Genomic DNA, 72,089 nt, shown 5'->3' with positions numbered 1-72,089 from the left:
TAGATCTGAAATCCTCTTTCTGTAGAAACTGCAAGTGGAAATTCGGAGCGCTAAGGTGTATAGTGGAAAAAGGATTATCTTCAAATAAAAACTACAAAGAAGCAATCTTTGGAACTTCTTTCTGTTCTGTGCATTGAACTAACAGAGTAGAACCTTCCTTTTGATACAGCAGTTCTGAAACACTCTTTCTGTAGAAACTGCTAGTGGTCATTCAGAGCGCTAAGGGGCCTATAGGGGATAAACGAATATCTTCAAATAAAAACTACACAGAAGCATACTGTGAACCTTCTTTCTGTTGTGTGCATTCAACTAACAGAGTTGAACCTGACTTTTGATTGAGAAGTTCTTAAACACTCTTTCTGTAGAAACGGCAAGTGGATATTTCGAGCGCAAGGGGCCAATAACGGAAAAAGGTATATCTTCAAATAAAAACTACACAGAAGCATTCTGGGAAGCTTCTTTCTGATCTGTGCTTTCAATTGACAGAGATGAAACTTACTTTTAATTGACCAGTTCTGAAACACTCTTTCTGCAGAAACTGCTGTGGCATTCGGAGCGCTAAGGGGCCTAGAGTGGAAAAACGAATATCTTCAAAGGAAAACTACACAGAAGCATTCTGTGAAACTACTTTCTGATCTGTGCATTCAAGTAACAGAGTTGAACCTTACTTTTGATTGAGCAGCTCTGAAACACTCTTTCTGTAGTAACTGCAAGTGGACAATCGGAGCGCTAAAGTGCCTACAGTGGAGAAACGAATATCTTCAAATAAAAACTACACAGAAGCATTCTGTGAAATTTCTTTCTGTTCTGTGCATTCAACTAACAGAGCAGAACTTTACTTTTGATTGAGCAGTTCTGAAACACTCTTTCTGTAGAAACTGCAAGTGGATATTGGGAGCTCTAAGGGGCCTATAGTGGAAAAACGAATATCTTCAAATAAAAACTTCACAGAATAATTCTGTGAAACTTCTTTCTGTTCTGTGCATTCAATTAACAGAGTTGAACCTTACTTTTGATTCAGCAGTTCTGAATCACTCTTCCTGCAGAAAGTGCAAGTGGTCATTCGGAGCGCTAAGTGGCCTATAGTGGGAAAATGTAATATCTTCAAATAAAAACTACAGAGAAGCATTTTGTGAAACTTCTTTCTGATCTGTGCGTTCAACTAACAGAGTTCAAGCTTACTTTTGATGGAGCAGTTCTGAAACACTCTTTCTGTAGAAACGGAAAGTGGACATTACCAGCGCTAAGGGGCCTATAGTGGAAAAAAAAAATATCTTCATATAAAAACTGCACAGAAGCATTCTGTGAGACTTCTTTCAGTTGTGTGAATTCAACTAACAGAGATGAGCCTTACTTTTGGTTACGCAGTTCTGAAACACTCTTTCTGTAGAAACTGCAAGTGGACATTCAGAGCGCTAAGGGGCCTATAGCGGAAAAAAGAATATCTTCAAATAAAAACTACAGAGATGCATCCTGTGAAACTTCCTTCTGTTCTGTGCATTCAACTAATGGAGTTGAACCTTACTTTTGATTGAGCAGTTCTGAAACACTCTTTCTGTAGAAACAGCAAGTTGACATTCGGAACTCTAAGTAGCCTACATTGGAATAAGGAATATCTTCAAATAAAAACTTCACAGAAGCATTCTGTGAAACTTCAGTATGACCTGTGCAATCAACTAACAGAGGTGAAACGTACTTTTGATAGAGAAGTTTTGAAACACCCTTTGTGTAGAAAGTGCAAGTGGACATTCGGAGTGCTAAGAGGCCTATAGAGGAAAAAGGAATATCTCCAAATAAAAACTACACAGAAGCATTCTGCGAAAGTTCTTTCTGATCTGTGCATTCAACTAACAGTGTGGAACCTGACTTTTGATTGAGAGGTTCTGAAACACTCTCTCTGTAGAAACTGCTAGTGGACATTGAGATTGCTAAGCAACCTATAGTGGAAAAAGTTATGTCATCAAATAACTATACAGAAGCATTCTGTGAAACTTCTTTCTGTTCTGTGCATTCAACTCACAGAGTTGAATCTTACTTTTGATTGAGCAGTTCTGAAACCCTCTTTCTGTAGAAACTGCAAGTGGACATTCGGAGCGCTAAGGGGCAAATAGTGGAAAAAGGAATATCTTCAAATAAAAACTACACAGAAGCATTCTGTGAAACTTCTTTCTGTTCTGTGCATTCAACTCACAGGGTTGAACCTCACTTTTGATTGAGCAGTTCTGAAACACTCTTTCTGTGGAAACTGCAAGTGGACATTCTGAGCGCTAAGGGGCGTATAGTGGAAAGAGGAATATCTTTAAATAAAAATTACCCAGAAGCATTCTGTGAAACTTCTTTCTGTTCTGTGCATTCAACTAACGTAGTTGAACCTTACTTCTGATTTAGTAGATCTGAAATCCTCTTTCTGTAGAAACTGCAAGTGGAAATTCGGAGCGCTAAGGTGTATAGTGGAAAAAGGATTATCTTCAAATAAAAACTACAAAGAAGCAATCTTTGGAACTTCTTTCTGTTCTGTGCATTGAACTAACAGAGTAGAACCTTCCTTTTGATACAGCAGTTCTGAAACACTCTTTCTGTAGAAACTGCTAGTGGTCATTCAGAGCGCTAAGGGGCCTATAGGGGATAAACGAATATCTTCAAATAAAAACTACACAGAAGCATACTGTGAACCTTCTTTCTGTTGTGTGCATTCAACTAACAGAGTTGAACCCGACTTTTGATTGAGAAGTTCTTAAACACTCTTTCTGTAGAAACGGCAAGTGGACATTTCGAGCGCAAGGGGCCAATAACGGAAAAAGGTATATCTTCAAATAGAAACTACACAGAAGCATTCTGGGAAGCTTCTTTCTGATCTGTGCTTTCAATTGACAGAGATGAAACTTACTTTTAATTGACCAGTTCTGAAACACTCTTTCTGCAGAAACTGCTGTGGCATTCGGAGCGCTAAGGGGCCTAGAGTGGAAAAACGAATATCTTCAAAGGAAAACTACACAGAAGCATTCTGTGAAACTACTTTCTGATCTGTGCATTCAAGTAACAGAGTTGAACCTTACTTTTGATTGAGCAGCTCTGAAACACTCTTTCTGTAGTAACTGCAAGTGGACAATCGGAGCGCTAAAGTGCCTACAGTGGAGAAACGAATATCTTCAAATAAAAACTACACAGAAGCATTCTGTGAAATTTCTTTCTGTTCTGTGCATTCAACTAACAGAGCAGAACTTTACTTTTGATTGAGCAGTTCTGAAACACTCTTTCTGTAGAAACTGCAAGTGGATATTGGGAGCTCTAAGGGGCCTATAGTGGAAAAACGAATATCTTCAAATAAAAACTTCACAGAATAATTCTGTGAAACTTCTTTCTGTTCTGTGCATTCAATTAACAGAGTTGAACCTTACTTTTGATTCAGCAGTTCTGAATCACTCTTCCTGCAGAAAGTGCAAGTGGTCATTCGGAGCGCTAAGTGGCCTATAGTGGGAAAATGTAATATCTTCAAATAAAACCTACAGAGAAGCATTTTGTGAAACTTCTTTCTGATCTGTGCGTTCAACTAACAGAGTTCAAGCTTACTTTTGATGGAGCAGTTCTGAAACACTCTTTCTGTAGAAACGGAAAGTGGACATAACCAGCGCTAAGGGGCCTATAGTGGAAAAAAAAAATATCTTCATATAAAAACTGCACAGAAGCATTCTGTGAGACTTCTTTCAGTTGTGTGAATTCAACTAACAGAGATGAGCCTTACTTTTGGTTACGCAGTTCTGAAACACTCTTTCTGTAGAAACTGCAAGTGGACATTCAGAGCGCTAAGGGGCCTATAGCGGAAAAAAGAATATCTTCAAATAAAAACTACAGAGATGCATCCTGTGAAACTTCCTTCTGTTCTGTGCATTCAACTAATGGAGTTGAACCTTACTTTTGATTGAGCAGTTCTGAAACACTCTTTCTGTAGAAACAGCAAGTTGACATTCGGAACTCTAAGTAGCCTACATTGGAATAAGGAATATCTTCAAATAAAAACTTCACAGAAGCATTCTGTGAAACTTCAGTATGACCTGTGCAATCAACTAACAGAGGTGAAACGTACTTTTGATAGAGAAGTTTTGAAACACCCTTTGTGTAGAAAGTGCAAGTGGACATTCGGAGTGCTAAGAGGCCTATAGAGGAAAAAGGAATATCTCCAAATAAAAACTACACAGAAGCATTCTGCGAAAGTTCTTTCTGATCTGTGCATTCAACTAACAGTGTGGAACCTGACTTTTGATTGAGTGGTTCTGAAACACTCTCTCTGTAGAAACTGCTAGTGGACATTGTGATTGCTAAGCAACCTATAGTGGAAAAAGTTATGTCATCAAATAACTATACAGAAGCATTCTGTGAAACTTCTTTCTGTTCTGTGCATTCAACTCACAGAGTTGAATCTTACTTTTGATTGAGCAGTTCTGAAACCCTCTTTCTGTAGAAACTGCAAGTGGACATTCGGAGCGCTAAGGGGCAAATAGTGGAAAAAGGAATATCTTCAAATAAAAACTACACAGAAGCATTCTGTGAAACTTCTTTCTGTTCTGTGCATTCAACTCACAGGGTTGAACCTCACTTTTGATTGAGCAGTTCTGAAACACTCTTTCTGTGGAAACTGCAAGTGGACATTCTGAGCGCTAAGGGGCGTATAGTGGAAAGAGGAATATCTTTAAATAAAAATTACCCAGAAGCATTCTGTGAAACTTCTTTCTGTTCTGTGCATTCAACTAACGTAGTTGAACCTTACTTCTGATTGAGTAGATCTGAAATCCTCTTTCTGTAGAAACTGCAAGTGGAAATTCGGAGCGCTAAGGTGTATAGTGGAAAAAGGATTATCTTCAAATAAAAACTACAAAGAAGCAATCTTTGGAACTTCTTTCTGTTCTGTGCATTGAACTAACAGAGTAGAACCTTCCTTTTGATACAGCAGTTCTGAAACACTCTTTCTGTAGAAACTGCTAGTGGTCATTCAGAGCGCTAAGGGGCCTATAGGGGATAAACGAATATCTTCAAATAAAAACTACACAGAAGCATACTGTGAACCTTCTTTCTGTTGTGTGCATTCAACTAACAGAGTTGAACCCGACTTTTGATTGAGAAGTTCTTAAACACTCTTTCTGTAGAAACGGCAAGTGGACATTTCGAGCGCAAGGGGCCAATAACGGAAAAAGGTATATCTTCAAATAGAAACTACACAGAAGCATTCTGGGAAGCTTCTTTCTGATCTGTGCTTTCAATTGACAGAGATGAAACTTACTTTTAATTGACCAGTTCTGAAACACTCTTTCTGCAGAAACTGCTGTGGCATTCGGAGCGCTAAGGGGCCTAGAGTGGAAAAACGAATATCTTCAAAGGAAAACTACACAGAAGCATTCTGTGAAACTACTTTCTGATCTGTGCATTCAAGTAACAGAGTTGAACCTTACTTTTGATTGAGCAGCTCTGAAACACTCTTTCTGTAGTAACTGCAAGTGGACAATCGGAGCGCTAAAGTGCCTACAGTGGAGAAACGAATATCTTCAAATAAAAACTACACAGAAGCATTCTGTGAAATTTCTTTCTGTTCTGTGCATTCAACTAACAGAGCAGAACTTTACTTTTGATTGAGCAGTTCTGAAACACTCTTTCTGTAGAAACTGCAAGTGGATATTGGGAGCTCTAAGGGGCCTATAGTGGAAAAACGAATATCTTCAAATAAAAACTTCACAGAATAATTCTGTGAAACTTCTTTCTGTTCTGTGCATTCAATTAACAGAGTTGAACCTTACTTTTGATTCAGCAGTTCTGAATCACTCTTCCTGCAGAAAGTGCAAGTGGTCATTCGGAGCGCTAAGTGGCCTATAGTGGGAAAATGTAATATCTTCAAATAAAACCTACAGAGAAGCATTTTGTGAAACTTCTTTCTGATCTGTGCGTTCAACTAACAGAGTTCAAGCTTACTTTTGATGGAGCAGTTCTGAAACACTCTTTCTGTAGAAACGGAAAGTGGACATAACCAGCGCTAAGGGGCCTATAGTGGAAAAAAAAAATATCTTCATATAAAAACTGCACAGAAGCATTCTGTGAGACTTCTTTCAGTTGTGTGAATTCAACTAACAGAGATGAGCCTTACTTTTGGTTACGCAGTTCTGAAACACTCTTTCTGTAGAAACTGCAAGTGGACATTCAGAGCGCTAAGGGGCCTATAGCGGAAAAAAGAATATCTTCAAATAAAAACTACAGAGATGCATCCTGTGAAACTTCCTTCTGTTCTGTGCATTCAACTAATGGAGTTGAACCTTACTTTTGATTGAGCAGTTCTGAAACACTCTTTCTGTAGAAACAGCAAGTTGACATTCGGAACTCTAAGTAGCCTACATTGGAATAAGGAATATCTTCAAATAAAAACTTCACAGAAGCATTCTGTGAAACTTCAGTATGACCTGTGCAATCAACTAACAGAGGTGAAACGTACTTTTGATAGAGAAGTTTTGAAACACCCTTTGTGTAGAAAGTGCAAGTGGACATTCGGAGTGCTAAGAGGCCTATAGAGGAAAAAGGAATATCTCCAAATAAAAACTACACAGAAGCATTCTGCGAAAGTTCTTTCTGATCTGTGCATTCAACTAACAGTGTGGAACCTGACTTTTGATTGAGTGGTTCTGAAACACTCTCTCTGTAGAAACTGCTAGTGGACATTGTGATTGCTAAGCAACCTATAGTGGAAAAAGTTATGTCATCAAATAACTATACAGAAGCATTCTGTGAAACTTCTTTCTGTTCTGTGCATTCAACTCACAGAGTTGAATCTTACTTTTGATTGAGCAGTTCTGAAACCCTCTTTCTGTAGAAACTGCAAGTGGACATTCGGAGCGCTAAGGGGCAAATAGTGGAAAAAGGAATATCTTCAAATAAAAACTACACAGAAGCATTCTGTGAAACTTCTTTCTGTTCTGTGCATTCAACTCACAGGGTTGAACCTCACTTTTGATTGAGCAGTTCTGAAACACTCTTTCTGTGGAAACTGCAAGTGGACATTCTGAGCGCTAAGGGGCGTATAGTGGAAAGAGGAATATCTTTAAATAAAAATTACCCAGAAGCATTCTGTGAAACTTCTTTCTGTTCTGTGCATTCAACTAACGTAGTTGAACCTTACTTCTGATTGAGTAGATCTGAAATCCTCTTTCTGTAGAAACTGCAAGTGGAAATTCGGAGCGCTAAGGTGTATAGTGGAAAAAGGATTATCTTCAAATAAAAACTACAAAGAAGCAATCTTTGGAACTTCTTTCTGTTCTGTGCATTGAACTAACAGAGTAGAACCTTCCTTTTGATACAGCAGTTCTGAAACACTCTTTCTGTAGAAACTGCTAGTGGTCATTCAGAGCGCTAAGGGGCCTATAGGGGATAAACGAATATCTTCAAATAAAAACTACACAGAAGCATACTGTGAACCTTCTTTCTGTTGTGTGCATTCAACTAACAGAGTTGAACCCGACTTTTGATTGAGAAGTTCTTAAACACTCTTTCTGTAGAAACGGCAAGTGGACATTTCGAGCGCAAGGGGCCAATAACGGAAAAAGGTATATCTTCAAATAGAAACTACACAGAAGCATTCTGGGAAGCTTCTTTCTGATCTGTGCTTTCAATTGACAGAGATGAAACTTACTTTTAATTGACCAGTTCTGAAACACTCTTTCTGCAGAAACTGCTGTGGCATTCGGAGCGCTAAGGGGCCTAGAGTGGAAAAACGAATATCTTCAAAGGAAAACTACACAGAAGCATTCTGTGAAACTACTTTCTGATCTGTGCATTCAAGTAACAGAGTTGAACCTTACTTTTGATTGAGCAGCTCTGAAACACTCTTTCTGTAGTAACTGCAAGTGGACAATCGGAGCGCTAAAGTGCCTACAGTGGAGAAACGAATATCTTCAAATAAAAACTACACAGAAGCATTCTGTGAAATTTCTTTCTGTTCTGTGCATTCAACTAACAGAGCAGAACTTTACTTTTGATTGAGCAGTTCTGAAACACTCTTTCTGTAGAAACTGCAAGTGGATATTGGGAGCTCTAAGGGGCCTATAGTGGAAAAACGAATATCTTCAAATAAAAACTTCACAGAATAATTCTGTGAAACTTCTTTCTGTTCTGTGCATTCAATTAACAGAGTTGAACCTTACTTTTGATTCAGCAGTTCTGAATCACTCTTCCTGCAGAAAGTGCAAGTGGTCATTCGGAGCGCTAAGTGGCCTATAGTGGGAAAATGTAATATCTTCAAATAAAAACTACAGAGAAGCATTTTGTGAAACTTCTTTCTGATCTGTGCGTTCAACTAACAGAGTTCAAGCTTACTTTTGATGGAGCAGTTCTGAAACACTCTTTCTGTAGAAACGGAAAGTGGACATAACCAGCGCTAAGGGGCCTATAGTGGAAAAAAAAATATCTTCATATAAAAACTGCACAGAAGCATTCTGTGAGACTTCTTTCAGTTGTGTGAATTCAACTAACAGAGATGAGCCTTACTTTTGGTTACGCAGTTCTGAAACACTCTTTCTGTAGAAACTGCAAGTGGACATTCAGAGCGCTAAGGGGCCTATAGCGGAAAAAAGAATATCTTCAAATAAAAACTACAGAGATGCATCCTGTGAAACTTCCTTCTGTTCTGTGCATTCAACTAATGGAGTTGAACCTTACTTTTGATTGAGCAGTTCTGAAACACTCTTTCTGTAGAAACAGCAAGTTGACATTCGGAACTCTAAGTAGCCTACATTGGAATAAGGAATATCTTCAAATAAAAACTTCACAGAAGCATTCTGTGAAACTTCAGTATGATCTGTGCAATCAACTAACAGAGGTGAAACGTACTTTTGATTGAGAAGTTTTGAAACACCCTTTGTGTAGAAAGTGCAAGTGGACATTCGGAGTGCTAAGAGGCCTATAGAGGAAAAAGGAATATCTCCAAATAAAAACTACACAGAAGCATTCTGCGAAAGTTCTTTCTGATCTGTGCATTCAACTAACAGTGTGGAACCTGACTTTTGATTGAGCGGTTCTGAAACACTCTCTCTGTAGAAACTGCTAGTGGACATTGAGATTGCTAAGCAACCTATAGTGGAAAAAGTTATGTCATCAAATAACTATACAGAAGCATTCTGTGAAACTTCTTTCTGTTCTGTGCATTCAACTCACAGAGTTGAATCTTACTTTTGATTGAGCAGTTCTGAAACCCTCTTTCTGTAGAAACTGCAAGTGGACATTCAGAGCGCTAAGGGGCAAATATTGGAAAAAGGAATATCTTCAAATAAAAACTACACAGAAGCATTCTGTGAAACTTCTTTCTGTTCTGTGCATTCAACTCACAGAGTTGAACCTCACTTTTGATTGAGCAGTTCTGAAACACTCTTTCTGTGGAAACTGCAAGTGGACATTCTGAGCGCTAAGGGGCGTATAGTGGAAAGAGGAATATCTTTAAATAAAAATTACCCAGAAGCATTCTGTGAAACTTCTTTCTGTTCTGTGCATTCAACTAACATAGTTGAACCTTACTTCTGGTTGAGTAGATCTGAAATCCTCTTTCTGTAGAAACTGCAAGTGGAAATTCCGAGCGCTAAGGTGTATAGTGGAAAAATTATTATCTTCAAATAAAAACTACAAAGAAGCAATCTTTGGAACTTCTTTCTGTTCTGTGCATTGAACTAACAGAGTAGAACCTTCCTTTTGATACAGCAGTTCTGAAACACTCTTTCTGTAGAAACTGCTAGTGGTCATTCAGAGCGCTAAGGGGCCTATAGGGGATAAACGAATATCTTCAAATAAAAACTACACAGAAGCATACTGTGAACCTTCTTTCTGTTGTGTGCATTCAACTAACAGAGTTGAACCCGACTTTTGATTGAGAAGTTCTTAAACACTCTTTCTGTAGAAACGGCAAGTGGACATTTCGAGCGCAAGGGGCCAATAACGGAAAAAGGTATATCTTCAAATAGAAACTACACAGAAGCATTCTGGGAAGCTTCTTTCTGATCTGTGCTTTCAATTGACAGAGATGAAACTTACTTTTAATTGACCAGTTCTGAAACACTCTTTCTGCAGAAACTGCTGTGGCATTCGGAGCGCTAAGGGGCCTAGAGTGGAAAAACGAATATCTTCAAAGGAAAACTACACAGAAGCATTCTGTGAAACTACTTTCTGATCTGTGCATTCAAGTAACAGAGTTGAACCTTACTTTTGATTGAGCAGCTCTGAAACACTCTTTCTGTAGTAACTGCAAGTGGACAATCGGAGCGCTAAAGTGCCTACAGTGGAGAAACGAATATCTTCAAATAAAAACTACACAGAAGCATTCTGTGAAATTTCTTTCTGTTCTGTGCATTCAACTAACAGAGCAGAACTTTACTTTTGATTGAGCAGTTCTGAAACACTCTTTCTGTAGAAACTGCAAGTGGATATTGGGAGCTCTAAGGGGCCTATAGTGGAAAAACGAATATCTTCAAATAAAAACTTCACAGAATAATTCTGTGAAACTTCTTTCTGTTCTGTGCATTCAATTAACAGAGTTGAACCTTACTTTTGATTCAGCAGTTCTGAATCACTCTTCCTGCAGAAAGTGCAAGTGGTCATTCGGAGCGCTAAGTGGCCTATAGTGGGAAAATGTAATATCTTCAAATAAAAACTACAGAGAAGCATTTTGTGAAACTTCTTTCTGATCTGTGCGTTCAACTAACAGAGTTCAAGCTTACTTTTGATGGAGCAGTTCTGAAACACTCTTTCTGTAGAAACGGAAAGTGGACATAACCAGCGCTAAGGGGCCTATAGTGGAAAAAAAAAATATCTTCATATAAAAACTGCACAGAAGCATTCTGTGAGACTTCTTTCAGTTGTGTGAATTCAACTAACAGAGATGAGCCTTACTTTTGGTTACGCAGTTCTGAAACACTCTTTCTGTAGAAACTGCAAGTGGACATTCAGAGCGCTAAGGGGCCTATAGCGGAAAAAAGAATATCTTCAAATAAAAACTACAGAGATGCATCCTGTGAAACTTCCTTCTGTTCTGTGCATTCAACTAATGGAGTTGAACCTTACTTTTGATTGAGCAGTTCTGAAACACTCTTTCTGTAGAAACAGCAAGTTGACATTCGGAACTCTAAGTAGCCTACATTGGAATAAGGAATATCTTCAAATAAAAACTTCACAGAAGCATTCTGTGAAACTTCAGTATGATCTGTGCAATCAACTAACAGAGGTGAAACGTACTTTTGATTGAGAAGTTTTGAAACACCCTTTGTGTAGAAAGTGCAAGTGGACATTCGGAGTGCTAAGAGGCCTATAGAGGAAAAAGGAATATCTCCAAATAAAAACTACACAGAAGCATTCTGCGAAAGTTCTTTCTGATCTGTGCATTCAACTAACAGTGTGGAACCTGACTTTTGATTGAGCGGTTCTGAAACACTCTCTCTGTAGAAACTGCTAGTGGACATTGAGATTGCTAAGCAACCTATAGTGGAAAAAGTTATGTCATCAAATAACTATACAGAAGCATTCTGTGAAACTTCTTTCTGTTCTGTGCATTCAACTCACAGAGTTGAATCTTACTTTTGATTGAGCAGTTCTGAAACCCTCTTTCTGTAGAAACTGCAAGTGGACATTCAGAGCGCTAAGGGGCAAATATTGGAAAAAGGAATATCTTCAAATAAAAACTACACAGAAGCATTCTGTGAAACTTCTTTCTGTTCTGTGCATTCAACTCACAGAGTTGAACCTCACTTTTGATTGAGCAGTTCTGAAACACTCTTTCTGTGGAAACTGCAAGTGGACATTCTGAGCGCTAAGGGGCGTATAGTGGAAAGAGGAATATCTTTAAATAAAAATTACCCAGAAGCATTCTGTGAAACTTCTTTCTGTTCTGTGCATTCAACTAACATAGTTGAACCTTACTTCTGGTTGAGTAGATCTGAAATCCTCTTTCTGTAGAAACTGCAAGTGGAAATTCGGAGCGCTAAGGTGTATAGTGGAAAAAGGATTATCTTCAAATAAAAACTACAAAGAAGCAATCTTTGGAACTTCTTTCTGTTCTGTGCATTGAACTAACAGAGTAGAACCTTCCTTTTGATACAGCAGTTCTGAAACACTCTTTCTGTAGAAACTGCTAGTGGTCATTCAGAGCGCTAAGGGGCCTATAGGGGATAAACGAATATCTTCAAATAAAAACTACACAGAAGCATACTGTGAACCTTCTTTCTGTTGTGTGCATTCAACTAACAGAGTTGAACCCGACTTTTGATTGAGAAGTTCTTAAACACTCTTTCTGTAGAAACGGCAAGTGGACATTTCGAGCGCAAGGGGCCAATAACGGAAAAAGGTATATCTTCAAATAGAAACTACACAGAAGCATTCTGGGAAGCTTCTTTCTGCTCTGTGCTTTCAATTGACAGAGATGAAACTTACTTTTAATTGACCAGTTCTGAAACACTCTTTCTGCAGAAACTGCTGTGGCATTCGGAGCGCTAAGGGGCCTAGAGTGGAAAAACGAATATCTTCAAAGGAAAACTACACAGAAGCATTCTGTGAAACTACTTTCTGATCTGTGCATTCAAGTAACAGAGTTGAACCTTACTTTTGATTGAGCAGCTCTGAAACACTCTTTCTGTAGTAACTGCAAGTGGACAATCGGAGCGCTAAAGTGCCTACAGTGGAGAAACGAATATCTTCAAATAAAAACTACACAGAAGCATTCTGTGAAATTTCTTTCTGTTCTGTGCATTCAACTAACAGAGCAGAACTTTACTTTTGATTGAGCAGTTCTGAAACACTCTTTCTGTAGAAACTGCAAGTGGATATTGGGAGCTCTAAGGGGCCTATAGTGGAAAAACGAATATCTTCAAATAAAAACTTCACAGAATAATTCTGTGAAACTTCTTTCTGTTCTGTGCATTCAATTAACAGAGTTGAACCTTACTTTTGATTCAGCAGTTCTGAATCACTCTTCCTGCAGAAAGTGCAAGTGGTCATTCGGAGCGCTAAGTGGCCTATAGTGGGAAAATGTAATATCTTCAAATAAAAACTACAGAGAAGCATTTTGTGAAACTTCTTTCTGATCTGTGCGTTCAACTAACAGAGTTCAAGCTTACTTTTGATGGAGCAGTTCTGAAACACTCTTTCTGTAGAAACGGAAAGTGGACATAACCAGCGCTAAGGGGCCTATAGTGGAAAAAAAAATATCTTCATATAAAAACTGCACAGAAGCATTCTGTGAGACTTCTTTCAGTTGTGTGAATTCAACTAACAGAGATGAGCCTTACTTTTGGTTACGCAGTTCTGAAACACTCTTTCTGTAGAAACTGCAAGTGGACATTCAGAGCGCTAAGGGGCCTATAGCGGAAAAAAGAATATCTTCAAATAAAAACTACAGAGATGCATCCTGTGAAACTTCCTTCTGTTCTGTGCATTCAACTAATGGAGTTGAACCTTACTTTTGATTGAGCAGTTCTGAAACACTCTTTCTGTAGAAACAGCAAGTTGACATTCGGAACTCTAAGTAGCCTACATTGGAATAAGGAATATCTTCAAATAAAAACTTCACAGAAGCATTCTGTGAAACTTCAGTATGATCTGTGCAATCAACTAACAGAGGTGAAACGTACTTTTGATTGAGAAGTTTTGAAACACCCTTTGTGTAGAAAGTGCAAGTGGACATTCGGAGTGCTAAGAGGCCTATAGAGGAAAAAGGAATATCTCCAAATAAAAACTACACAGAAGCATTCTGCGAAAGTTCTTTCTGATCTGTGCATTCAACTAACAGTGTGGAACCTGACTTTTGATTGAGCGGTTCTGAAACACTCTCTCTGTAGAAACTGCTAGTGGACATTGAGATTGCTAAGCAACCTATAGTGGAAAAAGTTATGTCATCAAATAACTATACAGAAGCATTCTGTGAAACTTCTTTCTGTTCTGTGCATTCAACTCACAGAGTTGAATCTTACTTTTGATTGAGCAGTTCTGAAACCCTCTTTCTGTAGAAACTGCAAGTGGACATTCAGAGCGCTAAGGGGCAAATATTGGAAAAAGGAATATCTTCAAATAAAAACTACACAGAAGCATTCTGTGAAACTTCTTTCTGTTCTGTGCATTCAACTCACAGAGTTGAACCTCACTTTTGATTGAGCAGTTCTGAAACACTCTTTCTGTGGAAACTGCAAGTGGACATTCTGAGCGCTAAGGGGCGTATAGTGGAAAGAGGAATATCTTTAAATAAAAATTACCCAGAAGCATTCTGTGAAACTTCTTTCTGTTCTGTGCATTCAACTAACATAGTTGAACCTTACTTCTGGTTGAGTAGATCTGAAATCCTCTTTCTGTAGAAACTGCAAGTGGAAATTCCGAGCGCTAAGGTGTATAGTGGAAAAATTATTATCTTCAAATAAAAACTACAAAGAAGCAATCTTTGGAACTTCTTTCTGTTCTGTGCATTGAACTAACAGAGTAGAACCTTCCTTTTGATACAGCAGTTCTGAAACACTCTTTCTGTAGAAACTGCTAGTGGTCATTCAGAGCGCTAAGGGGCCTATAGGGGATAAACGAATATCTTCAAATAAAAACTACACAGAAGCATACTGTGAACCTTCTTTCTGTTGTGTGCATTCAACTAACAGAGTTGAACCCGACTTTTGATTGAGAAGTTCTTAAACACTCTTTCTGTAGAAACGGCAAGTGGACATTTCGAGCGCAAGGGGCCAATAACGGAAAAAGGTATATCTTCAAATAGAAACTACACAGAAGCATTCTGGGAAGCTTCTTTCTGATCTGTGCTTTCAATTGACAGAGATGAAACTTACTTTTAATTGACCAGTTCTGAAACACTCTTTCTGCAGAAACTGCTGTGGCATTCGGAGCGCTAAGGGGCCTAGAGTGGAAAAACGAATATCTTCAAAGGAAAACTACACAGAAGCATTCTGTGAAACTACTTTCTGATCTGTGCATTCAAGTAACAGAGTTGAACCTTACTTTTGATTGAGCAGCTCTGAAACACTCTTTCTGTAGTAACTGCAAGTGGACAATCGGAGCGCTAAAGTGCCTACAGTGGAGAAACGAATATCTTCAAATAAAAACTACACAGAAGCATTCTGTGAAATTTCTTTCTGTTCTGTGCATTCAACTAACAGAGCAGAACTTTACTTTTGATTGAGCAGTTCTGAAACACTCTTTCTGTAGAAACTGCAAGTGGATATTGGGAGCTCTAAGGGGCCTATAGTGGAAAAACGAATATCTTCAAATAAAAACTTCACAGAATAATTCTGTGAAACTTCTTTCTGTTCTGTGCATTCAATTAACAGAGTTGAACCTTACTTTTGATTCAGCAGTTCTGAATCACTCTTCCTGCAGAAAGTGCAAGTGGTCATTCGGAGCGCTAAGTGGCCTATAGTGGGAAAACGTAATATCTTCAAATAAAAACTACAGAGAAGCATTTTGTGAAACTTCTTTCTGATCTGTGCGTTCAACTAACAGAGTTCAAGCTTACTTTTGATGGAGCAGTTCTGAAACACTCTTTCTGTAGAAACGGAAAGTGGACATAACCAGCGCTAAGGGGCCTATAGTGGAAAAAAAAAATATCTTCATATAAAAACTGCACAGAAGCATTCTGTGAGACTTCTTTCAGTTGTGTGAATTCAACTAACAGAGATGAGCCTTACTTTTGGTTACGCAGTTCTGAAACACTCTTTCTGTAGAAACTGCAAGTGGACATTCAGAGCGCTAAGGGGCCTATAGCGGAAAAAAGAATATCTTCAAATAAAAACTACAGAGATGCATCCTGTGAAACTTCCTTCTGTTCTGTGCATTCAACTAATGGAGTTGAACCTTACTTTTGATTGAGCAGTTCTGAAACACTCTTTCTGTAGAAACAGCAAGTTGACATTCGGAACTCTAAGTAGCCTACATTGGAATAAGGAATATCTTCAAATAAAAACTTCACAGAAGCATTCTGTGAAACTTCAGTATGATCTGTGCAATCAACTAACAGAGGTGAAACGTACTTTTGATTGAGAAGTTTTGAAACACCCTTTGTGTAGAAAGTGCAAGTGGACATTCGGAGTGCTAAGAGGCCTATAGAGGAAAAAGGAATATCTCCAAATAAAAACTACACAGAAGCATTCTGCGAAAGTTCTTTCTGATCTGTGCATTCAACTAACAGTGTGGAACCTGACTTTTGATTGAGCGGTTCTGAAACACTCTCTCTGTAGAAACTGCTAGTGGACATTGAGATTGCTAAGCAACCTATAGTGGAAAAAGTTATGTCATCAAATAACTATACAGAAGCATTCTGTGAAACTTCTTTCTGTTCTGTGCATTCAACTCACAGAGTTGAATCTTACTTTTGATTGAGCAGTTCTGAAACCCTCTTTCTGTAGAAACTGCAAGTGGACATTCAGAGCGCTAAGGGGCAAATATTGGAAAAAGGAATATCTTCAAATAAAAACTACACAGAAGCATTCTGTGAAACTTCTTTCTGTTCTGTGCATTCAACTCACAGAGTTGAACCTCACTTTTGATTGAGCAGTTCTGAAACACTCTTTCTGTGGAAACTGCAAGTGGACATTCTGAGCGCTAAGGGGCGTATAGTGGAAAGAGGAATATCTTTAAATAAAAATTACCCAGAAGCATTCTGTGAAACTTCTTTCTGTTCTGTGCATTCAACTAACATAGTTGAACCTTACTTCTGGTTGAGTAGATCTGAAATCCTCTTTCTGTAGAAACTGCAAGTGGAAATTCCGAGCGCTAAGGTGTATAGTGGAAAAATTATTATCTTCAAATAAAAACTACAAAGAAGCAATCTTTGGAACTTCTTTCTGTTCTGTGCATTGAACTAACAGAGTAGAACCTTCCTTTTGATACAGCAGTTCTGAAACACTCTTTCTGTAGAAACTGCTAGTGGTCATTCAGAGCGCTAAGGGGCCTATAGGGGATAAACGAATATCTTCAAATAAAAACTACACAGAAGCATACTGTGAACCTTCTTTCTGTTGTGTGCATTCAACTAACAGAGTTGAACCCGACTTTTGATTGAGAAGTTCTTAAACACTCTTTCTGTAGAAACGGCAAGTGGACATTTCGAGCGCAAGGGGCCAATAACGGAAAAAGGTATATCTTCAAATAGAAACTACACAGAAGCATTCTGGGAAGCTTCTTTCTGATCTGTGCTTTCAATTGACAGAGATGAAACTTACTTTTAATTGACCAGTTCTGAAACACTCTTTCTGCAGAAACTGCTGTGGCATTCGGAGCGCTAAGGGGCCTAGAGTGGAAAAACGAATATCTTCAAAGGAAAACTACACAGAAGCATTCTGTGAAACTACTTTCTGATCTGTGCATTCAAGTAACAGAGTTGAACCTTACTTTTGATTGAGCAGCTCTGAAACACTCTTTCTGTAGTAACTGCAAGTGGACAATCGGAGCGCTAAAGTGCCTACAGTGGAGAAACGAATATCTTCAAATAAAAACTACACAGAAGCATTCTGTGAAATTTCTTTCTGTTCTGTGCATTCAACTAACAGAGCAGAACTTTACTTTTGATTGAGCAGTTCTGAAACACTCTTTCTGTAGAAACTGCAAGTGGATATTGGGAGCTCTAAGGGGCCTATAGTGGAAAAACGAATATCTTCAAATAAAAACTTCACAGAATAATTCTGTGAAACTTCTTTCTGTTCTGTGCATTCAATTAACAGAGTTGAACCTTACTTTTGATTCAGCAGTTCTGAATCACTCTTCCTGCAGAAAGTGCAAGTGGTCATTCGGAGCGCTAAGTGGCCTATAGTGGGAAAACGTAATATCTTCAAATAAAAACTACAGAGAAGCATTTTGTGAAACTTCTTTCTGATCTGTGCGTTCAACTAACAGAGTTCAAGCTTACTTTTGATGGAGCAGTTCTGAAACACTCTTTCTGTAGAAACGGAAAGTGGACATAACCAGCGCTAAGGGGCCTATAGTGGAAAAAAAAAATATCTTCATATAAAAACTGCACAGAAGCATTCTGTGAGACTTCTTTCAGTTGTGTGAATTCAACTAACAGAGATGAGCCTTACTTTTGGTTACGCAGTTCTGAAACACTCTTTCTGTAGAAACTGCAAGTGGACATTCAGAGCGCTAAGGGGCCTATAGCGGAAAAAAGAATATCTTCAAATAAAAACTACAGAGATGCATCCTGTGAAACTTCCTTCTGTTCTGTGCATTCAACTAATGGAGTTGAACCTTACTTTTGATTGAGCAGTTCTGAAACACTCTTTCTGTAGAAACAGCAAGTTGACATTCGGAACTCTAAGTAGCCTACATTGGAATAAGGAATATCTTCAAATAAAAACTTCACAGAAGCATTCTGTGAAACTTCAGTATGATCTGTGCAATCAACTAACAGAGGTGAAACGTACTTTTGATTGAGAAGTTTTGAAACACCCTTTGTGTAGAAAGTGCAAGTGGACATTCGGAGTGCTAAGAGGCCTATAGAGGAAAAAGGAATATCTCCAAATAAAAACTACACAGAAGCATTCTGCGAAAGTTCTTTCTGATCTGTGCATTCAACTAACAGTGTGGAACCTGACTTTTGATTGAGCGGTTCTGAAACACTCTCTCTGTAGAAACTGCTAGTGGACATTGAGATTGCTAAGCAACCTATAGTGGAAAAAGTTATGTCATCAAATAACTATACAGAAGCATTCTGTGAAACTTCTTTCTGTTCTGTGCATTCAACTCACAGAGTTGAATCTTACTTTTGATTGAGCAGTTCTGAAACCCTCTTTCTGTAGAAACTGCAAGTGGACATTCAGAGCGCTAAGGGGCAAATATTGGAAAAAGGAATATCTTCAAATAAAAACTACACAGAAGCATTCTGTGAAACTTCTTTCTGTTCTGTGCATTCAACTCACAGAGTTGAACCTCACTTTTGATTGAGCAGTTCTGAAACACTCTTTCTGTGGAAACTGCAAGTGGACATTCTGAGCGCTAAGGGGCGTATAGTGGAAAGAGGAATATCTTTAAATAAAAATTACCCAGAAGCATTCTGTGAAACTTCTTTCTGTTCTGTGCATTCAACTAACATAGTTGAACCTTACTTCTGATTGAGTAGATCTGAAATCCTCTTTCTGTAGAAACTGCAAGTGGAAATTCGGAGCGCTAAGGTGTATAGTGGAAAAAGGATTATCTTCAAATAAAAACTACAAAGAAGCAATCTTTGGAACTTCTTTCTGTTCTGTGCATTGAACTAACAGAGTAGAACCTTCCTTTTGATACAGCAGTTCTGAAACACTCTTTCTGTAGAAACTGCTAGTGGTCATTCAGAGCGCTAAGGGGCCTATAGGGGATAAACGAATATCTTCAAATAAAAACTACACAGAAGCATACTGTGAACCTTCTTTCTGTTGTGTGCATTCAACTAACAGAGTTGAACCCGACTTTTGATTGAGAAGTTCTTAAACACTCTTTCTGTAGAAACGGCAAGTGGACATTTCGAGCGCAAGGGGCCAATAACGGAAAAAGGTATATCTTCAAATAGAAACTACACAGAAGCATTCTGGGAAGCTTCTTTCTGATCTGTGCTTTCAATTGACAGAGATGAAACTTACTTTTAATTGACCAGTTCTGAAACACTCTTTCTGCAGAAACTGCTGTGGCATTCGGAGCGCTAAGGGGCCTAGAGTGGAAAAACGAATATCTTCAAAGGAAAACTACACAGAAGCATTCTGTGAAACTACTTTCTGATCTGTGCATTCAAGTAACAGAGTTGAACCTTACTTTTGATTGAGCAGCTCTGAAACACTCTTTCTGTAGTAACTGCAAGTGGACAATCGGAGCGCTAAAGTGCCTACAGTGGAGAAACGAATATCTTCAAATAAAAACTACACAGAAGCATTCTGTGAAATTTCTTTCTGTTCTGTGCATTCAACTAACAGAGCAGAACTTTACTTTTGATTGAGCAGTTCTGAAACACTCTTTCTGTAGAAACTGCAAGTGGATATTGGGAGCTCTAAGGGGCCTATAGTGGAAAAACGAATATCTTCAAATAAAAGCTTCACAGAATAATTCTGTGAAACTTCTTTCTGTTCTGTGCATTCAATTAACAGAGTTGAACCTTACTTTTGATTCAGCAGTTCTGAATCACTCTTCCTGCAGAAAGTGCAAGTGGTCATTCGGAGCGCTAAGTGGCCTATAGTGGGAAAACGTAATATCTTCAAATAAAAACTACAGAGAAGCATTTTGTGAAACTACTTTCTGATCTGTGCGTTCAACTAACAGAGTTCAAGCTTACTTTTGATGGAGCAGTTCTGAAACACTCTTTCTGTAGAAACGGAAAGTGGACATAACCAGCGCTAAGGGGCCTATAGTGGAAAAAAAAAATATCTTCATATAAAAACTGCACAGAAGCATTCTGTGAGACTTCTTTCAGTTGTGTGAATTCAACTAACAGAGATGAGCCTTACTTTTGGTTACGCAGTTCTGAAACACTCTTTCTGTAGAAACTGCAAGTGGACATTCAGAGCGCTAAGGGGCCTATAGCGGAAAAAAGAATATCTTCAACTAAAAACTACAGAGATGCATCCTGTGAAACTTCCTTCTGTTCTGTGCATTCAACTAATGGAGTTGAACCTTACTTTTGATTGAGCAGTTCTGAAACACTCTTTCTGTAGAAACAGCAAGTTGACATTCGGAACTCTAAGTAGCCTACATTGGAATAAGGAATATCTTCAAATAAAAACTTCACAGAAGCATTCTGTGAAACTTCAGTATGATCTGTGCAATCAACTAACAGAGGTGAAACGTACTTTTGATTGAGAAGTTTTGAAACACCCTTTGTGTAGAAAGTGCAAGTGGACATTCGGAGTGCTAAGAGGCCTATAGAGGAAAAAGGAATATCTCCAAATAAAAACTACACAGAAGCATTCTGCGAAAGTTCTTTCTGATCTGTGCATTCAACTAACAGTGTGGAACCTGACTTTTGATTGAGCGGTTCTGAAACACTCTCTCTGTAGAAACTGCTAGTGGACATTGAGATTGCTAAGCAACCTATAGTGGAAAAAGTTATGTCATCAAATAACTATACAGAAGCATTCTGTGAAACTTCTTTCTGTTCTGTGCATTCAACTCACAGAGTTGAATCTTACTTTTGATTGAGCAGTTCTGAAACCCTCTTTCTGTAGAAACTGCAAGTGGACATTCAGAGCGCTAAGGGGCAAATATTGGAAAAAGGAATATCTTCAAATAAAAACTACACAGAAGCATTCTGTGAAACTTCTTTCTGTTCTGTGCATTCAACTCACAGAGTTGAACCTCACTTTTGATTGAGCAGTTCTGAAACACTCTTTCTGTGGAAACTGCAAGTGGACATTCTGAGCGCTAAGGGGCGTATAGTGGAAAGAGGAATATCTTTAAATAAAAATTACCCAGAAGCATTCTGTGAAACTTCTTTCTGTTCTGTGCATTCAACTAACATAGTTGAACCTTACTTCTGATTGAGTAGATCTGAAATCCTCTTTCTGTAGAAACTGCAAGTGGAAATTCGGAGCGCTAAGGTGTATAGTGGAAAAAGGATTATCTTCAAATAAAAACTACAAAGAAGCAATCTTTGGAACTTCTTTCTGTTCTGTGCATTGAACTAACAGAGTAGAACCTTCCTTTTGATACAGCAGTTCTGAAACACTCTTTCTGTAGAAACTGCTAGTGGTCATTCAGAGCGCTAAGGGGCCTATAGGGGATAAACGAATATCTTCAAATAAAAACTACACAGAAGCATACTGTGAACCTTCTTTCTGTTGTGTGCATTCAACTAACAGAGTTGAACCCGACTTTTGATTGAGAAGTTCTTAAACACTCTTTCTGTAGAAACGGCAAGTGGACATTTCGAGCGCAAGGGGCCAATAACGGAAAAAGGTATATCTTCAAATAGAAACTACACAGAAGCATTCTGGGAAGCTTCTTTCTGATCTGTGCTTTCAATTGACAGAGATGAAACTTACTTTTAATTGACCAGTTCTGAAACACTCTTTCTGCAGAAACTGCTGTGGCATTCGGAGCGCTAAGGGGCCTAGAGTGGAAAAACGAATATCTTCAAAGGAAAACTACACAGAAGCATTCTGTGAAACTACTTTCTGATCTGTGCATTCAAGTAACAGAGTTGAACCTTACTTTTGATTGAGCAGCTCTGAAACACTCTTTCTGTAGTAACTGCAAGTGGACAATCGGAGCGCTAAAGTGCCTACAGTGGAGAAACGAATATCTTCAAATAAAAACTACACAGAAGCATTCTGTGAAATTTCTTTCTGTTCTGTGCATTCAACTAACAGAGCAGAACTTTACTTTTGATTGAGCAGTTCTGAAACACTCTTTCTGTAGAAACTGCAAGTGGATATTGGGAGCTCTAAGGGGCCTATAGTGGAAAAACGAATATCTTCAAATAAAAACTTCACAGAATAATTCTGTGAAACTTCTTTCTGTTCTGTGCATTCAATTAACAGAGTTGAACCTTACTTTTGATTCAGCAGTTCTGAATCACTCTTCCTGCAGAAAGTGCAAGTGGTCATTCGGAGCGCTAAGTGGCCTATAGTGGGAAAATGTAATATCTTCAAATAAAAACTACAGAGAAGCATTTTGTGAAACTTCTTTCTGATCTGTGCGTTCAACTAACAGAGTTCAAGCTTACTTTTGATGGAGCAGTTCTGAAACACTCTTTCTGTAGAAACGGAAAGTGGACATAACCAGCGCTAAGGGGCCTATAGTGGAAAAAAAAAATATCTTCATATAAAAACTGCACAGAAGCATTCTGTGAGACTTCTTTCAGTTGTGTGAATTCAACTAACAGAGATGAGCCTTACTTTTGGTTACGCAGTTCTGAAACACTCTTTCTGTAGAAACTGCAAGTGGACATTCAGAGCGCTAAGGGGCCTATAGCGGAAAAAAGAATATCTTCAAATAAAAACTACAGAGATGCATCCTGTGAAACTTCCTTCTGTTCTGTGCATTCAACTAATGGAGTTGAACCTTACTTTTGATTGAGCAGTTCTGAAACACTCTTTCTGTAGAAACAGCAAGTTGACATTCGGAACTCTAAGTAGCCTACATTGGAATAAGGAATATCTTCAAATAAAAACTTCACAGAAGCATTCTGTGAAACTTCAGTATGATCTGTGCAATCAACTAACAGAGGTGAAACGTACTTTTGATTGAGAAGTTTTGAAACACCCTTTGTGTAGAAAGTGCAAGTGGACATTCGGAGTGCTAAGAGGCCTATAGAGGAAAAAGGAATATCTCCAAATAAAAACTACACAGAAGCATTCTGCGAAAGTTCTTTCTGATCTGTGCATTCAACTAACAGTGTGGAACCTGACTTTTGATTGAGCGGTTCTGAAACACTCTCTCTGTAGAAACTGCTAGTGGACATTGAGATTGCTAAGCAACCTATAGTGGAAAAAGTTATGTCATCAAATAACTATACAGAAGCATTCTGTGAAACTTCTTTCTGTTCTGTGCATTCAACTCACAGAGTTGAATCTTACTTTTGATTGAGCAGTTCTGAAACCCTCTTTCTGTAGAAACTGCAAGTGGACATTCAGAGCGCTAAGGGGCAAATATTGGAAAAAGGAATATCTTCAAATAAAAACTACACAGAAGCATTCTGTGAAACTTCTTTCTGTTCTGTGCATTCAACTCACAGAGTTGAACCTCACTTTTGATTGAGCAGTTCTGAAACACTCTTTCTGTGGAAACTGCAAGTGGACATTCTGAGCGCTAAGGGGCGTATAGTGGAAAGAGGAATATCTTTAAATAAAAATTACCCAGAAGCATTCTGTGAAACTTCTTTCTGTTCTGTGCATTCAACTAACATAGTTGAACCTTACTTCTGGTTGAGTAGATCTGAAATCCTCTTTCTGTAGAAACTGCAAGTGGAAATTCGGAGCGCTAAGGTGTATAGTGGAAAAAGGATTATCTTCAAATAAAAACTACAAAGAAGCAATCTTTGGAACTTCTTTCTGTTCTGTGCATTGAACTAACAGAGTAGAACCTTCCTTTTGATACAGCAGTTCTGAAACACTCTTTCTGTAGAAACTGCTAGTGGTCATTCAGAGCGCTAAGGGGCCTATAGGGGATAAACGAATATCTTCAAATAAAAACTACACAGAAGCATACTGTGAACCTTCTTTCTGTTGTGTGCATTCAACTAACAGAGTTGAACCCGACTTTTGATTGAGAAGTTCTTAAACACTCTTTCTGTAGAAACGGCAAGTGGACATTTCGAGCGCAAGGGGCCAATAACGGAAAAAGGTATATCTTCAAATAGAAACTACACAGAAGCATTCTGGGAAGCTTCTTTCTGATCTGTGCTTTCAATTGACAGAGATGAAACTTACTTTTAATTGACCAGTTCTGAAACACTCTTTCTGCAGAAACTGCTGTGGCATTCGGAGCGCTAAGGGGCCTAGAGTGGAAAAACGAATATCTTCAAAGGAAAACTACACAGAAGCATTCTGTGAAACTACTTTCTGATCTGTGCATTCAAGTAACAGAGTTGAACCTTACTTTTGATTGAGCAGCTCTGAAACACTCTTTCTGTAGTAACTGCAAGTGGACAATCGGAGCGCTAAAGTGCCTACAGTGGAGAAACGAATATCTTCAAATAAAAACTACACAGAAGCATTCTGTGAAATTTCTTTCTGTTCTGTGCATTCAACTAACAGAGCAGAACTTTACTTTTGATTGAGCAGTTCTGAAACACTCTTTCTGTAGAAACTGCAAGTGGATATTGGGAGCTCTAAGGGGCCTATAGTGGAAAAACGAATATCTTCAAATAAAAACTTCACAGAATAATTCTGTGAAACTTCTTTCTGTTCTGTGCATTCAATTAACAGAGTGGAACCTTACTTTTGATTCAGCAGTTCTGAATCACTCTTCCTGCAGAAAGTGCAAGTGGTCATTCGGAGCGCTAAGTGGCCTATAGTGGGAAAATGTAATATCTTCAAATAAAAACTACAGAGAAGCATTTTGTGAAACTTCTTTCTGATCTGTGCGTTCAACTAACAGAGTTCAAGCTTACTTTTGATGGAGCAGTTCTGAAACACTCTTTCTGTAGAAACGGAAAGTGGACATAACCAGCGCTAAGGGGCCTATAGTGGAAAAAAAAAATATCTTCATATAAAAACTGCACAGAAGCATTCTGTGAGACTTCTTTCAGTTGTGTGAATTCAACTAACAGAGATGAGCCTTACTTTTGGTTACGCAGTTCTGAAACACTCTTTCTGTAGAAACTGCAAGTGGACATTCAGAGCGCTAAGGGGCCTATAGCGGAAAAAAGAATATCTTCAAATAAAAACTACAGAGATGCATCCTGTGAAACTTCCTTCTGTTCTGTGCATTCAACTAATGGAGTTGAACCTTACTTTTGATTGAGCAGTTCTGAAACACTCTTTCTGTAGAAACAGCAAGTTGACATTCGGAACTCTAAGTAGCCTACATTGGAATAAGGAATATCTTCAAATAAAAACTTCACAGAAGCATTCTGTGAAACTTCAGTATGATCTGTGCAATCAACTAACAGAGGTGAAACGTACTTTTGATTGAGAAGTTTTGAAACACCCTTTGTGTAGAAAGTGCAAGTGGACATTCGGAGTGCTAAGAGGCCTATAGAGGAAAAAGGAATATCTCCAAATAAAAACTACACAGAAGCATTCTGCGAAAGTTCTTTCTGATCTGTGCATTCAACTAACAGTGTGGAACCTGACTTTTGATTGAGCGGTTCTGAAACACTCTCTCTGTAGAAACTGCTAGTGGACATTGAGATTGCTAAGCAACCTATAGTGGAAAAAGTTATGTCATCAAATAACTATACAGAAGCATTCTGTGAAACTTCTTTCTGTTCTGTGCATTCAACTCACAGAGTTGAATCTTACTTTTGATTGAGCAGTTCTGAAACCCTCTTTCTGTAGAAACTGCAAGTGGACATTCAGAGCGCTAAGGGGCAAATATTGGAAAAAGGAATATCTTCAAATAAAAACTACACAGAAGCATTCTGTGAAACTTCTTTCTGTTCTGTGCATTCAACTCACAGAGTTGAACCTCACTTTTGATTGAGCAGTTCTGAAACACTCTTTCTGTGGAAACTGCAAGTGGACATTCTGAGCGCTAAGGGGCGTATAGTGGAAAGAGGAATATCTTTAAATAAAAATTACCCAGAAGCATTCTGTGAAACTTCTTTCTGTTCTGTGCATTCAACTAACATAGTTGAACCTTACTTCTGGTTGAGTAGATCTGAAATCCTCTTTCTGTAGAAACTGCAAGTGGAAATTCGGAGCGCTAAGGTGTATAGTGGAAAAAGGATTATCTTCAAATAAAAACTACAAAGAAGCAATCTTTGGAACTTCTTTCTGTTCTGTGCATTGAACTAACAGAGTAGAACCTTCCTTTTGATACAGCAGTTCTGAAACACTCTTTCTGTAGAAACTGCTAGTGGTCATTCAGAGCGCTAAGGGGCCTATAGGGGATAAACGAATATCTTCAAATAAAAACTACACAGAAGCATACTGTGAACCTTCTTTCTGTTGTGTGCATTCAACTAACAGAGTTGAACCCGACTTTTGATTGAGAAGTTCTTAAACACTCTTTCTGTAGAAACGGCAAGTGGACATTTCGAGCGCAAGGGGCCAATAACGGAAAAAGGTATATCTTCAAATAGAAACTACACAGAAGCATTCTGGGAAGCTTCTTTCTGATCTGTGCTTTCAATTGACAGAGATGAAACTTACTTTTAATTGACCAGTTCTGAAACACTCTTTCTGCAGAAACTGCTGTGGCATTCGGAGCGCTAAGGGGCCTAGAGTGGAAAAACGAATATCTTCAAAGGAAAACTACACAGAAGCATTCTGTGAAACTACTTTCTGATCTGTGCATTCAAGTAACAGAGTTGAACCTTACTTTTGATTGAGCAGCTCTGAAACACTCTTTCTGTAGTAACTGCAAGTGGACAATCGGAGCGCTAAAGTGCCTACAGTGGAGAAACGAATATCTTCAAATAAAAACTACACAGAAGCATTCTGTGAAATTTCTTTCTGTTCTGTGCATTCAACTAACAGAGCAGAACTTTACTTTTGATTGAGCAGTTCTGAAACACTCTTTCTGTAGAAACTGCAAGTGGATATTGGGAGCTCTAAGGGGCCTATAGTGGAAAAACGAATATCTTCAAATAAAAACTTCACAGAATAATTCTGTGAAACTTCTTTCTGTTCTGTGCATTCAATTAACAGAGTGGAACCTTACTTTTGATTCAGCAGTTCTGAATCACTCTTCCTGCAGAAAGTGCAAGTGGTCATTCGGAGCGCTAAGTGGCCTATAGTGGGAAAATGTAATATCTTCAAATAAAAACTACAGAGAAGCATTTTGTGAAACTTCTTTCTGATCTGTGCGTTCAACTAACAGAGTTCAAGCTTACTTTTGATGGAGCAGTTCTGAAACACTCTTTCTGTAGAAACGGAAAGTGGACATAACCAGCGCTAAGGGGCCTATAGTGGAAAAAAAAAATATCTTCATATAAAAACTGCACAGAAGCATTCTGTGAGACTTCTTTCAGTTGTGTGAATTCAACTAACAGAGATGAGCCTTACTTTTGGTTACGCAGTTCTGAAACACTCTTTCTGTAGAAACTGCAAGTGGACATTCAGAGCGCTAAGGGGCCTATAGCGGAAAAAAGAATATCTTCAAATAAAAACTACAGAGATGCATCCTGTGAAACTTCCTTCTGTTCTGTGCATTCAACTAATGGAGTTGAACCTTACTTTTGATTGAGCAGTTCTGAAACACTCTTTCTGTAGAAACAGCAAGTTGACATTCGGAACTCTAAGTAGCCTACATTGGAATAAGGAATATCTTCAAATAAAAACTTCACAGAAGCATTCTGTGAAACTTCAGTATGATCTGTGCAATCAACTAACAGAGGTGAAACGTACTTTTGATTGAGAAGTTTTGAAACACCCTTTGTGTAGAAAGTGCAAGTGGACATTCGGAGTGCTAAGAGGCCTATAGAGGAAAAAGGAATATCTCCAAATAAAAACTACACAGAAGCATTCTGCGAAAGTTCTTTCTGATCTGTGCATTCAACTAACAGTGTGGAACCTGACTTTTGATTGAGCGGTTCTGAAACACTCTCTCTGTAGAAACTGCTAGTGGACATTGAGATTGCTAAGCAACCTATAGTGGAAAAAGTTATGTCATCAAATAACTATACAGAAGCATTCTGTGAAACTTCTTTCTGTTCTGTGCATTCAACTCACAGAGTTGAATCTTACTTTTGATTGAGCAGTTCTGAAACCCTCTTTCTGTAGAAACTGCAAGTGGACATTCAGAGCGCTAAGGGGCAAATATTGGAAAAAGGAATATCTTCAAATAAAAACTACACAGAAGCATTCTGTGAAACTTCTTTCTGTTCTGTGCATTCAACTCACAGAGTTGAACCTCACTTTTGATTGAGCAGTTCTGAAACACTCTTTCTGTGGAAACTGCAAGTGGACATTCTGAGCGCTAAGGGGCGTATAGTGGAAAGAGGAATATCTTTAAATAAAAATTACCCAGAAGCATTCTGTGAAACTTCTTTCTGTTCTGTGCATTCAACTAACATAGTTGAACCTTACTTCTGGTTGAGTAGATCTGAAATCCTCTTTCTGTAGAAACTGCAAGTGGAAATTCGGAGCGCTAAGGTGTATAGTGGAAAAAGGATTATCTTCAAATAAAAACTACAAAGAAGCAATCTTTGGAACTTCTTTCTGTTCTGTGCATTGAACTAACAGAGTAGAACCTTCCTTTTGATACAGCAGTTCTGAAACACTCTTTCTGTAGAAACTGCTCGTGGTCATTCAGAGCGCTAAGGGGCCTATAGGGGATAAACGAATATCTTCAAATAAAAACTACACAGAAGCATACTGTGAACCTTCTTTCTGTTGTGTGCATTCAACTAACAGAGTTGAACCCGACTTTTGATTGAGAAGTTCTTAAACACTCTTTCTGTAGAAACGGCAAGTGGACATTTCGAGCGCAAGGGGCCAATAACGGAAAAAGGTATATCTTCAAATAAAAACTACACAGAAGCATTCTGGGAAGCTTCTTTCTGATCTGTGCTTTCAATTGACAGAGATGAAACTTACTTTTAATTGACCAGTTCTGAAACACTCTTTCTGCAGAAACTGCTGTGGCATTCGGAGCGCTAAGGGGCCTAGAGTGGAAAAACGAATATCTTCAAAGGAAAACTACACAGAAGCATTCTGTGAAACTACTTTCTGATCTGTGCATTCAAGTAACAGAGTTGAACCTTACTTTTGATTGAGCAGCTCTGAAACACTCTTTCTGTAGTAACTGCAAGTGGACAATCGGAGCGCTAAAGTGCCTACAGTGGAGAAACGAATATCTTCAAATAAAAACTACACAGAAGCATTCTGTGAAATTTCTTTCTGTTCTGTGCATTCAACTAACAGAGCAGAACTTTACTTTTGATTGAGCAGTTCTGAAACACTCTTTCTGTAGAAACTGCAAGTGGATATTGGGAGCTCTAAGGGGCCTATAGTGGAAAAACGAATATCTTCAAATAAAAACTTCACAGAATAATTCTGTGAAACTTCTTTCTGTTCTGTGCATTCAATTAACAGAGTTGAACCTTACTTTTGATTCAGCAGTTCTGAATCACTCTTCCTGCAGAAAGTGCAAGTGGTCATTCGGAGCGCTAAGTGGCCTATAGTGGGAAAATGTAATATCTTCAAATAAAAACTACAGAGAAGCATTTTGTGAAACTTCTTTCTGATCTGTGCGTTCAACTAACAGAGTTCAAGCTTACTTTTGATGGAGCAGTTCTGAAACACTCTTTCTGTAGAAACGGAAAGTGGACATAACCAGCGCTAAGGGGCCTATAGTGGAAAAAAAAAATATCTTCATATAAAAACTGCACAGAAGCATTCTGTGAGACTTCTTTCAGTTGTGTGAATTCAACTAACAGAGATGAGCCTTACTTTTGGTTACGCAGTTCTGAAACACTCTTTCTGTAGAAACTGCAAGTGGACATTCAGAGCGCTAAGGGGCCTATAGCGGAAAAAAGAATATCTTCAAATAAAAACTACAGAGATGCATCCTGTGAAACTTCCTTCTGTTCTGTGCATTCAACTAATGGAGTTGAACCTTACTTTTGATTGAGCAGTTCTGAAACACTCTTTCTGTAGAAACAGCAAGTTGACATTCGGAACTCTAAGTAGCCTACATTGGAATAAGGAATATCTTCAAATAAAAACTTCACAGAAGCATTCTGTGAAACTTCAGTATGATCTGTGCAATCAACTAACAGAGGTGAAACGTACTTTTGATTGAGAAGTTTTGAAACACCCTTTGTGTAGAAAGTGCAAGTGGACATTCGGAGTGCTAAGAGGCCTATAGAGGAAAAAGGAATATCTCCAAATAAAAACTACACAGAAGCATTCTGCGAAAGTTCTTTCTGATCTGTGCATTCAACTAACAGTGTGGAACCTGACTTTTGATTGAGCGGTTCTGAAACACTCTCTCTGTAGAAACTGCTAGTGGACATTGAGATTGCTAAGCAACCTATATTGGAAAAAGTTATGTCATCAAATAACTATACAGAAGCATTCTGTGAAACTTCTTTCTGTTCTGTGCATTCAACTCACAGAGTTGAATCTTACTTTTGATTGAGTAGTTCTGAAACCCTCTTTCTGTAGAAACTGCAAGTGGACATTCAGAGCGCTAAGGGGCAAATATTGGAAAAAGGAATATCTTCAAATAAAAACTACACAGAAGCATTCTGTGAAACTTCTTTCTGTTCTGTGCATTCAACTCACAGAGTTGAACCTCACTTTTGATTGAGCAGTTCTGAAACACTCTTTCTGTGGAAACTGCAAGTGGACATTCTGAGCGCTAAGGGGCATATAGTGGAAAGAGGAATATCTTTAAATAAAAATTACCCAGAAGCATTCTGTGAAACTTCTTTCTGTTCTGTGCATTCAACTAACATAGTTGAACCTTACTTCTGGTTGAGTAGATCTGAAATCCTCTTTCTGTAGAAACTGCAAGTGGAAATTCGGAGCGCTAAGGTGTATAGTGGAAAAAGGATTATCTTCAAATAAAAACTACAAAGAAGCAATCTTTGGAACTTCTTTCTGTTCTGTGCATTGAACTAACAGAGTAGAACCTTCCTTTTGATACAGCAGTTCTGAAACACTCTTTCTGTAGAAACTGCTCGTGGTCATTCAGAGCGCTAAGGGGCCTATAGGGGATAAACGAATATCTTCAAATAAAAACTACACAGAAGCATACTGTGAACCTTCTTTCTGTTGTGTGCATTCAACTAACAGAGTTGAACCCGACTTTTGATTGAGAAGTTCTTAAACCCTCTTTCTGTAGAAACGGCAAGTGGACATTTCGAGCGCAAGGGGCCAATAACGGAAAAAGGTATATCTTCAAATAGAAACTACACAGAAGCATTCTGGGAAGCTTCTTTCTGATCTGTGCTTTCAATTGACAGAGATGAAACTTACTTTTAATTGACCAGTTCTGAAACACTCTTTCTGCAGAAACTGCTGTGGCATTCGGAGCGCTAAGGGGCCTAGAGTGGAAAAACGAATATCTTCAATGGAAAACTACACAGAAGCATTCTGTGAAACTACTTTCTGATCTGTGCATTCAAGTAACAGAGTTGAACCTTACTTTTGATTGAGCAGCTCTGAAACACTCTTTCTGTAGTAACTGCAAGTGGACAATCGGAGCGCTAAAGTGCCTACAGTGGAGAAACGAATATCTTCAAATAAAAACTACACAGAAGCATTCTGTGAAATTTCTTTCTGTTCTGTGCATTCAACTAACAGAGCAGAACTTTACTTTTGATTGAGCAGTTCTGAAACACTCTTTCTGTAGAAACTGCAAGTGGATATTGGGAGCTCTAAGGGGCCTATAGTGGAAAAACGAATATCTTCAAATAAAAACTTCACAGAATAATTCTGTGAAACTTCTTTCTGTTCTGTGCATTCAATTAACAGAGTTGAACCTTACTTTTGATTCAGCAGTTCTGAATCACTCTTCCTGCAGAAAGTGCAAGTGGTCATTCGGAGCGCTAAGTGGCCTATAGTGGGAAAATGTAATATCTTCAAATAAAAACTACAGAGAAGCATTTTGTGAAACTTCTTTCTGATCTGTGCGTTCAACTAACAGAGTTCAAGCTTACTTTTGATGGAGCAGTTCTGAAACACTCTTTCTGTAGAAACGGAAAGTGGACATAACCAGCGCTAAGGGGCCTATAGTGGAAAAAAAAAATATCTTCATATAAAAACTGCACAGAAGCATTCTGTGAGACTTCTTTCAGTTGTGTGAATTCAACTAACAGAGATGAGCCTTACTTTTGGTTACGCAGTTCTGAAACACTCTTTCTGTAGAAACTGCAAGTGGACATTCAGAGCGCTAAGGGGCCTATAGCGGAAAAAAGAATATCTTCAAATAAAAACTACAGAGATGCATCCTGTGAAACTTCCTTCTGTTCTGTGCATTCAACTAATGGAGTTGAACCTTACTTTTGATTGAGCAGTTCTGAAACACTCTTTCTGTAGAAACAGCAAGTTGACATTCGGAACTCTAAGTAGCCTACATTGGAATAAGGAATATCTTCAAATAAAAACTTCACAGAAGCATTCTGTGAAACTTCAGTATGATCTGTGCAATCAACTAACAGAGGTGAAACGTACTTTTGATTGAGAAGTTTTGAAACACCCTTTGTGTAGAAAGTGCAAGTGGACATTCGGAGTGCTAAGAGGCCTATAGAGGAAAAAGGAATATCTCCAAATAAAAACTACACAGAAGCATTCTGCGAAAGTTCTTTCTGATCTGTGCATTCAACTAACAGTGTGGAACCTGACTTTTGATTGAGCGATTCTGAAACACTCTCTCTGTAGAAACTGCTAGTGGACATTGAGATTGCTAAGCAACCTATATTGGAAAAAGTTATGTCATCAAATAACTATACAGAAGCATTCTGTGAAACTTCTTTCTGTTCTGTGCATTCAACTCACAGAGTTGAATCTTACTTTTGATTGAGCAGTTCTGAAACCCTCTTTCTGTAGAAACTGCAAGTGGACATTCAGAGCGCTAAGGGGCAAATATTGGAAAAAGGAATATCTTCAAATAAACACTACACAGAAGCATTCTGTGAAACTTCTTTCTGTTCTGTGCATTCAACTCACAGGGTTGAACCTCACTTTTGATTGAGCAGTTCTGAAACACTCTTTCTGTGGAAACTGCAAGTGGACATTCTGAGCGCTAAGGGGCGTATAGTGGAAAGAGGAATATCTTTAAATAAAAATTACCCAGAAGCATTCTGTGAAACTTCTTTCTGTTCTGTGCATTCAACTAACATAGTTGAACCTTACTTCTGGTTGAGTAGATCTGAAATCCTCTTTCTGTAGAAACTGCAAGTGGAAATTCCGAGCGCTAAGGTGTATAGTGGAAAAAGGATTATCTTCAAATAAAAACTACAAAGAAGCAATCTTTGGAACTTCTTTCTGTTCTGTGCATTGAACTAACAGAGTAGAACCTTCCTTTTGGTACAGCAGTTCTGAAACACTCTTTCTGTAGAAACTGCTAGTGGTCATTCAGAGCGCTAAGGGGCCTATAGGGGATAAACGAATATCTTCAAATAAAAACTACACAGAAGCATACTGTGAACCTTCTTTCTGTTGTGTGCATTCAACTAACAGAGTTGAACCCGACTTTTGATTGAGAAGTTCTTAAACCCTCTTTCTGTAGAAACGGCAAGTGGACATTTCGAGCGCAAGGGGCCAATAACGGAAAAAGGTATATCTTCAAATAGAAACTACACAGAAGCATTCTGGGAAGCTTCTTTCTGATCTGTGCTTTCAATTGACAGAGATGAAACTTACTTTTAATTGACCAGTTCTGAAACACTCTTTCTGCAGAAACTGCTGTGGCATTCGGAGCGCTAAGGGGCCTAGAGTGGAAAAACGAATATCTTCAAAGGAAAACTACACAGAAGCATTCTGTGAAACTACTTTCTGATCTGTGCATTCAAGTAACAGAGTTGAACCTTACTTTTGATTGAGCAGCTCTGAAACACTCTTTCTGTAGTAACTGCAAGTGGACAATCGGAGCGCTAAAGTGCCTACAGTGGAGAAACGAATATCTTCAAATAAAAACTACACAGAAGCATTCTGTGAAATTTCTTTCTGTTCTGTGCATTCAACTAACAGAGCAGAACTTTACTTTTGATTGAGCAGTTCTGAAACACTCTTTCTGTAGAAACTGCAAGTGGATATTGGGAGCTCTAAGGGGCCTATAGTGGAAAAACGAATATCTTCAAATAAAAACTTCACAGAATAATTCTGTGAAACTTCTTTCTGTTCTGTGCATTCAATTAACAGAGTTGAACCTTACTTTTGATTCAGCAGTTCTGAATCACTCTTCCTGCAGAAAGTGCAAGTGGTCATTCGGAGCGCTAAGTGGCCTATAGTGGGAAAATGTAATATCTTCAAATAAAAACTACAGAGAAGCATTTTGTGAAACTTCTTTCTGATATGTGCGTTCAACTAACAGAGTTCAAGCTTACTTTTGATGGAGCAGTTCTGAAACACTCTTTCTGTAGAAACGGAAAGTGGACATAACCAGCGCTAAGGGGCCTATAGTGGAAAAAAAAAATATCTTCATATAAAAACTGCACAGAAGCATTCTGTGAGACTTCTTTCAGTTGTGTGAATTCAACTAACAGAGATGAGCCTTACTTTTGGTTACGCAGTTCTGAAACACTCTTTCTGTAGAAACTGCAAGTGGACATTCAGAGCGCTAAGGGGCCTATAGCGGAAAAAAGAATATCTTCAAATAAAAACTACAGAGATGCATCCTGTGAAACTTCCTTCTGTTCTGTGCATTCAACTAATGGAGTTGAACCTTACTTTTGATTGAGCAGTTCTGAAACACTCTTTCTGTAGAAACAGCAAGTTGACATTCGGAACTCTAAGTAGCCTACATTGGAATAAGGAATATCTTCAAATAAAAACTTCACAGAAGCATTCTGTGAAACTTCAGTATGATCTGTGCAATCAACTAACAGAGGTGAAACGTACTTTTGATTGAGAAGTTTTGAAACACCCTTTGTGTAGAAAGTGCAAGTGGACATTCGGAGTGCTAAGAGGCCTATAGAGGAAAAAGGAATATCTCCAAATAAAAACTACACAGAAGCATTCTGCGAAAGTTCTTTCTGATCTGTGCATTCAACTAACAGTGTGGAACCTGACTTTTGATTGAGCGGTTCTGAAACACTCTCTCTGTAGAAACTGCTAGTGGACATTGAGATTGCTAAGCAACCTATATTGGAAAAAGTTATGTCATCAAATAACTATACAGAAGCATTCTGTGAAACTTCTTTCTGTTCTGTGCATTCAACTCACAGAGTTGAATCTTACTTTTGATTGAGCAGTTCTGAAACCCTCTTTCTGTAGAAACTGCAAGTGGACATTCAGAGCGCTAAGGGGCAAATATTGGAAAAAGGAATATCTTCAAATAAAAACTACACAGAAGCATTCTGTGAAACTTCTTTCTGTTCTGTGCATTCAACTCACAGAGTTGAACCTCACTTTTGATTGAGCAGTTCTGAAACACTCTTTCTGTGGAAACTGCAAGTGGACATTCTGAGCGCTAAGGGGCGTATAGTGGAAAGAGGAATATCTTTAAATAAAAATTACCCAGAAGCATTCTGTGAAACTTCTTTCTGTTCTGTGCATTCAACTAACATAGTTGAACCCTACTTCTGGTTGAGTAGATCTGAAATCCTCTTTCTGTAGAAACTGCAAGTGGAAATTCGGAGCGCTAAGGTGTATAGTGGAAAAAGGATTATCTTCAAATAAAAACTACAAAGAAGCAATCTTTGGAACTTCTTTCTGTTCTGTGCATTGAACTAACAGAGTAGAACCTTCCTTTTGATACAGCAGTTCTGAAACACTCTTTCTGTAGAAACTGCTAGTGGTCATTCAGAGCGCTAAGGGGCCTATAGGGGATAAACGAATATCTTCAAATAAAAACTACACAGAAGCATACTGTGAACCTTCTTTCTGTTGTGTGCATTCAACTAACAGAGTTGAACCCGACTTTTGATTGAGAAGTTCTTAAACACTCTTTCTGTAGAAACGGCAAGTGGACATTTCGAGCGCAAGGGGCCAATAACGGAAAAAGGTATATCTTCAAATAAAAACTACACAGAAGCATTCTGGGAAGCTTCTTTCTGATCTGTGCTTTCAATTGACAGAGATGAAACTTACTTTTAATTGACCAGTTCTGAAACACTCTTTCTGCAGAAACTGCTGTGGCATTCGGAGCGCTAAGGGGCCTAGAGTGGAAAAACGAATATCTTCAAAGGAAAACTACACAGAAGCATTCTGTGAAACTACTTTCTGATCTGTGCATTCAAGTAACAGAGTTGAACCTTACTTTTGATTGAGCAGCTCTGAAACACTCTTTCTGTAGTAACTGCAAGTGGACAATCGGAGCGCTAAAGTGCCTACAGTGGAGAAACGAATATCTTCAAATAAAAACTACACAGAAGCATTCTGTGAAATTTCTTTCTCTTCTGTGCATTCAACTAACAGAGCAGAACTTTACTTTTGATTGAGCAGTTCTGAAACACTCTTTCTGTAGAAACTGCAAGTGGATATTGGGAGCTCTAAGGGGCCTATAGTGGAAAAACGAATATCTTCAAATAAAAACTTCACAGAATAATTCTGTGAAACTTCTTTCTGTTCTGTGCATTCAATTAACAGAGTTGAAAGTTACTTTTGATTCAGCAGTTCTCAATCACTCTTCCTGCAGAAAGTGCAAGTGGTCATTCGGAGCGCTAAGTGGCCTATAGTGGGTAAATGTAATATCTTCAAATAAAACCTACAGAGAAGCATTTTGTGAAACTTCTTTCTGATCTGTGCGTTCAACTAACAGAGTTCAAGCTTACTTTTGATGGAGCAGTTCTGAAACACTCTTTCTGTAGAAACGGAAAGTGGACATAACCAGCGCTAAGGGGCCTATAGTGGAAAAAAAAAATATCTTCATATAAAAACTGCACAGAAGCATTCTGTGAGACTTCTTTCAGTTGTGTGAATTCAACTAACAGAGATGAGCCTTACTTTTGGTTACGCAGTTCTGAAACACTCTTTCTGTAGAAACTGCAAGTGGACATTCAGAGCGCTAAGGGGCCTATAGCGGAAAAAAGAATATCTTCAAATAAAAACTACAGAGATGCATCCTGTGAAACTTCCTTCTGTTCTGTGCATTCAACTAATGGAGTTGAACCTTACTTTTGATTGAGCAGTTCTGAAACACTCTTTCTGTAGAAACAGCAAGTTGACATTCGGAACTCTAAGTAGCCTACATTGGAATAAGGAATATCTTCAAATAAAAACTTCACAGAAGCATTCTGTGAAACTTCAGTATGATCTGTGCAATCAACTAACAGAGGTGAAACGTACTTTTGATTGAGAAGTTTTGAAACACCCTTTGTGTAGAAAGTGCAAGTGGACATTCGGAGTGCTAAGAGGCCTATAGAGGAAAAAGGAATATCTCCAAATAAAAACTACACAGAAGCATTCTGCGAAAGTTCTTTCTGATCTGTGCATTCAACTAACAGTGTGGAACCTGACTTTTGATTGAGCGGTTCTGAAACACTCTCTCTGTAGAAACTGCTAGTGGACATTGAGATTGCTAAGCAACCTATAGTGGAAAAAGTTATGTCATCAAATAACTATACAGAAGCATTCTGTGAAACTTCTTTCTGTTCTGTGCATTCAACTCACAGAGTTGAATCTTACTTTTGATTGAGCAGTTCTGAAACCCTCTTTCTGTAGAAACTGCAAGTGGACATTCAGAGCGCTAAGGGGCAAATATTGGAAAAAGGAATATCTTCAAATAAAAACTACACAGAAGCATTCTGTGAAACTTCTTTCTGTTCTGTGCATTCAACTCACAGAGTTGAACCTCACTTTTGATTGAGCAGTTCTGAAACACTCTTTCTGTGGAAACTGCAAGTGGACATTCTGAGCGCTAAGGGGCGTATAGTGGAAAGAGGAATATCTTTAAATAAAAATTACCCAGAAGCATTCTGTGAAACTTCTTTCTGTTCTGTGCATTCAACTAACATAGTTGAACCTTACTTCTGGTTGAGTAGATCTGAAATCCTCTTTCTGTAGAAACTGCAAGTGGAAATTCGGAGCGCTAAGGTGTATAGTGGAAAAAGGATTATCTTCAAATAAAAACTACAAAGAAGCAATCTTTGGAACTTCTTTCTGTTCTGTGCATTGAACTAACAGAGTAGAACCTTCCTTTTGATACAGCAGTTCTGAAACACTCTTTCTGTAGAAACTGCTAGTGGTCATTCAGAGCGCTAAGGGGCCTATAGGGGATAAACGAATATCTTCAAATAAAAACTACACAGAAGCATACTGTGAACCTTCTTTCTGTTGTGTGCATTCAACTAACAGAGTTGAACCCGACTTTTGATTGAGAAGTTCTTAAACCCTCTTTCTGTAGAAACGGCAAGTGGACATTACGAGCGCAAGGGGCCAATAACGGAAAAAGGTATATCTTCAAATAGAAACTACACAGAAGCATTATGGGAAGCTTCTTTCTGATCTGTGCTTTCAATTGACAGAGATGAAACTTACTTTTAATTGACCAGTTCTGAAACACTCTTTCTGCAGAAACTGCTGTGGCATTCGGAGCGCTAAGGGGCCTAGAGTGGAAAAGCGAATATCTTCAAAGGAAAACTACACAGAAGCATTCTGTGAAACTACTTTCTGATCTGTGCATTCAAGTAACAGAGTTGAACCTTACTTTTGATTGAGCAGCTCTGAAACACTCTTTCTGTAGTAACTGCAAGTGGACAATCGGAGCGCTAAAGTGCCTACAGTGGAGAAACGAATATCTTCAAATAAAAACTACACAGAAGCATTCTGTGAAATTTCTTTCTGTTCTGTGCATTCAACTAACAGAGCAGAACTTTACTTTTGATTGAGCAGTTCTGAAACACTCTTTCTGTAGAAACTGCAAGTGGATATTGGGAGCTCTAAGGGGCCTATAGTGGAAAAACGAATATCTTCAAATAAAAACTTCACAGAATAATTCTGTGAAACTTCTTTCTGTTCTGTGCATTCAATTAACAGAGTTGAACCTTACTTTTGATTCAGCAGTTCTGAATCACTCTTCCTGCAGAAAGTGCAAGTGGTCATTCGGAGCGCTAAGTGGCCTATAGTGGGAAAATGTAATATCTTCAAATAAAAACTACAGAGAAGCATTTTGTGAAACTTCTTTCTGATATGTGCGTTCAACTAACAGAGTTCAAGCTTACTTTTGATGGAGCAGTTCTGAAACACTCTTTCTGTAGAAACGGAAAGTGGACATAACCAGCGCTAAGGGGCCTATAGTGGAAAAAAAAAATATCTTCATATAAAAACTGCACAGAAGCATTCTGTGAGACTTCTTTCAGTTGTGTGAATTCAACTAACAGAGATGAGCCTTACTTTTGGTTACGCAGTTCTGAAACACTCTTTCTGTAGAAACTGCAAGTGGACATTCAGAGCGCTAAGGGGCCTATAGCGGAAAAAAGAATATCTTCAAATAAAAACTACAGAGATGCATCCTGTGAAACTTCCTTCTGTTCTGTGCATTCAACTAATGGAGTTGAACCTTACTTTTGATTGAGCAGTTCTGAAACACTCTTTCTGTAGAAACAGCAAGTTGACATTCGGAACTCTAAGTAGCCTACATTGGAATAAGGAATATCTTCAAATAAAAACTTCACAGAAGCATTCTGTGAAACTTCAGTATGATCTGTGCAATCAACTAACAGAGGTGAAACGTACTTTTGATTGAGAAGTTTTGAAACACCCTTTGTGTAGAAAGTGCAAGTGGACATTCGGAGTGCTAAGAGGCCTATAGAGGAAAAAGGAATATCTCCAAATAAAAACTACACAGAAGCATTCTGCGAAAGTTCTTTCTGATCTGTGCATTCAACTAACAGTGTGGAACCTGACTTTTGATTGAGCGGTTCTGAAACACTCTCTCTGTAGAAACTGCTAGTGGACATTGAGATTGCTAAGCAACCTATAGTGGAAAAAGTTATGTCATCAAATAACTATACAGAAGCATTCTGTGAAACTTCTTTCTGTTCTGTGCATTCAACTCACAGAGTTGAATCTTACTTTTGATTGAGCAGTTCTGAAACCCTCTTTCTGTAGAAACTGCAAGTGGACATTCAGAGCGCTAAGGGGCAAATATTGGAAAAAGGAATATCTTCAAATAAAAACTACACAGAAGCATTCTGTGAAACTTCTTTCTGTTCTGTGCATTCAACTCACAGAGTTGAACCTCACTTTTGATTGAGCAGTTCTGAAACACTCTTTCTGTGGAAACTGCAAGTGGACATTCTGAGCGCTAAGGGGCGTATAGTGGAAAGAGGAATATCTTTAAATAAAAATTACCCAGAAGCATTCTGTGAAACTTCTTTCTGTTCTGTGCATTCAACTAACATAGTTGAACCTTACTTCTGATTGAGTAGATCTGAAATCCTCTTTCTGTAGAAACTGCAAGTGGAAATTCGGAGCGCTAAGGTGTATAGTGGAAAAAGGATTATCTTCAAATAAAAACTACAAAGAAGCAATCTTTGGAACTTCTTTCTGTTCTGTGCATTGAACTAACAGAGTAGAACATTCCTTTTGATACAGCAGTTCTGAAACACTCTTTCTGTAGAAACTGCTAGTGGTCATTCAGAGCGCTAAGGGGCCTATAGGGGATAAACGAATATCTTCAAATAAAAACTACACAGAAGCATACTGTGAACCTTCTTTCTGTTGTGTGCATTCAACTAACAGAGTTGAACCCGACTTTTGATTGAGAAGTTCTTAAACACTCTTTCTGTAGAAACGGCAAGTGGACATTTCGAGCGCAAGGGGCCAATAACGGAAAAAGGTATATCTTCAAATAAAAACTACACAGAAGCATTCTGGGAAGCTTCTTTCTGATCTGTGCTTTCAATTGACAGAGATGAAACTTACTTTTAATTGACCAGTTCTGAAACACTCTTTCTGCAGAAACTGCTGTGGCATTCGGAGCGCTAAGGGGCCTAGAGTGGAAAAACGAATATCTTCAAAGGAAAACTACACAGAAGCATTCTGTGAAACTACTTTCTGATCTGTGCATTCAAGTAACAGAGTTGAACCTTACTTTTGATTGAGCAGCTCTGAAACACTCTTTCTGTAGTAACTGCAAGTGGACAATCGGAGCGCTAAAGTGCCTACAGTGGAGAAACGAATATCTTCAAATAAAAACTACACAGAAGCATTCTGTGAAATTTCTTTCTGTTCTGTGCATTCAACTAACAGAGCAGAACTTTACTTTTGATTGAGCAGTTCTGAAACACTCTTTCTGTAGAAACTGCAAGTGGATATTGGGAGCTCTAAGGGGCCTATAGTGGAAAAACGAATATCTTCAAATAAAAACTTCACAGAATAATTCTGTGAAACTTCTTTCTGTTCTGTGCATTCAATTAACAGAGTTGAACCTTACTTTTGATTCAGCAGTTCTGAATCACTCTTCCTGCAGAAAGTGCAAGTGGTCATTCGGAGCGCTAAGTGGCCTATAGTGGGAAAATGTAATATCTTCAAATAAAAACTACAGAGAAGCATTTTGTGAAACTTCTTTCTGATCTGTGCGTTCAACTAACAGAGTTCAAGCTTACTTTTGATGGAGCAGTTCTGAAACACTCTTTCTGTAGAAACGGAAAGTGGACATAACCAGCGCTAAGGGGCCTATAGTGGAAAAAAAAAATATCTTCATATAAAAACTGCACAGAAGCATTCTGTGAGACTTCTTTCAGTTGTGTGAATTCAACTAACAGAGATGAGCCTTACTTTTGGTTACGCAGTTCTGAAACACTCTTTCTGTAGAAACTGCAAGTGGACATTCAGAGCGCTAAGGGGCCTATAGCGGAAAAAAGAATATCTTCAAATAAAAACTACAGAGATGCATCCTGTGAAACTTCCTTCTGTTCTGTGCATTCAACTAATGGAGTTGAACCTTACTTTTGATTGAGCAGTTCTGAAACACTCTTTCTGTAGAAACAGCAAGTTGACATTCGGAACTCTAAGTAGCCTACATTGGAATAAGGAATATCTTCAAATAAAAACTTCACAGAAGCATTCTGTGAAACTTCAGTATGATCTGTGCAATCAACTAACAGAGGTGAAACGTACTTTTGATTGAGAAGTTTTGAAACACCCTTTGTGTAGAAAGTGCAAGTGGACATTCGGAGTGCTAAGAGGCCTATAGAGGAAAAAGGAATATCTCCAAATAAAAACTACACAGAAGCATTCTGCGAAAGTTCTTTCTGATCTGTGCATTCAACTAACAGTGTGGAACCTGACTTTTGATTGAGCGGTTCTGAAACACTCTCTCTGTAGAAACTGCTAGTGGACATTGAGATTGCTAAGCAACCTATATTGGAAAAAGTTATGTCATCAAATAACTATACAGAAGCATTCTGTGAAACTTCTTTCTGTTCTGTGCATTCAACTCACAGAGTTGAATCTTACTTTTGATTGAGCAGTTCTGAAACCCTCTTTCTGTAGAAACTGCAAGTGGACATTCAGAGCGCTAAGGGGCAAATATTGGAAAAAGGAATATCTTCAAATAAAAACTACACAGAAGCATTCTGTGAAACTTCTTTCTGTTCTGTGCATTCAACTCACAGAGTTGAACCTCACTTTTGATTGAGCAGTTCTGAAACACTCTTTCTGTGGAAACTGCAAGTGGACATTCTGAGCGCTAAGGGGCGTATAGTGGAAAGAGGAATATCTTTAAATAAAAATTACCCAGAAGCATTCTGTGAAACTTCTTTCTGTTCTGTGCATTCAACTAACATAGTTGAACCCTACTTCTGGTTGAGTAGATCTGAAATCCTCTTTCTGTAGAAACTGCAAGTGGAAATTCGGAGCGCTAAGGTGTATAGTGGAAAAAGGATTATCTTCAAATAAAAACTACAAAGAAGCAATCTTTGGAACTTCTTTCTGTTCTGTGCATTGAACTAACAGAGTAGAACCTTCCTTTTGATACAGCAGTTCTGAAACACTCTTTCTGTAGAAACTGCTAGTGGTCATTCAGAGCGCTAAGGGGCCTATAGGGGATAAACGAATATCTTCAAATAAAAACTACACAGAAGCATACTGTGAACCTTCTTTCTGTTGTGTGCATTCAACTAACAGAGTTGAACCCGACTTTTGATTGAGAAGTTCTTAAACACTCTTTCTGTAGAAACGGCAAGTGGACATTTCGAGCGCAAGGGGCCAATAACGGAAAAAGGTATATCTTCAAATAGAAACTACACAGAAGCATTCTGGGAAGCTTCTTTCTGATCTGTGCTTTCAATTGACAGAGATGAAACTTACTTTTAATTGACCAGTTCTGAAACACTCTTTCTGCAGAAACTGCTGTGGCATTCGGAGCGCTAAGGGGCCTAGAGTGGAAAAACGAATATCTTCAAAGGAAAACTACACAGAAGCATTCTGTGAAACTACTTTCTGATCTGTGCATTCAAGTAACAGAGTTGAACCTTACTTTTGATTGAGCAGCTCTGAAACACTCTTTCTGTAGTAACTGCAAGTGGACAATCGGAGCGCTAAAGTGCCTACAGTGGAGAAACGAATATCTTCAAATAAAAACTACACAGAAGCATTCTGTGAAATTTCTTTCTCTTCTGTGCATTCAACTAACAGAGCAGAACTTTACTTTTGATTGAGCAGTTCTGAAACACTCTTTCTGTAGAAACTGCAAGTGGATATTGGGAGCTCTAAGGGGCCTATAGTGGAAAAACGAATATCTTCAAATAAAAACTTCACAGAATAATTCTGTGAAACTTCTTTCTGTTCTGTGCATTCAATTAACAGAGTTGAAAGTTACTTTTGATTCAGCAGTTCTCAATCACTCTTCCTGCAGAAAGTGCAAGTGGTCATTCGGAGCGCTAAGTGGCCTATAGTGGGTAAATGTAATATCTTCAAATAAAACCTACAGAGAAGCATTTTGTGAAACTTCTTTCTGATCTGTGCGTTCAACTAACAGAGTTCAAGCTTACTTTTGATGGAGCAGTTCTGAAACACTCTTTCTGTAGAAACGGAAAGTGGACATAACCAGCGCTAAGGGGCCTATAGTGGAAAAAAAAAATATCTTCATATAAAAACTGCACAGAAGCATTCTGTGAGACTTCTTTCAGTTGTGTGAATTCAACTAACAGAGATGAGCCTTACTTTTGGTTACGCAGTTCTGAAACACTCTTTCTGTAGAAACTGCAAGTGGACATTCAGAGCGCTAAGGGGCCTATAGCGGAAAAAAGAATATCTTCAAATAAAAACTACAGAGATGCATCCTGTGAAACTTCCTTCTGTTCTGTGCATTCAACTAATGGAGTTGAACCTTACTTTTGATTGAGCAGTTCTGAAACACTCTTTCTGTAGAAACAGCAAGTTGACATTCGGAACTCTAAGTAGCCTACATTGGAATAAGGAATATCTTCAAATAAAAACTTCACAGAAGCATTCTGTGAAACTTCAGTATGATCTGTGCAATCAACTAACAGAGGTGAAACGTACTTTTGATTGAGAAGTTTTGAAACACCCTTTGTGTAGAAAGTGCAAGTGGACATTCGGAGTGCTAAGAGGCCTATAGAGGAAAAAGGAATATCTCCAAATAAAAACTACACAGAAGCATTCTGCGAAAGTTCTTTCTGATCTGTGCATTCAACTAACAGTGTGGAACCTGACTTTTGATTGAGCGGTTCTGAAACACTCTCTCTGTAGAAACTGCTAGTGGACATTGAGATTGCTAAGCAACCTATAGTGGAAAAAGTTATGTCATCAAATAACTATACAGAAGCATTCTGTGAAACTTCTTTCTGTTCTGTGCATTCAACTCACAGAGTTGAATCTTACTTTTGATTGAGCAGTTCTGAAACCCTCTTTCTGTAGAAACTGCAAGTGGACATTCAGAGCGCTAAGGGGCAAATATTGGAAAAAGGAATATCTTCAAATAAAAACTACACAGAAGCATTCTGTGAAACTTCTTTCTGTTCTGTGCATTCAACTCACAGAGTTGAACCTCACTTTTGATTGAGCAGTTCTGAAACACTCTTTCTGTGGAAACTGCAAGTGGACATTCTGAGCGCTAAGGGGCGTATAGTGGAAAGAGGAATATCTTTAAATAAAAATTACCCAGAAGCATTCTGTGAAACTTCTTTCTGTTCTGTGCATTCAACTAACATAGTTGAACCTTACTTCTGGTTGAGTAGATCTGAAATCCTCTTTCTGTAGAAACTGCAAGTGGAAATTCGGAGCGCTAAGGTGTATAGTGGAAAAAGGATTATCTTCAAATAAAAACTACAAAGAAGCAATCTTTGGAACTTCTTTCTGTTCTGTGCATTGAACTAACAGAGTAGAACCTTCCTTTTGATACAGCAGTTCTGAAACACTCTTTCTGTAGAAACTGCTAGTGGTCATTCAGAGCGCTAAGGGGCCTATAGGGGATAAACGAATATCTTCAAATAAAAACTACACAGAAGCATACTGTGAACCTTCTTTCTGTTGTGTGCATTCAACTAACAGAGTTGAACCCGACTTTTGATTGAGAAGTTCTTAAACACTCTTTCTGTAGAAACGGCAAGTGGACATTTCGAGCGCAAGGGGCCAATAACGGAAAAAGGTATATCTTCAAATAAAAACTACACAGAAGCATTCTGGGAAGCTTCTTTCTGATCTGTGCTTTCAATTGACAGAGATGAAACTTACTTTTAATTGACCAGTTCTGAAACACTCTTTCTGCAGAAACTGCTGTGGCATTCGGAGCGCTAAGGGGCCTAGAGTGGAAAAACGAATATCTTCAAAGGAAAACTACACAGAAGCATTCTGTGAAACTACTTTCTGATCTGTGCATTCAAGTAACAGAGTTGAACCTTACTTTTGATTGAGCAGCTCTGAAACACTCTTTCTGTAGTAACTGCAAGTGGACAATCGGAGCGCTAAAGTGCCTACAGTGGAGAAACGAATATCTTCAAATAAAAACTACACAGAAGCATTCTGTGAAATTTCTTTCTGTTCTGTGCATTCAACTAACAGAGCAGAACTTTACTTTTGATTGAGCAGTTCTGAAACACTCTTTCTGTAGAAACTGCAAGTGGATATTGGGAGCTCTAAGGGGCCTATAGTGGAAAAACGAATATCTTCAAATAAAAACTTCACAGAATAATTCTGTGAAACTTCTTTCTGTTCTGTGCATTCAATTAACAGAGTTGAACCTTACTTTTGATTCAGCAGTTCTGAATCACTCTTCCTGCAGAAAGTGCAAGTGGTCATTCGGAGCGCTAAGTGGCCTATAGTGGGAAAATGTAATATCTTCAAATAAAAACTACAGAGAAGCATTTTGTGAAACTTCTTTCTGATCTGTGCGTTCAACTAACAGAGTTCAAGCTTACTTTTGATGGAGCAGTTCTGAAACACTCTTTCTGTAGAAACGGAAAGTGGACATTACCAGCGCTAAGGGGCCTATAGTGGAAAAAAAAAATATCTTCATATAAAAACTGCACAGAAGCATTCTGTGAGACTTCTTTCAGTTGTGTGAATTCAACTAACAGAGATGAGCCTTACTTTTGGTTACGCAGTTCTGAAACACTCTTTCTGTAGAAACTGCAAGTGGACATTCAGAGCGCTAAGGGGCCTATAGCGGAAAAAAGAATATCTTCAAATAAAAACTACAGAGATGCATCCTGTGAAACTTCCTTCTGTTCTGTGCATTCAACTAATGGAGTTGAACCTTACTTTTGATTGAGCAGTTCTGAAACACTCTTTCTGTAGAAACAGCAAGTTGACATTCGGAACTCTAAGTAGCCTACATTGGAATAAGGAATATCTTCAAATAAAAACTTCACAGAAGCATTCTGTGAAACTTCAGTATGATCTGTGCAATCAACTAACAGAGGTGAAACGTACTTTTGATTGAGAAGTTTTGAAACACCCTTTGTGTAGAAAGTGCAAGTGGACATTCGGAGTGCTAAGAGGCCTATAGAGGAAAAAGGAATATCTCCAAATAAAAACTACACAGAAGCATTCTGCGAAAGTTCTTTCTGATCTGTGCATTCAACTAACAGTGTGGAACCTGACTTTTGATTGAGCGGTTCTGAAACACTCTCTCTGTAGAAACTGCTAGTGGACATTGAGATTGCTAAGCAACCTATATTGGAAAAAGTTATGTCATCAAATAACTATACAGAAGCATTCTGTGAAACTTCTTTCTGTTCTGTGCATTCAACTCACAGAGTTGAATCTTACTTTTGATTGAGCAGTTCTGAAACCCTCTTTCTGTAGAAACTGCAAGTGGACATTCAGAGCGCTAAGGGGCAAATATTGGAAAAAGGAATATCTTCAAATAAAAACTACACAGAAGCATTCTGTGAAACTTCTTTCTGTTCTGTGCATTCAACTCACAGAGTTGAACCTCACTTTTGATTGAGCAGTTCTGAAACACTCTTTCTGTGGAAACTGCAAGTGGACATTCTGAGCGCTAAGGGGCGTATAGTGGAAAGAGGAATATCTTTAAATAAAAATTACCCAGAAGCATTCTGTGAAACTTCTTTCTGTTCTGTGCATTCAACTAACATAGTTGAACCCTACTTCTGGTTGAGTAGATCTGAAATCCTCTTTCTGTAGAAACTGCAAGTGGAAATTCAGAGCGCTAAGGTGTATAGTGGAAAAAGGATTATCTTCAAATAAAAACTACAAAGAAGCAATCTTTGGAACTTCTTTCTGTTCTGTGCATTGAACTAACAGAGTAGAACCTTCCTTTTGATACAGCAGTTCTGAAACACTCTTTCTGTAGAAACTGCTAGTGGTCATTCAGAGCGCTAAGGGGCCTATAGGGGATAAACGAATATCTTCAAATAAAAACTACACAGAAGCATACTGTGAACCTTCTTTCTGTTGTGTGCATTCAACTAACAGAGTTGAACCCGACTTTTGATTGAGAAGTTCTTAAACACTCTTTCTGTAGAAACGGCAAGTGGACATTTCGAGCGCAAGGGGCCAATAACGGAAAAAGGTATATCTTCAAATAGAAACTACACAGAAGCATTCTGGGAAGCTTCTTTCTGATCTGTGCTTTCAATTGACAGAGATGAAACTTACTTTTAATTGACCAGTTCTGAAACACTCTTTCTGCAGAAACTGCTGTGGCATTCGGAGCGCTAAGGGGCCTAGAGTGGAAAAACGAATATCTTCAAAGGAAAACTACACAGAAGCATTCTGTGAAACTACTTTCTGATCTGTGCATTCAAGTAACAGAGTTGAACCTTACTTTTGATTGAGCAGCTCTGAAACACTCTTTCTGTAGTAACTGCAAGTGGACAATCGGAGCGCTAAAGTGCCTACAGTGGAGAAACGAATATCTTCAAATAAAAACTACACAGAAGCATTCTGTGAAATTCCTTTCTCTTCTGTGCATTCAACTAACAGAGCAGAACTTTACTTTTGATTGAGCAGTTCTGAAACACTCTTTCTGTAGAAACTGCAAGTGGATATTGGGAGCTCTAAGGGGCCTATAGTGGAAAAACGAATATCTTCAAATAAAAACTTCACAGAATAATTCTGTGAAACTTCTTTCTGTTCTGTGCATTCAATTAACAGAGTTGAAAGTTACTTTTGATTCAGCAGTTCTCAATCACTCTTCCTGCAGAAAGTGCAAGTGGTCATTCGGAGCGCTAAGTGGCCTATAGTGGGTAAATGTAATATCTTCAAATAAAACCTACAGAGAAGCATTTTGTGAAACTTCTTTCTGATCTGTGCGTTCAACTAACAGAGTTCAAGCTTACTTTTGATGGAGCAGTTCTGAAACACTCTTTCTGTAGAAACGGAAAGTGGACATAACCAGCGCTAAGGGGCCTATAGTGGAAAAAAAAAATATCTTCATATAAAAACTGCACAGAAGCATTCTGTGAGACTTCTTTCAGTTGTGTGAATTCAACTAACAGAGATGAGCCTTACTTTTGGTTACGCAGTTCTGAAACACTCTTTCTGTAGAAACTGCAAGTGGACATTCAGAGCGCTAAGGGGCCTATAGCGGAAAAAAGAATATCTTCAAATAAAAACTACAGAGATGCATCCTGTGAAACTTCCTTCTGTTCTGTGCATTCAACTAATGGAGTTGAACCTTACTTTTGATTGAGCAGTTCTGAAACACTCTTTCTGTAGAAACAGCAAGTTGACATTCGGAACTCTAAGTAGCCTACATTGGAATAAGGAATATCTTCAAATAAAAACTTCACAGAAGCATTCTGTGAAACTTCAGTATGATCTGTGCAATCAACTAACAGAGGTGAAACGTACTTTTGATTGAGAAGTTTTGAAACACCCTTTGTGTAGAAAGTGCAAGTGGACATTCGGAGTGCTAAGAGGCCTATAGAGGAAAAAGGAATATCTCCAAATAAAAACTACACAGAAGCATTCTGCGAAAGTTCTTTCTGATCTGTGCATTCAACTAACAGTGTGGAACCTGACTTTTGATTGAGCGGTTCTGAAACACTCTCTCTGTAGAAACTGCTAGTGGACATTGAGATTGCTAAGCAACCTATAGTGGAAAAAGTTATGTCATCAAATAACTATACAGAAGCATTCTGTGAAACTTCTTTCTGTTCTGTGCATTCAACTCACAGAGTTGAATCTTACTTTTGATTGAGCAGTTCTGAAACCCTCTTTCTGTAGAAACTGCAAGTGGACATTCAGAGCGCTAAGGGGCAAATATTGGAAAAAGGAATATCTTCAAATAAAAACTACACAGAAGCATTCTGTGAAACTTCTTTCTGTTCTGTGCATTCAACTCACAGAGTTGAACCTCACTTTTGATTGAGCAGTTCTGAAACACTCTTTCTGTGGAAACTGCAAGTGGACATTCTGAGCGCTAAGGGGCGTATAGTGGAAAGAGGAATATCTTTAAATAAAAATTACCCAGAAGCATTCTGTGAAACTTCTTTCTGTTCTGTGCATTCAACTAACATAGTTGAACCTTACTTCTGGTTGAGTAGATCTGAAATCCTCTTTCTGTAGAAACTGCAAGTGGAAATTCCGAGCGCTAAGGTGTATAGTGGAAAAAGGATTATCTTCAAATAAAAACTACAAAGAAGCAATCTTTGGAACTTCTTTCTGTTCTGTGCATTGAACTAACAGAGTAGAACCTTCCTTTTGATACAGCAGTTCTGAAACACTCTTTCTGTAGAAACTGCTAGTGGTCATTCAGAGCGCTAAGGGGCCTATAGGGGATAAACGAATATCTTCAAATAAAAACTACACAGAAGCATACTGTGAACCTTCTTTCTGTTGTGTGCATTCAACTAACAGAGTTGAACCCGACTTTTGATTGAGAAGTTCTTAAACCCTCTTTCTGTAGAAACGGCAAGTGGACATTTCGAGCGCAAGGGGCCAATAACGGAAAAAGGTATATCTTCAAATAGAAACTACACAGAAGCATTCTGGGAAGCTTCTTTCTGATCTGTGCTTTCAATTGACAGAGATGAAACTTACTTTTAATTGACCAGTTCTGAAACACTCTTTCTGCAGAAACTGCTGTGGCATTCGGAGCGCTAAGGGGCCTAGAGTGGAAAAACGAATATCTTCAAAGGAAAACTACACAGAAGCATTCTGTGAAACTACTTTCTGATCTGTGCATTCAAGTAACAGAGTTGAACCTTACTTTTGATTGAGCAGCTCTGAAACACTCTTTCTGTAGTAACTGCAAGTGGACAATCGGAGCGCTAAAGTGCCTACAGTGGAGAAACGAATATCTTCAAATAAAAACTACACAGAAGCATTCTGTGAAATTTCTTTCTGTTCTGTGCATTCAACTAACAGAGCAGAACTTTACTTTTGATTGAGCAGTTCTGAAACACTCTTTCTGTAGAAACTGCAAGTGGATATTGGGAGCTCTAAGGGGCCTATAGTGGAAAAACGAATATCTTCAAATAAAAACTTCACAGAATAATTCTGTGAAACTTCTTTCTGTTCTGTGCATTCAATTAACAGAGTTGAACCTTACTTTTGATTCAGCAGTTCTGAATCACTCTTCCTGCAGAAAGTGCAAGTGGTCATTCGGAGCGCTAAGTGGCCTATAGTGGGAAAATGTAATATCTTCAAATAAAAACTACAGAGAAGCATTTTGTGAAACTTCTTTCTGATATGTGCGTTCAACTAACAGAGTTCAAGCTTACTTTTGATGGAGCAGTTCTGAAACACTCTTTCTGTAGAAACGGAAAGTGGACATAACGAGCGCTAAGGGGCCTATAGTGGAAAAAAAAAATATCTTCATATAAAAACTGCACAGAAGCATTCTGTGAGACTTCTTTCAGTTGTGTGAATTCAACTAACAGAGATGAGCCTTACTTTTGTTTACGCAGTTCTGAAACACTCTTTCTGTAGAAACTGCAATTGGACATTCAGAGCGCTAAGGGGCCTATAGCGGAAAAAAGAATATCTTCAAATAAAAACTACAGAGATGCATCCTGTGAAACTTCCTTCTGTTCTGTGCATTCAACTAATGGAGTTGAACCTTACTTTTGATTGAGCAGTTCTGAAACACTCTTTCTGTAGAAACAGCAAGTTGACATTCGGAACTCTAAGTAGCCTACATTGGAATAAGGAATATCTTCAAATAAAAACTTCACAGAAGCATTCTGTGAAACTTCAGTATGATCTGTGCAATCAACTAACAGAGGTGAAACGTACTTTTGATTGAGAAGTTTTGAAACACCCTTTGTGTAGAAAGTGCAAGTGGACATTCGGAGTGCTAAGAGGCCTATAGAGGAAAAAGGAATATCTCCAAATAAAAACTACACAGAAGCATTCTGCGAAAGTTCTTTCTGATCTGTGCATTCAACTAACAGTGTGGAACCTGACTTTTGATTGAGCGGTTCTGAAACACTCTCTCTGTAGAAACTGCTAGTGGACATTGAGATTGCTAAGCAACCTATAGTGGAAAAAGTTATGTCATCAAATAACTATACAGAAGCATTCTGTGAAACTTCTTTCTGTTCTGTGCATTCAACTCACAGAGTTGAATCTTACTTTTGATTGAGCAGTTCTGAAACCCTCTTTCTGTAGAAACTGCAAGTGGACATTCAGAGCGCTAAGGGGCAAATATTGGAAAAAGGAATATCTTCAAATAAAAACTACACAGAAGCATTCTGTGAAACTTCTTTCTGTTCTGTGCATTCAACTCACAGAGTTGAACCTCACTTTTGATTGAGCAGTTCTGAAACATTCTTTCTGTGGAAACTGCAAGTGGACATTCTGAGCGCTAAGGGGCGTATAGTGGAAAGAGGAATATCTTTAAATAAAAATTACCCAGAAGCATTCTGTGAAACTTCTTTCTGTTCTGGGCATTCAACTAACATAGTTGAACCTTACTTCTGATTGAGTAGATCTGAAATCCTCTTTCTGTAGAAACTGCAAGTGGAAATTCGGAGCGCTAAGGTGTATAGTGGAAAAAGGATTATCTTCAAATAAAAACTACAAAGAAGCAATCTTTGGAACTTCTTTCTGTTCTGTGCATTGAACTAACAGAGTAGAACCTTCCTTTTGATACAGCAGTTCTGAAACACTCTTTCTGTAGAAACTGCTAGTGGTCATTCAGAGCGCTAAGGGGCCTATAGGGGATAAACGAATATCTTCAAATAAAAACTACACAGAAGCATACTGTGAACCTTCTTTCTGTTGTGTGCATTCAACTAACAGAGTTGAACCCGACTTTTGATTGAGAAGTTCTTAAACACTCTTTCTGTAGAAACGGCAGGTGGACATTTCGAGCGCAAGGGGCCAATAACGGAAAAAGGTATATCTTCAAATAAAAACTACACAGAAGCATTCTGGGAAGCTTCTTTCTGATCTGTGCTTTCAATTGACAGAGATGAAACTTACTTTTAATTGACCAGTTCTGAAACACTCTTTCTGCAGAAACTGCTGTGGCATTCGGAGCGCTAAGGGGCCTAGAGTGGAAAAACGAATATCTTCAAAGGAAAACTACACAGAAGCATTCTGTGAAACTACTTTCTGATCTGTGCATTCAAGTAACAGAGTTGAACCTTACTTTTGATTGAGCAGCTCTGAAACACTCTTTCTGTAGTAACTGCAAGTGGACAATCGGAGCGCTAAAGTGCCTACAGTGGAGAAACGAATATCTTCAAATAAAAACTACACAGAAGCATTCTGTGAAATTTCTTTCTCTTCTGTGCATTCAACTAACAGAGCAGAACTTTACTTTTGATTGAGCAGTTCTGAAACACTCTTTCTGTAGAAACTGCAAGTGGATATTGGGAGCTCTAAGGGGCCTATAGTGGAAAAACGAATATCTTCAAATAAAAACTTCACAGAATAATTCTGTGAAACTTCTTTCTGTTCTGTGCATTCAATTAACAGAGTTGAACCTTACTTTTGATTCAGCAGTTCTGAATCACTCTTCCTGCAGAAAGTGCAAGTGGTCATTCGGAGCGCTTAGTGGCCTATAGTGGGAAAATGTAATATCTTCAAATAAAAACTACAGAGAAGCATTTTGTGAAACTTCTTTCTGATCTGTGCGTTCAACTAACAGAGTTCAAGCTTACTTTTGATGGAGCAGTTCTGAAACACTCTTTCTGTAGAAACGGAAAGTGGACATAACCAGCGCTAAGGGGCCTATAGTGGAAAAAAAAAATATCTTCATATAAAAACTGCACAGAAGCATTCTGTGAGACTTCTTTCAGTTGTGTGAATTCAACTAACAGAGATGAGCCTTACTTTTGGTTACGCAGTTCTGAAACACTCTTTCTGTAGAAACTGCAAGTGGACATTCAGAGCGCTAAGGGGCCTATAGCGGAAAAAAGAATATCTTCAAATAAAAACTACAGAGATGCATCCTGTGAAACTTCCTTCTGTTCTGTGCATTCAACTAATGGAGTTGAACCTTACTTTTGATTGAGCAGTTCTGAAACACTCTTTCTGTAGAAACAGCAAGTTGACATTCGGAACTCTAAGTAGCCTACATTGGAATAAGGAATATCTTCAAATAAAAACTTCACAGAAGCATTCTGTGAAACTTCAGTATGATCTGTGCAATCAACTAACAGAGGTGAAACGTACTTTTGATTGAGAAGTTTTGAAACACCCTTTGTGTAGAAAGTGCAAGTGGACATTCGGAGTGCTAAGAGGCCTATAGAGGAAAAAGGAATATCTCCAAATAAAAACTACACAGAAGCATTCTGCGAAAGTTCTTTCTGATCTGTGCATTCAACTAACAGTGTGGAACCTGACTTTTGATTGAGCGGTTCTGAAACACTCTCTCTGTAGAAACTGCTAGTGGACATTGAGATTGCTAAGCAACCTATAGTGGAAAAAGTTATGTCATCAAATAACTATACAGAAGCATTCTGTGAAACTTCTTTCTGTTCTGTGCATTCAACTCACAGAGTTGAATCTTACTTTTGATTGAGCAGTTCTGAAACCCTCTTTCTGAAGAAACTGCAAGTGGACATTCAGAGCGCTAAGGGGCAAATATTGGAAAAAGGAATATCTTCAAATAAAAACTACACAGAAGCATTCTGTGAAACTTCTTTCTGTTCTGTGCATTCAACTCACAGAGTTGAACCTCACTTTTGATTGAGCAGTTCTGAAACACTCTTTCTGTGGAAACTGCAAGTGGACATTCTGAGCGCTAAGGGGCGTATAGTGGAAAGAGGAATATCTTTAAATAAAAATTACCCAGAAGCATTCTGTGAAACTTCTTTCTGTTCTGTGCATTCAACTAACATAGTTGAACCTTACTTCTGGTTGAGTAGATCTGAAATCCTCTTTCTGTAGAAACTGCAAGTGGAAATTCGGAGCGCTAAGGTGTATAGTGGAAAAAGGATTATCTTCAAATAAAAACTACAAAGAAGCAATCTTTGGAACTTCTTTCTGTTCTGTGCATTGAACTAACAGAGTAGAACCTTCCTTTTGATACAGCAGTTCTGAAACACTCTTTCTGTAGAAACTGCTAGTGGTCATTCAGAGCGCTAAGGGGCCTATAGGGGATAAACGAATATCTTCAAATAAAAACTACACAGAAGCATACTGTGAACCTTCTTTCTGTTGTGTGCATTCAACTAACAGAGTTGAACCCGACTTTTGATTGAGAAGTTCTTAAACACTCTTTCTGTAGAAACGGCAAGTGGACATTTCGAGCGCAAGGGGCCAATAACGGAAAAAGGTATATCTTCAAATAGAAACTACACAGAAGCATTCTGGGAAGCTTCTTTCTGATCTGTGCTTTCAATTGACAGAGATGAAACTTACTTTTAATTGACCAGTTCTGAAACACTCTTTCTGCAGAAACTGCTGTGGCATTCGGAGCGCTAAGGGGCCTAGAGTGGAAAAACGAATATCTTCAAAGGAAAACTACACAGAAGCATTCTGTGAAACTACTTTCTGATCTGTGCATTCAAGTAACAGAGTTGAACCTTACTTTTGATTGAGCAGCTCTGAAACACTCTTTCTGTAGTAACTGCAAGTGGACAATCGGAGCGCTAAAGTGCCTACAGTGGAGAAACGAATATCTTCAAATAAAAACTACACAGAAGCATTCTGTGAAATTTCTTTCTCTTCTGTGCATTCAACTAACAGAGCAGAACTTTACTTTTGATTGAGCAGTTCTGAAACACTCTTTCTGTAGAAACTGCAAGTGGATATTGGGAGCTCTAAGGGGCCTATAGTGGAAAAACGAATATCTTCAAATAAAAACTTCACAGAATAATTCTGTGAAACTTCTTTCTGTTCTGTGCATTCAATTAACAGAGTTGAAAGTTACTTTTGATTCAGCAGTTCTCAATCACTCTTCCTGCAGAAAGTGCAAGTGGTCATTCGGAGCGCTAAGTGGCCTATAGTGGGTAAATGTAATATCTTCAAATAAAACCTACAGAGAAGCATTTTGTGAAACTTCTTTCTGATCTGTGCGTTCAACTAACAGAGTTCAAGCTTACTTTTGATGGAGCAGTTCTGAAACACTCTTTCTGTAGAAACGGAAAGTGGACATAACCAGCGCTAAGGGGCCTATAGTGGAAAAAAAAAATATCTTCATATAAAAACTGCACAGAAGCATTCTGTGAGACTTCTTTCAGTTGTGTGAATTCAACTAACAGAGATGAGCCTTACTTTTGGTTACGCAGTTCTGAAACACTCTTTCTGTAGAAACTGCAAGTGGACATTCAGAGCGCTAAGGGGCCTATAGCGGAAAAAAGAATATCTTCAAATAAAAACTACAGAGATGCATCCTGTGAAACTTCCTTCTGTTCTGTGCATTCAACTAATGGAGTTGAACCTTACTTTTGATTGAGCAGTTCTGAAACACTCTTTCTGTAGAAACAGCAAGTTGACATTCGGAACTCTAAGTAGCCTACATTGGAATAAGGAATATCTTCAAATAAAAACTTCACAGAAGCATTCTGTGAAACTTCAGTATGATCTGTGCAATCAACTAACAGAGGTGAAACGTACTTTTGATTGAGAAGTTTTGAAACACCCTTTGTGTAGAAAGTGCAAGTGGACATTCGGAGTGCTAAGAGGCCTATAGAGGAAAAAGGAATATCTCCAAATAAAAACTACACAGAAGCATTCTGCGAAAGTTCTTTCTGATCTGTGCATTCAACTAACAGTGTGGAACCTGACTTTTGATTGAGCGGTTCTGAAACACTCTCTCTGTAGAAACTGCTAGTGGACATTGAGATTGCTAAGCAACCTATAGTGGAAAAAGTTATGTCATCAAATAACTATACAGAAGCATTCTGTGAAACTTCTTTCTGTTCTGTGCATTCAACTCACAGAGTTGAATCTTACTTTTGATTGAGCAGTTCTGAAACCCTCTTTCTGTAGAAACTGCAAGTGGACATTCAGAGCGCTAAGGGGCAAATATTGGAAAAAGGAATATCTTCAAATAAAAACTACACAGAAGCATTCTGAGAAACTTCTTTCTGTTCTGTGCATTCAACTCACAGAGTTGAACCTCACTTTTGATTGAGCAGTTCTGAAACACTCTTTCTGTGGAAACTGCAAGTGGACATTCTGAGCGCTAAGGGGCGTATAGTGGAAAGAGGAATATCTTTAAATAAAAATTACCCAGAAGCATTCTGTGAAACTTCTTTCTGTTCTGTGCATTCAACTAACATAGTTGAACCTTACTTCTGGTTGAGTAAATCTGAAATCCTCTTTCTGTAGAAACTGCAAGTGGAAATTCGGAGCGCTAAGGTGTATAGTGGAAAAAGGATTATCTTCAAATAAAAACTACAAAGAAGCAATCTTTGGAACTTCTTTCTGTTCTGTGCATTGAACTAACAGAGTAGAACCTTCCTTTTGATACAGCAGTTCTGAAACACTCTTTCTGTAGAAACTGCTAGTGGTCATTCAGAGCGCTAAGGGGCCTATAGGGGATAAACGAATATCTTCAAATAAAAACTACACAGAAGCATACTGTGAACCTTCTTTCTGTTGTGTGCATTCAACTAACAGAGTTGAACCCGACTTTTGATTGAGAAGTTCTTAAACACTCTTTCTGTAGAAACGGCAAGTGGACATTTCGAGCGCAAGTGGCCAATAACGGAAAAAGGTATATCTTCAAATAGAAACTACACAGAAGCATTCTGGGAAGCTTCTTTCTGATCTGTGCTTTCAATTGACAGAGATGAAACTTACTTTTAATTGACCAGTTCTGAAACACTCTTTCTGCAGAAACTGCTGTGGCATTCGGAGCGCTAAGGGGCCTAGAGTGGAAAAACGAATATCTTCAAAGGAAAACTACACAGAAGCATTCTGTGAAACTACTTTCTGATCTGTGCATTCAAGTAACAGAGTTGAACCTTACTTTTGATTGAGCAGCTCTGAAACACTCTTTCTGTAGTAACTGCAAGTGGACAATCGGAGCGCTAAAGTGCCTACAGTGGAGAAACGAATATCTTCAAATAAAAACTACACAGAAGCATTCTGTGAAATTTCTTTCTGTTCTGTGCATTCAACTAACAGAGCAGAACTTTACTTTTGATTGAGCAGTTCTGAAACACTCTTTCTGTAGAAACTGCAAGTGGATATTGGGAGCTCTAAGGGGCCTATAGTGGAAAAACGAATATCTTCAAATAAAAACTTCACACAATAATTCTGTGAAACTTCTTTCTGTTCTGTGCATTCAATTAACAGAGTTGAACCTTACTTTTGATTCAGCAGTTCTGAATCACTCTTCCTGCAGAAAGTGCAAGTGGTCATTCGGAGCGCTAAGTGGCCTATAGTGGGAAAATGTAATATCTTCAAATAAAAACTACAGAGAAGCATTTTGTGAAACTTCTTTCTGATCTGTGCGTTCAACTAACAGAGTTCAAGCTTACTTTTGATGGAGCAGTTCTGAAACACTCTTTCTGTAGAAACGGAAAGTGGACATAACCAGCGCTAAGGGGCCTATAGTGGAAAAAAAAATATCTTCATATAAAAACTGCACAGAAGCATTCTGTGAGACTTCTTTCAGTTGTGTGAATTCAACTAACAGAGATGAGCCTTACTTTTGGTTACGCAGTTCTGAAACACTCTTTCTGTAGAAACTGCAAGTGGACATTCAGAGCACTAAGGGGCCTATAGCGGAAAAAAGAATATCTTCAAATAAAAACTACAGAGATGCATCCTGTGAAACTTCCTTCTGTTCTGTGCATTCAACTAATGGAGTTGAACCTTACTTTTGATTGAGCAGTTCTGAAACACTCTTTCTGTAGAAACAGCAAGTTGACATTCGGAACTCTAAGTAGCCTACATTGGAATAAGGAATATCTTCAAATAAAAACTTCACAGAAGCATTCTGTGAAACTTCAGTATGATCTGTGCAATCAACTAACAGAGGTGAAACGTACTTTTGATTGAGAAGTTTTGAAACACCCTTTGTGTAGAAAGTGCAAGTGGACATTCGGAGTGCTAAGAGGCCTATAGAGGAAAAAGGAATATCTCCAAATAAAAACTACACAGAAGCATTCTGCGAAAGTTCTTTCTGATCTGTGCATTCAACTAACAGTGTGGAACCTGACTTTTGATTGAGCGGTTCTGAAACACTCTCTCTGTAGAAACTGCTAGTGGACATTGAGATTGCTAAGCAACCTATATTGGAAAAAGTTATGTCATCAAATAACTATACAGAAGCATTCTGTGAAACTTCTTTCTGTTCTGTGCATTCAACTCACAGAGTTGAATCTTACTTTTGATTGAGCAGTTCTGAAACCCTCTTTCTGTAGAAACTGCAAGTGGACATTCAGAGCGCTAAGGGGCAAATATTGGAAAAAGGAATATCTTCAAATAAAAACTACACAGAAGCATTCTGTGAAACTTCTTTCTGTTCTGTGCATTCAACTCACAGAGTTGAACCTCACTTTTGATTGAGCAGTTCTGAAACACTCTTTCTGTGGAAACTGCAAGTGGACATTCTGAGCGCTAAGGGGCGTATAGTGGAAAGAGGAATATCTTTAAATAAAAATTACCCAGAAGCATTCTGTGAAACTTCTTTCTGTTCTGTGCATTCAACTAACATAGTTGAACCTTACTTCTGGTTGAGTAGATCTGAAATCCTCTTTCTGTAGAAACTGCAAGTGGAAATTCCGAGCGCTATGGTGTATAGTGGAAAAAGGATTATCTTCAAATAAAAACTACAAAGAAGCAATCTTTGGAACTTCTTTCTGTTCTGTGCATTGAACTAACAGAGTAGAACCTTCCTTTTGATACAGCAGTTCTGAAACACTCTTTCTGTAGAAACTGCTAGTGGTCATTCAGAGCGCTAAGGGGCCTATAGGGGATAAACGAATATCTTCAAATAAAAACTACACAGAAGCATACTGTGAACCTTCTTTCTGTTGTGTGCATTCAACTAACAGAGTTGAACCCGACTTTTGATTGAGAAGTTCTTAAACACTCTTTCTGTAGAAACGGCAAGTGGACATTTCGAGCGCAAGTGGCCAATAACGGAAAAAGGTATATCTTCAAATAGAAACTACACAGAAGCATTCTGGGAAGCTTCTTTCTGATCTGTGCTTTCAATTGACAGAGATGAAACTTACTTTTAATTGACCAGTTCTGAAACACTCTTTCTGCAGAAACTGCTGTGGCATTCGGAGCGCTAAGGGGCCTAGAGTGGAAAAACGAATATCTTCAAAGGAAAACTACACAGAAGCATTCTGTGAAACTACTTTCTGATCTGTGCATTCAAGTAACAGAGTTGAACCTTACTTTTGATTGAGCAGCTCTGAAACACTCTTTCTGTAGTAACTGCAAGTGGACAATCGGAGCGCTAAAGTGCCTACAGTGGAGAAACGAATATCTTCAAATAAAAACTACACAGAAGCATTCTGTGAAATTTCTTTCTCTTCTGTGCATTCAACTAACAGAGCAGAACTTTACTTTTGATTGAGCAGTTCTGAAACACTCTTTCTGTAGAAACTGCAAGTGGATATTGGGAGCTCTAAGGGGCCTATAGTGGAAAAACGAATATCTTCAAATAAAAACTTCACAGAATAATTCTGTGAAACTTCTTTCTGTTCTGTGCATTCAATTAACAGAGTTGAACCTTACTTTTGATTCAGCAGTTCTGAATCACTCTTCCTGCAGAAAGTGCAAGTGGTCATTCGGAGCGCTAAGTGGCCTATAGTGGGAAAATGTAATATCTTCAAATAAAAACTACAGAGAAGCATTTTGTGAAACTTCTTTCTGATCTGTGCGTTCAACTAACAGAGTTCAAGCTTACTTTTGATGGAGCAGTTCTGAAACACTCTTTCTGTAGAAACGGAAAGTGGACATAACCAGCGCTAAGGGGCCTATAGTGGAAAAAAAAAATATCTTCATATAAAAACTGCACAGAAGCATTCTGTGAGACTTCTTTCAGTTGTGTGAATTCAACTAACAGAGATGAGCCTTACTTTTGGTTACGCAGTTCTGAAACACTCTTTCTGTAGAAACTGCAAGTGGACATTCAGAGCGCTAAGGCGCCTATAGCGGAAAAAAGAATATCTTCAAATAAAAACTACAGAGATGCATCCTGTGAAACTTCCTTCTGTTCTGTGCATTCAACTAATGGAGTTGAACCTTACTTTTGATTGAGCAGTTCTGAAACACTCTTTCTGTAGAAACAGCAAGTTGACATTCGGAACTCTAAGTAGCCTACATTGGAATAAGGAATATCTTCAAATAAAAACTTCACAGAAGCATTCTGTGAAACTTCAGTATGATCTGTGCAATCAACTAACAGAGGTGAAACGTACTTTTGATTGAGAAGTTTTGAAACACCCTTTGTGTAGAAAGTGCAAGTGGACATTCGGAGTGCTACGAGGCCTATGGAGGAAAAAGGAATATCTCCAAATAAAAACTACACAGAAGCATTCTGCGAAAGTTCTTTCTGATCTGTGCATTCAACTAACAGTGTGGAACCTGACTTTTGATTGAGCGGTTCTGAAACACTCTCTCTGTAGAAACTGCTAGTGGACATTGAGATTGCTAAGCAACCTATAGTGGAAAAAGTTATGTCATCAAATAACTATACAGAAGCATTCTGTGAAACTTCTTTCTGTTCTGTGCATTCAACTCACAGAGTTGAATCTTACTTTTGATTGAGCAGTTCTGAAACCCTCTTTCTGTAGAAACTGCAAGTGGACATTCAGAGCGCTAAGGGGCAAATATTGGAAAAAGGAATATCTTCAAATAAAAACTACACAGAAGCATTCTGTGAAACTTCTTTCTGTTCTGTGCATTCAACTCACAGAGTTGAACCTCACTTTTGATTGAGCAGTTCTGAAACACTCTTTCTGTGGAAACTGCAAGTGGACATTCTGAGCGCTAAGGGGCGTATAGTGGAAAGAGGAATATCTTTAAATAAAAATTACCCAGAAGCATTCTGTGAAACTTCTTTCTGTTCTGTGCATTCAACTAACATAGTTGAACCTTACTTCTGATTGAGTAGATCTGAAATCCTCTTTCTGTAGAAACTGCAAGTGGAAATTCGGAGCGCTAAGGTGTATAGTGGAAAAAGGATTATCTTCAAATAAAAACTACAAAGAAGCAATCTTTGGAACTTCTTTCTGTTCTGTGCATTGAACTAACAGAGTAGAACCTTCCTTTTGATACAGCAGTTCTGAAACACTCTTTCTGTAGAAACTGCTAGTGGTCATTCAGAGCGCTAAGGGGCCTATAGGGGATAAACGAATATCTTCAAATAAAAACTACACAGAAGCATACTGTGAACCTTCTTTCTGTTGTGTGCATTCAACTAACAGAGTTGAACCCGACTTTTGATTGAGAAGTTCTTAAACACTCTTTCTGTAGAAACGGCAAGTGGACATTTCGAGCGCAAGGGGCCAATAACGGAAAAAGGTATATCTTCAAATAAAAACTACACAGAAGCATTCTGGGAAGCTTCTTTCTGATCTGTGCTTTCAATTGACAGAGATGAAACTTACTTTTAATTGACCAGTTCTGAAACACTCTTTCTGCAGAAACTGCTGTGGCATTCGGAGCGCTAAGGGGCCTAGAGTGGAAAAACGAATATCTTCAAAGGAAAACTACACAGAAGCATTCTGTGAAACTACTTTCTGATCTGTGCATTCAAGTAACAGAGTTGAACCTTACTTTTGATTGAGCAGCTCTGAAACACTCTTTCTGTAGTAACTGCAAGTGGACAATCGGAGCGCTAAAGTGCCTACAGTGGAGAAACGAATATCTTCAAATAAAAACTACACAGAAGCATTCTGTGAAATTTCTTTCTCTTCTGTGCATTCAACTAACAGAGCAGAACTTTACTTTTGATTGAGCAGTTCTGAAACACTCTTTCTGTAGAAACTGCAAGTGGATATTGGGAGCTCTAAGGGGCCTATAGTGGAAAAACGAATATCTTCAAATAAAAACTTCACAGAATAATTCTGTGAAACTTCTTTCTGTTCTGTGCATTCAATTAACAGAGTTGAACCTTACTTTTGATTCAGCAGTTCTGAATCACTCTTCCTGCAGAAAGTGCAAGTGGTCATTCGGAGCGCTAAGTGGCCTATAGTGGGAAAATGTAATATCTTCAAATAAAAAATACAGAGAAGCATTTTGTGAAACTTCTTTCTGATCTGTGCGTTCAACTAACAGAGTTCAAGCTTACTTTTGATGGAGCAGTTCTGAAACACTCTTTCTGTAGAAACGGAAAGTGGACATAACCAGCGCTAAGGGGCCTATAGTGGAAAAAAAAAATATCTTCATATAAAAACTGCACAGAAGCATTCTGTGAGACTTCTTTCAGTTGTGTGAATTCAACTAACAGAGATGAGCCTTACTTTTGGTTACGCAGTTCTGAAACACTCTTTCTGTAGAAACTGCAAGTGGACATTCAGAGCGCTAAGGGGCCTATAGCGGAAAAAAGAATATCTTCAAATAAAAACTACAGAGATGCATCCTGTGAAACTTCCTTCTGTTCTGTGCATTCAACTAATGGAGTTGAACCTTATTTTTGATTGAGCAGTTCTGAAACACTCTTTCTGTAGAAACAGCAAGTTGACATTCGGAACTCTAAGTAGCCTACATTGGAATAAGGAATATCTTCAAATAAAAACTTCACAGAAGCATTCTGTGAAACTTCAGTATGATCTGTGCAATCAACTAACAGAGGTGAAACGTACTTTTGATTGAGAAGTTTTGAAACACCCTTTGTGTAGAAAGTGCAAGTGGACATTCGGAGTGCTAAGAGGCCTATAGAGGAAAAAGGAATATCTCCAAATAAAAACTACACAGAAGCATTCTGCGAAAGTTCTTTCTGATCTGTGCATTCAACTAACAGTGTGGAACCTGACTTTTGATTGAGCGGTTCTGAAACACTCTCTCTGTAGAAACTGCTAGTGGACATTGAGATTGCTAAGCAACCTATATTGGAAAAAGTTATGTCATCAAATAACTATACAGAAGCATTCTGTGAAACTTCTTTCTGTTCTGTGCATTCAACTCACAGAGTTGAATCTTACTTTTGATTGAGCAGTTCTGAAACCCTCTTTCTGTAGAAACTGCAAGTGGACATTCAGAGCGCTAAGGGGCAAATATTGGAAAAAGGAATATCTTCAAATAAAAACTACACAGAAGCATTCTGTGAAACTTCTTTCTGTTCTGTGCATTCAACTCACAGAGTTGAACCTCACTTTTGATTGAGCAGTTCTGAAACACTCTTTCTGTGGAAACTGCAAGTGGACATTCTGAGCGCTAAGGGGCGTATAGTGGAAAGAGGAATATCTTTAAATAAAAATTACCCAGAAGCATTCTGTGAAACTTCTTTCTGTTCTGTGCATTCAACTAACATAGTTGAACCTTACTTCTGATTGAGTAGATCTGAAATCCTCTTTCTGTAGAAACTGCAAGTGGAAATTCGGAGCGCTAAGGTGTATAGTGGAAAAAGGATTATCTTCAAATAAAAACTACAAAGAAGCAATCTTTGGAACTTCTTTCTGTTCTGTGCATTGAACTAACAGAGTAGAACCTTCCTTTTGATACAGCAGTTCTGAAACCCTCTTTCTGTAGAAACTGCTAGTGGTCATTCAGAGCGCTAAGGGGCCTATAGGGGATAAACGAATATCTTCAAATAAAAACTACACAGAAGCATACTGTGAACCTTCTTTCTGTTGTGTGCATTCAACTAACAGAGTTGAACCCGACTTTTGATTGAGAAGTTCTTAAACACTCTTTCTGTAGAAACGGCAAGTGGACATTTCGAGCGCAAGGGGCCAATAACGGAAAAAGGTATATCTTCAAATAAAAACTACACAGAAGCATTCTGGGAAGCTTCTTTCTGATCTGTGCTTTCAATTGACAGAGATGAAACTTACTTTTAATTGACCAGTTCTGAAACACTCTTTCTGCAGAAACTGCTGTGGCATTCGGAGCGCTAAGGGGCCTAGAGTGGAAAAACGAATATCTTCAAAGGAAAACTACACAGAAGCATTCTGTGAAACTACTTTCTGATCTGTGCATTCAAGTAACAGAGTTGAACCTTACTTTTGATTGAGCAGCTCTGAAACACTCTTTCTGTAGTAACTGCAAGTGGACAATCGGAGCGCTAAAGTGCCTACAGTGGAGAAACGAATATCTTCAAATAAAAACTACACAGAAGCATTCTGTGAAATTTCTTTCTCTTCTGTGCATTCAACTAACAGAGCAGAACTTTACTTTTGATTGAGCAGTTCTGAAACACTCTTTCTGTAGAAACTGCAAGTGGATATTGGGAGCTCTAAGGGGCCTATAGTGGAAAAACGAATATCTTCAAATAAAAACTTCACAGAATAATTCTGTGAAACTTCTTTCTGTTCTGTGCATTCAATTAACAGAGTTGAACCTTACTTTTGATTCAGCAGTTCTGAATCACTCTTCCTGCAGAAAGTGCAAGTGGTCATTCGGAGCGCTAAGTGGCCTATAGTGGGAAAATGTAATATCTTCAAATAAAAAATACAGAGAAGCATTTTGTGAAACTTCTTTCTGATCTGTGCGTTCAACTAACAGAGTTCAAGCTTACTTTTGATGGAGCAGTTCTGAAACACTCTTTCTGTAGAAACGGAAAGTGGACATAACCAGCGCTAAGGGGCCTATAGTGGAAAAAAAAAATATCTTCATATAAAAACTGCACAGAAGCATTCTGTGAGACTTCTTTCAGTTGTGTGAATTCAACTAACAGAGATGAGCCTTACTTTTGGTTACGCAGTTCTGAAACACTCTTTCTGTAGAAACTGCAAGTGGACATTCAGAGCGCTAAGGGGCCTATAGCGGAAAAAAGAATATCTTCAAATAAAAACTACAGAGATGCATCCTGTGAAACTTCCTTCTGTTCTGTGCATTCAACTAATGGAGTTGAACCTTACTTTTGATTGAGCAGTTCTGAAACACTCTTTCTGTAGAAACAGCAAGTTGACATTCGGAACTCTAAGTAGCCTACATTGGAATAAGGAATATCTTCAAATAAAAACTTCACAGAAGCATTCTGTGAAACTTCAGTATGATCTGTGCAATCAACTAACAGAGGTGAAACGTACTTTTGATTGAGAAGTTTTGAAACACCCTTTGTGTAGAAAGTGCAAGTGGACATTCGGAGTGCTAAGAGGCCTATGGAGGAAAAAGGAATATCTCCAAATAAAAACTACACAGAAGCATTCTGCGAAAGTTCTTTCTGATCTGTGCATTCAACTAACAGTGTGGAACCTGACTTTTGATTGAGCGGTTCTGAAACACTCTCTCTGTAGAAACTGCTAGTGGACATTGAGATTGCTAAGCAACCTATAGTGGAAAAAGTTATGTCATCAAATAACTATACAGAAGCATTCTGTGAAACTTCTTTCTGTTCTGTGCATTCAACTCACAGAGTTGAATCTTACTTTTGATTGAGCAGTTCTGAAACCCTCTTTCTGTAGAAACTGCAAGTGGACATTCAGAGCGCTAAGGGGCAAATATTGGAAAAAGGAATATCTTCAAATAAAAACTACACAGAAGCATTCTGTGAAACTTCTTTCTGTTCTGTGCATTCAACTCACAGAGTTGAACCTCACTTTTGATTGAGCAGTTCTGAAACACTCTTTCTGTGGAAACTGCAAGTGGACATTCTGAGCGCTAAGGGGCGTATAGTGGAAAGAGGAATATCTTTAAATAAAAATTACCCAGAAGCATTCTGTGAAACTTCTTTCTGTTCTGTGCATTCAACTAACATAGTTGAACCTTACTTCTGATTGAGTAGATCTGAAATCCTCTTTCTGTAGAAACTGCAAGTGGAAATTCGGAGCGCTAAGGTGTATAGTGGAAAAAGGATTATCTTCAAATAAAAACTACAAAGAAGCAATCTTTGGAACTACTTTCTGTTCTGTGCATTGAACTAACAGAGTAGAACCTTCCTTTTGATACAGCAGTTCTGAAACACTCTTTCTGTAGAAACTGCTAGTGGTCATTCAGAGCGCTAAGGGGCCTATAGGGGATAAACGAATATCTTCAAATAAAAACTACACAGAGGCATACTGTGAACCTTCTTTCTGTTGTGTGCATTCAACTAACAGACTTGAACCCGACTTTTGATTGAGAAGTTCTTAAACACTCTTTCTGTAGAAACGGCAAGTGGACATTTCGAGCGCAAGGGGCCAATAACGGAAAAAGGTATATCTTCAAATAAAAACTACACAGAAGCATTCTGGGAAGCTTCTTTCTGATCTGTGCTTTCAATTGACAGAGATGAAACTTACTTTTAATTGACCAGTTCTGAAACACTCTTTCTGCAGAAACTGCTGTGGCATTCGGAGCGCTAAGGGGCCTAGAGTGGAAAAACGAATATCTTCAAAGGAAAACTACACAGAAGCATTCTGTGAAACTACTTTCTGATCTGTGCATTCAAGTAACAGAGTTGAACCTTACTTTTGATTGAGCAGCTCTGAAACACTCTTTCTGTAGTAACTGCAAGTGGACAATCGGAGCGCTAAAGTGCCTACAGTGGAGAAACGAATATCTTCAAATAAAAACTACACAGAAGCATTCTGTGAAATTTCTTTCTCTTCTGTGCATTCAACTAACAGAGCAGAACTTTACTTTTGATTGAGCAGTTCTGAAACACTCTTTCTGTAGAAACTGCAAGTGGATATAGGGAGCTCTAAGGGGCCTATAGTGGAAAAACGAATATCTTCAAATAAAAACTTCACAGAATAATTCTGTGAAACTTCTTTCTGTTCTGTGCATTCAATTAACAGAGTTGAACCTTACTTTTGATTCAGCAGTTCTGAATCACTCTTCCTGCAGAAAGTGCAAGTGGTCATTCGGAGCGCTAAGTGGCCTATAGTGGGAAAATGTAATATCTTCAAATAAAAACTACAGAGAAGCATTTTGTGAAACTTCTTTCTGATCTGTGCGTTCAACTAACAGAGTTCAAGCTTACTTTTGATGGAGCAGTTCTGAAACACTCTTTCTGTAGAAACGGAAAGTGGACATAACCAGCGCTAAGGGGCCTATAGTGGAAAAAAAAAATATCTTCATATAAAAACTGCACAGAAGCATTCTGTGAGACTTCTTTCAGTTGTGTGAATTCAACTAACAGAGATGAGCCTTACTTTTGGTTACGCAGTTCTGAAACACTCTTTCTGTAGAAACTGCAAGTGGACATTCAGAGCGCTAAGGGGCCTATAGCGGAAAAAAGAATATCTTCAAATAAAAACTACAGAGATGCATCCTGTGAAACTTCCTTCTGTTCTGTGCATTCAACTAATGGAGTTGAACCTTACTTTTGATTGAGCAGTTCTGAAACACTCTTTCTGTAGAAACAGCAAGTTGACATTCGGAACTCTAAGTAGCCTACATTGGAATAAGGAATATCTTCAAATAAAAACTTCACAGAAGCATTCTGTGAAACTTCAGTATGATCTGTGCAATCAACTAACAGAGGTGAAACGTACTTTTGATTGAGAAGTTTTGAAACACCCTTTGTGTAGAAAGTGCAAGTGGACATTCGGAGTGCTAAGAGGCCTATGGAGGAAAAAGGAATATCTCCAAATAAAAACTACACAGAAGCATTCTGCGAAAGTTCTTTCTGATCTGTGCATTCAACTAACAGTGTGGAACCTGACTTTTGATTGAGCGGTTCTGAAACACTCTCTCTGTAGAAACTGCTAGTGGACATTGAGATTGCTAAGCAACCTATAGTGGAAAAAGTTATGTCATCAAATAACTATACAGAAGCATTCTGTGAAACTTCTTTCTGTTCTGTGCATTCAACTCACAGAGTTGAATCTTACTTTTGATTGAGCAGTTCTGAAACCCTCTTTCTGTAGAAACTGCAAGTGGACATTCAGAGCGCTAAGGGGCAAATATTGGAAAAAGGAATATCTTCAAATAAAAACTACACAGAAGCATTCTGTGAAACTTCTTTCTGTTCTGTGCATTCAACTCACAGAGTTGAACCTCACTTTTGATTGAGCAGTTCTGAAACACTCTTTCTGTGGAAACTGCAAGTGGACATTCTGAGCGCTAAGGGGCGTATAGTGGAAAGAGGAATATCTTTAAATAAAAATTACCCAGAAGCATTCTGTGAAACTTCTTTCTGTTCTGTGCATTCAACTAACATAGTTGAACCTTACTTCTGATTGAGTAGATCTGAAATCCTCTTTCTGTAGAAACTGCAAGTGGAAATTCGGAGCGCTAAGGTGTATAGTGGAAAAAGGATTATCTTCAAATAAAAACTACAAAGAAGCAATCTTTGGAACTTCTTTCTGTTCTGTGCATTGAACTAACAGAGTAGAACCTTCCTTTTGATACAGCAGTTCTGAAACACTCTTTCTGTAGAAACTGCTAGTGGTCATTCAGAGCGCTAAGGGGCCTATAGGGGATAAACGAATATCTTCAAATAAAAACTACACAGAAGCATACTGTGAACCTTCTTTCTGTTGTGTGCATTCAACTAACAGAGTTGAACCCGACTTTTGATTGAGAAGTTCTTAAACACTCTTTCTGTAGAAACGGCAAGTGGACATTTCGAGCGCAAGGGGCCAATAACGGAAAAAGGTATATCTTCAAATAAAAACTACACAGAAGCATTCTGGGAAGCTTCTTTCTGATCTGTGCTTTCAATTGACAGAGATGAAACTTACTTTTAATTGACCAGTTCTGAAACACTCTTTCTGCAGAAACTGCTGTGGCATTCGGAGCGCTAAGGGGCCTAGAGTGGAAAAACGAATATCTTCAAAGGAAAACTACACAGAAGCATTCTGTGAAACTACTTTCTGATCTGTGCATTCAAGTAACAGAGTTGAACCTTACTTTTGATTGAGCAGCTCTGAAACACTCTTTCTGTAGTAACTGCAAGTGGACAATCGGAGCGCTAAAGTGCCTACAGTGGAGAAACGAATATCTTCAAATAAAAACTACACAGAAGCATTCTGTGAAATTTCTTTCTCTTCTGTGCATTCAACTAACAGAGCAGAACTTTACTTTTGATTGAGCAGTTCTGAAACACTCTTTCTGTAGAAACTGCAAGTGGATATTGGGAGCTCTAAGGGGCCTATAGTGGAAAAACGAATATCTTCAAATAAAAACTTCACAGAATAATTCTGTGAAACTTCTTTCTGTTCTGTGCATTCAATTAACAGAGTTGAACCTTACTTTTGATTCAGCAGTTCTGAATCACTCTTCCTGCAGAAAGTGCAAGTGGTCATTCGGAGCGCTAAGTGGCCTATAGTGGGAAAATGTAATATCTTCAAATAAAAACTACAGAGAAGCATTTTGTGAAACTTCTTTCTGATCTGTGCGTTCAACTAACAGAGTTCAAGCTTACTTTTGATGGAGCAGTTCTGAAACACTCTTTCTGTAGAAACGGAAAGTGGACATAACCAGCGCTAAGGGGCCTATAGTGGAAAAAAAAAATATCTTCATATAAAAACTGCACAGAAGCATTCTGTGAGACTTCTTTCAGTTGTGTGAATTCAACTAACAGAGATGAGCCTTACTTTTGGTTACGCAGTTCTGAAACACTCTTTCTGTAGAAACTGCAAGTGGACATTCAGAGCGCTAAGGGGCCTATAGCGGAAAAAAGAATATCTTCAAATAAAAACTACAGAGATGCATCCTGTGAAACTTCCTTCTGTTCTGTGCATTCAACTAATGGAGTTGAACCTTACTTTTGATTGAGCAGTTCTGAAACACTCTTTCTGTAGAAACAGCAAGTTGACATTCGGAACTCTAAGTAGCCTACATTGGAATAAGGAATATCTTCAAATAAAAACTTCACAGAAGCATTCTGTGAAACTTCAGTATGATCTGTGCAATCAACTAACAGAGGTGAAACGTACTTTTGATTGAAAAGTTTTGAAACACCCTTTGTGTAGAAAGTGCAAGTGGACATTCGGAGTGCTAAGAGGCCTATGGAGGAAAAAGGAATATCTCCAAATAAAAACTACACAGAAGCATTCTGCGAAAGTTCTTTCTGATCTGTGCATTCAACTAACAGTGTGGAACCTGACTTTTGATTGAGCGGTTCTGAAACACTCTCTCTGTAGAAACTGCTAGTGGACATTGAGATTGCTAAGCAACCTATAGTGGAAAAAGTTATGTCATCAAATAACTATACAGAAGCATTCTGTGAAACTTCTTTCTGTTCTGTGCATTCAACTCACAGAGTTGAATCTTACTTTTGATTGAGCAGTTCTGAAACCCTCTTTCTGTAGAAACTGCAAGTGGACATTCAGAGCGCTAAGGGGCAAATATTGGAAAAAGGAATATCTTCAAATAAAAACTACACAGAAGCATTCTGTGAAACTTCTTTCTGTTCTGTGCATTCAACTCACAGAGTTGAACCTTACTTCTGATTGAGTAGATCTGAAATCCTCTTTCTGTAGAAACTGCAAGTGGAAATTCGGAGCGCTAAGGTGTATAGTGGAAAAAGGATTATCTTCAAATAAAAACTACAAAGAAGCAATCTTTGGAACTTCTTTCTGTTCTGTGCATTGAACTAACAGAGTAGAACCTTCCTTTTGATACAGCAGTTCTGAAACACTCTTTCTGTAGAAACTGCTAGTGGTCATTCAGAGCGCTAAGGGGCCTATAGGGGATAAACGAATATCTTCAAATAAAAACTACACAGAAGCATACTGTGAACCTTCTTTCTGTTGTGTGCATTCAACTAACAGAGTTGAACCCGACTTTTGATTGAGAAGTTCTTAAACACTCTTTCTGTAGAAACGGCAAGTGGACATTTCGAGCGCAAGGGGCCAATAACGGAAAAAGGTATATCTTCAAATAGAAACTACACAGAAGCATTCTGGGAAGCTTCTTTCTGATCTGTGCTTTCAATTGACAGAGATGAAACTTACTTTTAATTGACCAGTTCTGAAACACTCTTTCTGCAGAAACTGCTGTGGCATTCGGAGCGCTAAGGGGCCTAGAGTGGAAAAACGAATATCTTCAAAGGAAAACTACACAGAAGCATTCTGTGAA

Source organism: Symphalangus syndactylus, chromosome 15 (genome assembly GCF_028878055.3).
Source record: "Symphalangus syndactylus isolate Jambi chromosome 15, NHGRI_mSymSyn1-v2.1_pri, whole genome shotgun sequence".
NCBI lineage: Eukaryota > Metazoa > Chordata > Mammalia > Primates > Hylobatidae > Symphalangus > Symphalangus syndactylus.
Note: the sequence above shows the minus strand (reverse complement) of the source record.